This window comes from Eleutherodactylus coqui, chromosome 3 (assembly GCF_035609145.1).
Source record: "Eleutherodactylus coqui strain aEleCoq1 chromosome 3, aEleCoq1.hap1, whole genome shotgun sequence".
In the NCBI taxonomy this organism is placed as follows: Eukaryota; Metazoa; Chordata; class Amphibia; order Anura; family Eleutherodactylidae; genus Eleutherodactylus; species Eleutherodactylus coqui.
In genome coordinates, this window is record NC_089839.1 from 59,830,347 (window position 1) to 59,902,435 (window position 72,089).

General features: G+C 46.4%; 2 protein-coding genes across 3 annotated transcripts; one reads left to right on the plus strand and one right to left on the minus strand.

The window, feature by feature from the left end:
• Window positions 1-5,793: 5,793 nt before the first annotated feature.
• BTBD3 (BTB domain containing 3) lies at window positions 5,794-24,961 on the minus strand. Of its 2 annotated transcripts, XM_066595641.1 has the most exons (5): window positions 24,862-24,961; window positions 13,819-14,077; window positions 13,590-13,680; window positions 13,103-13,221; window positions 5,794-10,869 (listed from the first exon to the last, which is right to left on the minus strand). In XM_066595641.1, the coding sequence occupies exons 2-5, from the start codon at window positions 13,959-13,961 to the stop codon at window positions 9,837-9,839; spliced, it is 1,386 nt and encodes a 461-aa protein (XP_066451738.1). In that variant the 5' UTR covers window positions 13,962-14,077; window positions 24,862-24,961; the 3' UTR covers window positions 5,794-9,836. The 2 variants fall into 2 exon arrangements, with proteins under 2 accessions (XP_066451738.1, XP_066451737.1); XM_066595640.1 differs by lacking the exon at window positions 24,862-24,961 and having other exon boundaries at window positions 13,819-14,150.
• Window positions 24,962-25,126: 165 nt separating this feature from the next.
• Window positions 25,127-36,381, plus strand: LOC136620705 (uncharacterized). The gene is made up of 3 exons (XM_066595642.1): window positions 25,127-25,203; window positions 35,590-35,806; window positions 35,882-36,381. Exons 1-3 carry the CDS (start codon window positions 25,201-25,203, stop codon window positions 36,331-36,333), a joined length of 672 nt encoding a protein of 223 aa, XP_066451739.1. The 5' UTR covers window positions 25,127-25,200; the 3' UTR covers window positions 36,334-36,381.
• The last annotated feature ends 35,708 nt before the right edge of the window (window positions 36,382-72,089 follow it).

Consider the following 72,089-nt stretch of genomic DNA (forward strand, 5'->3'; position numbering starts at 1 on the left):
GTGCATAACGAGTATTGTAAGTGTGCAGAGTTGGGTTCTTTAGGCAGAGTCCTTTGGGAATTAGATGCTCCTTCTTGCATCTGGTTAGAAAGAAAATGTCGCTGTCCAGTTGTGCCAACTTCTTCAGAAGATGTTTCAGTTCCATTTTTTGTGGGTCTAAAATTCAATTTAATTGACTGCAGATGGTCAATGATATTCCAATAGACAAAATTTCACCAGCGTAATCTGCATGCGGAATCCGCAATTCCATTTTGCTAGTGGAAATGAGGCCTTACAGTTCTAAGCTACCAGAAGCTGAAGATTTTTTTTTTATAGCCAAAGGCTGTGGAGTTGGTGAGCCAAACCTCTGACCCCAACTCCCGACTATTTTGTCTATGACTCACGTTTTTAAGTAATGAATTTACTGCATTAAAATGGTAACATCCGTTTTTTCATCACTATTATGAGAAAAAAAAAATCAAGCCTTTTCCATATTTATTGCCCGAGCTTAAACATAGTTCATCACGTGAATCCTACCTCGTTCCTATGTTGATGCCATGAACTGTAGTGACATACACTACACTCCATTTCTTGGTCCTGGTTCACCCCATAGCTCTGTTATCTAGTGCAAATTTTCAACTGGTTAGGTTTCCTAGTTCATCCCTTGGCTCTGCCTTCAACTTTTCGCTAATAACAGAACTCTCATACCCAGGCTTCATTGGCTTGCTGATTCCAATTTGTTGCAAAAAATACAAGATTGCTGTTGGCTGAACAGGTTTTATCTGGGACAGGTTTCTCGGTTATGCGTTGATGGAATTTGCTCTGATTCTTGGCAGTGAATAAATGGCTCCTCTATCGAGACATATTTCAGCTTCCTGGGCGCAGCCTAAATCTGCTGTCAGCCAATCACAGGCAGCACTTCCAGGAGGTGGGGATTTTCAATCCTCGGCCAGAAGATGATGAAGGAGAATAGTGCCGGGACTAGGGGAGAAGATGCGTCTGGGCTGACAGCGCTGGAAAAATGATGTTTTTGTTTTTTTATTTTCCTGCAGTTAGGGCTTAGATTAGGGCTTTTACAGTAGGATTTCCAACTGTCAAAGTTGCATCGCACCACACGAAAATTGCATTTTCGGCTGATGCAACACAGAGGAAGCCTCCATAGGGAAACATGGGCTACAAAACCTTGTGTGTCACGGGCATATTGCCGGACCCGCAAGGGTTTTGTGTCAGGTTGCTGCATGCTACAAAACATCACGTGTGAAGGAACCCATAGAAAAACATGGGCTTCACATACATGCGATTTGTAGCATTGTAGCAGCGCGACTTGGTCGCCTGTGTGAAGGAGACCTAAAGTATTCCCATTACGGCTGAAATAACACTGAATGGTGTTTTATATAGAATTATCTGTCCAAGTTGACAGGATAGGGAATAAGTGATTGATTGCCTGCAGTACAACTGGTCCCACCCCAGTTTTAATGGCATTAAATCCATGGCATGGCAACCTAACAACACTCCCCAAACTCATTGTAGGGGGGAGGGGAAGAGCATGTTCAAGCCATTTAAATTACATGGTTAGCGGCATCTAGAGGGCTAATGGTCGAGATCAGCATTATCTTCTACCGCAGCAGGCGTCAGCTATATTTTACAGTCGGCACCCACATTTTTCTTTACATAATGTGGATGGACTACCCTGTATGCACACATCACTTACCTGGGGAAGAGATGGAACGAGTTCACACAAGGAGGGTGGCATACGCGCGCACAAAAACTCGCTTCTATTAGGACCAGTGCATTCCCGATAGTGTGTTCACATGTCCGTGCTTTACAGGTATGCGCCTGCAAAAATAGGACATGTGTGCACCATAGTGAATGCACGCATTGTCTTGAATGGAGCCGCAGCTGCTGCCGGCGGCTCCATTGAAGACAATGGTCTGCCAGCAGCCTGTAATTCTTTTTCAGGGAAGAGCTTTAAATATGAGAAATATACAAAAAATTTATACTTACCTTTCCGCCACTGCCGTGTCCCCTGCGGGGATAGAGAACACATCTGCCGCCAGCGGCAGATGTTTTCTTCATCCCCACAGGTAAAAAGAAATCCCTGCTGCACTTGCCACATCTGTGAGAGATGCAGCAACGGAATTCTAAATCCCCGCAGAGAATAAAGAATTCCCTACCACAGCTGTCACAGATGACAGCTGCGGTAGGGGATCCAGCTTCGGGCATCCTGTAATTGTTTTTCAGGGAAGGGCTTTAAATACAAGCCCTTCCCTGAAAAACAAAGCAAACAAGTGTTAAAAAAAAAAAAAAATTTAAATATTCACCTTCCTTTAGCTGCCAGGGCTCAGCCGCATCCTCTCTGCGCTGTCCCTCAGCCAATCACAGGCAGCTCTCGCTGAATGAATGACAGGCGAGAGCTGTCTGATTGGCTGAGCGCCTCAGCCAATCAGAAGCCGCTCTTTCAACAGGCGGGGATTTTTAATTCCCCCCTGCTCTAAGAACTGCATTGCCGAACTGTGGACAGCACAGAGAGGACACGGCTGAACCCCGGCAGCTGAAGGAAGGTGAATTTTTTTTTTTTTTTTTTTAACACTACTTCGCTTTGTTTTTCAGGGAAAGACATATTTAAAGCTCTTCCCTGAAAAACAATTACAGGATGTCGGCAGCTGGATCCCCTACCGCAGCTGTCAACTGTGAGAGCGGTGGTAGGGAATTCTTTATTCCCCGCAGGGATGAAGAATTCCTTTGCTGCATCTGTCACAGATTTGGCAGGTGCAGCAGGGAATTCTTTTTCCTCGCAGGGATGAGAAAGACATAATTCCCCAATGGCAGTGGCCTCTTTCAGTAGAATATTGTGTTTTGCCACAGTGCAAAATAATTCTTCTGGATTATTGTGAGGAGCAGGATAGAGTTCAAGACATTGACTTGGCCTCCAAGTCACCCAGATCTCAATTGTTAAGGCTGTGTGCCTCAGCCCTGTGGTTGTACTTGTTGCCCTGTACACACCTTCACATGCAGGGGTTAATTGAGCGGGCTGAGTGTGGTATTCTACACCAGCTAATCTCCCTCATCTGCAGCAGATACCAGCAAACTCTTGTAAGAGATTGCTAGTAATTTTAGTGTTTTCCTCTGTGTTGAGCACACTCAGAGCTGGGGTGTATATACTTGTCTGAAGCGTCTCTCTACTTCCTTGAAGATGATCTGGACACCTGCAGTTGCCATCTGCATCTTATGCAGACCCCCTCTTCTCTTCGACAGGTATGGCCTTCAGACGTCTTAAGTGCGTACTTGTCAGATGGGTGATGCCCGACACTGTTCCCTATGTCAGCACGGAGGCTGACTATTTCCCTAGTGTGAGAACATTTGGACGGGCTGTGGTTTACCATCTGTATGTATGGGAGCTCTGGGTGAGGCTCCTGTTGTATGCACAATCTGGGGGGTGGGGGGGGTGCGCAAGTGGCCAGATGTGGTGTATGCCTAGTCCCTATCTATTTGGTTTGCATAACATTGTGTGTTGGCGTGAACAGTGATGTGTTTTATGTGTCTGTGCAGGTAGCCAGACATGTGCTTTATGTGCAGTCCTGTTCAGTGTCCAGTGTATATGAACAGTGTTGTGTCCTGTCTTTAGTGCATCTCTCCAGGCTCCTAATCAGGGCTAGCTAGGTCCCAGATCAAGACAGTGGGACTGTCCTTATCAGGACAATCACCCCACTTCTAGGCAGGAGTTACCCACTTACCCTGATTAGTAAGGGACAGGGGTCCTTCCATCTCAGTCTGGGGAGGTGCAATTTGTCAGTACAAATGCTGTGTGTTTGCAGTTTAAAAAAAGGATACAATTGTGTGTCCGTACATAGACGTGGCGCTTTAGTGTGCTGTATGGAAGTAACATCAATCCAACTGAGCCTCTTGGAAATACCCTGAAAAAAAACAAGTCCAATCCATTGATGTGCAACCTTGCAATTTATGGGAGGGGGGGGGGGGGGGGGGGGGGGGGGGCTGCTACTAATGTTTTAGTGCCAAATACTACAGGACACCTTCAGAAGTCTTTGTATCGATGAGGTGGAGACATCAGGGTGGTCTGATGCAATCTACATAATATTAAGCAGGAGGTATTAAATGTTCTGGCTAATCGCTGTGTATGCAGGGAATAAGCGTTCCTTACAACCGCTATAAACTATATTAAGAAATTAATCACAGAATATTGAACCTATTTAGAATAGCATACAACAAAACAAACAGTCCTCAAGAGTCGACATTCACTTTAAGGTGCCTGACAGCTTTCCAATTTTTCACAGTAAATCAGATGTCAATAAACCTTTTGCAAGTTGGACAAAATCTCAGTATGCTTGAAAGAGGCTGATTGGTCATGCATTGAAAGTTGGACGGTCAATAAGTTCATAACAGCAGAAAATCAGGCAGCAAGGGAAATTAAAGATTACACAGCACACATTAAAATCATTTGACCTTCTATGCGATGCGTGAAAGTGCCAGGTCATGCATTATGAGTGCAGCTTTTTGTTGTGGACCTCCATGCTGGATAATAATCGGTGGCTCTAAAAAACAAAACCAGGATCCTCTTCTATTAATTCACTTTTAGTTGACTTAAGTTGATTGCATTTTAGCATCTGTTACAACTGAACTGGAAACGCAGGCTTCTACTGAACCAATATTAGATCACCATAGGGCTCCAAGATGATTACTGCTTGGATAAATTTTAACATACACACAAAACAAGGATTGAATCCAGTCCAGGTCCAGCAATGCAGGTCCGATTCTTACACCGAGTCATGTGACAGAGCCTACTGCTCCTGGAGTAGGTCTCATGCTTGTAGTGGACTGGCTCATCTCAATTACGGACAGCTGATGCAGTGCAAGAAGGGGCTTGGCTTAGTTACTGTAAATAAGCCAGCCAATGCCACGCAATAACGTCACTGCCAACAGGAGGCGGCTCTATATCACATGATCCAGTGTCAGAACCAGGCTGAAAGTGGAGTGCCAGTACTGCTGATGACTAGTTCCTTAGACGACCCCTTTAACTCTCAGTTAAAAAGGAAAAGGATTAGGATCACAAATTAACTTTACAAACTAATCCCAAGGCCGGTTTCCACCGAGCGCATTAGAGGCACATTAATGAGTCTGTAAAATAGACGCATTAATATATATAAGGGTCACGATCTTTTCATAGGTCAAGTGATTTGAACACATCATCACTGCAAGACACTCATGGGAAGTTGGCCTTTAACAAACTTTACAACTCAATCTATCTAAAAGTCTTCTGTAAGTTTTCAGTCTGCAGGTTTGATACCTGTTACCAGTCCAGGAATGAACGACTTGAGAAATAATAACGTTTTAAAAGTGGAGTCATCTGTCATGTAGTATAAGCACTATGAATTAAGTTATGGTGCTTATTAGTTTAAGTGGTGATGAGTCCTAGAAGCTTTGCTCCCCCATACTCACCAGGTCCCCCATTTCTATAGTGTCCCCAAGCATGTGCACACCAGCTTGACTTTTTTCAGAATGCTTTGTGTGCCTACTCCCATTCATCTCTATGGTAGGGGGGGGTGGGTCACACAGTCTTCTGAAAAGAGTCACAGTTTGCTGTGTGAGTACCGACTTAGTCAGGGGGGCACCGCAGGAAGAAGGGACTGGTTGACCATGAAAAGAGGCTCTCCGAACTCTACATCACCTAAAACTATAAGCACCATAGCTTATACGTGGGAGTTGTAGGGAAGAGGGCGGACAATAGCTTCCCTTTACAATGGATGATCCTGTGATTTTCAAAGGATACTTTATGAAAATGACAACATGCAAACAGTATAAGAACAAAAATGTCATTTTTTATTTTGGTGAAAAAACAAAAACAGAATACGTTAAAATAATTAGGGAAATAGACAATGCTGGAAATGGATAAACCAGAAACAAGCAGTGCCACCTTCTACTGTACGTACACTCAGCGTTAGCTGGATTACACTTCAAATACCAGATCACCAATACAGCAGTTACGGGCAACGCCAAGAGGATGGCATCAGTGCAAGTACGGCAATGGATAACATTACAGAACACCAAATGGTCTCTTTCAGACTGATCTACTGTACAAAGTAACAAAAGTATTAAATAGAAAGGAGAGCAGTGAAGATGGGACTTCCAAAGCAAAGAAGGCACAAAAATTAAAAATATAAAATACATAACGACTTTAATTAGGGATATGTCCCAAAACTGTATTTACATAAAGTGCTAAAGTCATATTGCATTCCCATAGAGCTTAAGAGTTGATAGGAGATGAGAAAAACATGGCTGCTTTCTTCCAGAACCTGTCACTATTGTACACATGTTGTATTCACCTTTATAGGGATAGGATGCAATACCACTACAGCCCACTGAGAAGAGTGGCACTGTTTTAGGAAGAAACTAGCCATGTCTTAATCTTATTCAACATCAGTAAGAGTTAAATCTATAATTGTAGTCTCTCTCAATCCGGACCTGGTCAATAAAGATAAGGCAGAATAAATAATGGGGTAGATTTATCAAACTTAGGATAAAATATGTCAAGGGGCCCATTGAATCATGCTTTCATTTACCTGAGGGTCTCTGGAAGTGGATTTTAATTGGTTGCTATAGACCACTCCTTAAGTGATCCTTTCACTAGTTTTAATAAATCTTCCTCAATATAGATCACGGGAAAATATTTAATTAGCGAGTTCTTCAGGTATTACTACAGAGACTACAACTGAGAAGGACCGCGGCCCGAATCAGTCCTCTAAAACATCAGTGAAACATCCAGTTGGAAAGTAAAGTAATTAGGATGCATACGGTGAGAAGAAAATAAAGTAGAATTTGATTGGAAATTGGCATATTTAGTACTATCCTGCTAAAAAGGCAGTAATCTAGTATCTATCCAAGCTGCAAGTTTGCATAACCACTTTACGAAAGGCAAGCCAATCTAGTCAAAGTGACCAAAAAAGTTTTAGTATACTAAACGAAGTTACACCTGGTAGTAAAAGGAGAATTAAAGGTATCTGAAGGCTCTGTTCACATCAGTGCTGGGAATTCATCATAGAGCAGAAAGACGGAATACAAGCTGTGGACAGATCCCTGATAGAACAGACACGAACAGCACCCAATTGGCCGTAATGCGGTCCCTCGTGTGTGACGTTTCATTTATTTATTTCTGCACATTTTGCTGGCTTTTATCACAGAACATCCAACACAGATTGATATATAACCTATAAAAAAAAGGGGGGGAGGGGGGTGTCACATTCACAAAAGATACGACTTGCCAAAATGTGCAAAGATGTAGCAGAGCTGAACGTATCATGTGGCATGACCATGGTACACAAGAGAAATAAAGTCACAAAATTAGACTCTCCCAGCTGAGAAAGCCAAACTTCATATATTGATTCCTGGACAAACAAAGATAGCGGCACTGAATCTCTGACTACCTGAAGAACACTGTGCATTAGTATAAGGCACTACACCTGCTTTGATTGGCCAGTGCTGCCCCCATGAGAACTGCATGTAGTGTTTGAGACTACCAATGGATACTAATGTGCATCGGGTAGTCAAAGATTCAGTGCGGTCATCTTTGTTTATCCAGGACCGGAGGATAGTTTTAAAGGAATCAGTTGCTATGTCAGTTTAGAGAAAAGAAAAACAACTTGGTGAAATACACCTACTGCAGAATGCTCATGTGACTAAGATGCACAATATATAAGAAGTGTTCGGCAAATACGTTGGAATGTCCATCTGTAAATAAGGTTCCAAGCCCGTGCCATATTTGTATTACTAACACCTGCTAAAAGCCTACTGCGGTCACATACCGATCCAGCAATAATGGCTCCACTGCATAGAACCAGAACGCAGTTCTTCTCATATGATGGGGTACATAGGGCCAGCATAGATCTCTAGATTACCTTATTTATACTTATCGTCAATCTGGCTCAGTCACCAATGACATAAAAAGTACTCTTGTAGTCAGCCTTATGATCTCCTTCAGCTGATCAATTGTGGTGCAGGGAGTAAGACCCCCCTAACCAACCTGATAGTGACCTATCCTTAGACGTCACAAGGAAGTCCAAGGTAATTCCACTAAACCGTACTCCCTAAAGCAGCGCCCCCCAATGTGCGACTGCTCAGCTGTTGCAAAACCACAACTTGCAGCATGCTGAGAGTTGTAGTTGTGTAACAGCTGGAGAGCCACGGCGAGGGCAACAGTGTTCTAGAGTACAAAGGGGAGAGTCCTGGACCTAACATTTATTAGCAGGTATATCCTAAGTCTATACAATCAACTCACAACATAAAATAGAAGATTTATTTTACCTCAGCCATGGAGCAATAAATAACGCTTTTGTAACATCTGATCATTTGTAGTGCAAAACAACAGTTACAGAAATTAGTGTCAGGTCACTGAAGGACTCTCATGGAAAATAAAGGCCATTAGCAAAAAGTCTTCAGAATTTGCACATCCCTTTGCCAGGTTCTGCGACAGAAAGCATAGCAGAATTCATAAGCCACTTAATGTAAAAACCAAGCCTAAAATCGTGTAAGGACTAATAATTGTGCTAATATAATAAAAATGCCTTACTTTATTTAAATTATTAAATGCTGGTTTTAGATTACAGCAATTTATTGCTGCTTCTAATGAAAGCCAAACTCGGCCTACTTAAAGGGCCACTCCAGTATAAAAAAAAAAAAATTCTGATTATGAAACTAGTCCACAAGTGTATAAAAGTCTCCTAGTATTAGGTTGTTTAGTTAATCCTTTCGTATCTGAATATTAACTTCAGGTGGGTCATGTTATCTCATTGTGACTGGCTGGGAATTACTTGTCTCTCTGTTCTCTCCAGGAGTCACTATTTCACTCATACGAATTCCTGTTCGATGAAACTGAATGGACTCTACTACACAGGCTCTTCACACAGGGGGTACAGAAACTCTTATCACAGTTACTGATGATGATTAGAAGCTCCTGTCGTACAATTATAATGGAGAGGATAGTTCAGGAATTTGGACTTACAGAATTTAGTGGTTAATGATAATTACACGTTCTCCCGGCAGGCAGAGATGGTGCTGACTCTAGCAGATTGTGTGATGCTGTGCTGATGCACAAGGCAAGGGCTAGTACAACAAAAGAAGAGAAAGCAGATAGACACGTAAATCATCAAGACGGTGTCTGATAAGTATCAAACAGGAGGTTGCACTGTATGGAAGTGAGTGGACTATACATGTCCAGAATGTGACAGCCAATCAGGAAATGAATGCAAATGTTTTTTGTTTTTTTTTGCTTGAGTGGCCCTTTAAAATGATGTATTCACTGTAAAATAAGGATTTGTTTTGCCAATATATAACGTATACACAATAGGATATATGAAACGTTAGGCTACACGAGCTTAAAGGAATTGTGCTGTCTAGTTCATTGCCAAGTAACAGACACTATGGGGGAGGAGTAAATATGAAAGCAATGGATCCTTTGTAAGGCGGAGCTCCGATAGCAATTTAGTATATTTTTCATACATTCCGTGAATTAGGTATTTTAGATATACTGGGCTTCAGGAAGAAAGAAAAAAAAATAAGTCACTTTAATATAAACTATAAGGAGTTAAAAATAAAAAACATAAAAGATAGGATGCATTTATCAAAATATCCTCTTTTCTGCAGGCTTCAGGTTAATGAAAGTTTAGAAACTATTTTAGAAAGTGCCTTTAATTTACAATATTTCTGTACAAGTGGAATCAATGCCAAACAGCTATGGTAAAGCAGTTACAGGAGGCATTCCCACTGGTAATTTAAATATAGATATATCACATTCTGTCTAGTCTCATACTCGGCATTGCATGATGGGTCCATTCGCCAATGTATTTGTGTTAAGCGTAGAAAATAAGTTCAGGTATCTGTCCTCCTTGCACCCCAGTGCCATTCGTGCTGTCTGAGGAGCACTGAAATTGTACAGTTACTTTTCCGCATTGTACCTCAGTCATTCCTTCTTGTCCAAAGTAGCTCAGCTCGTTGCCATCCAGGACCACGCTGGCCGTGTAGAAAGTATCTGGTTCGATTTGCACAGGGTACTCGAACCAGACAGGAAACGTGTTGCTGGACCCATCTGAAAAGTATTTGCTTACATTCTGTCCTAATGTCACTCCTTGGCGCTTTAGTTCGATTTTTGCGCTATACTCAGCTGACCCACAGCTGGAGCCATAGAGGCCGAAACCTGCAATAAACACCCTTTTATCCACAGAGAACTGAATGCTGTCGCAACGTCCTCTGTAACGCCACTGGTTACTGCGGTAGGCACAGGACTGAAAGCGGTGACATCTCTGAGGAACTAGACCCTTTCGGGGTTTACTCACAAATTCTAACTCTGGTTTCTTAGCAGCTGTATACCAAAGAAATATATCATTTGTTTCATTAAGAGTTAACACTCCGGACTGTGCTGCGCCATTGGCAAAATCGTCAAGCGCCATAGTTGGGATGCGAATTAAGTAAAGAGCTTTGCCCAAAACTTTCCTCTTGTTCTCTATAGTGGGAGTTAACTCTTGACGTTGACATTCGACTTCGGCCCAACAGAGCGCCGCTTCAAAGACGACTATTTCTTTGGCATTTAAAGTCTCTCTTTTAAGGATACTTTCAAGTGTCTGAAAGTCAATGTCGCAAAAACCTTCGCTTTTCAAAGCAAGTTCTGCTTGTGCATCAATCACTTCCCAACACCTCTGGGTCAGATCAGGTTCTTCAAACAGGCAGCTTTGAGAGAGGAGAACACAGGCATTCTTTGCGCTTAAGCTAGTCTCTAGGAAGTTGACACAAGCTCTGGCAAGATGGGGAACGATATATTTTTTAGCAGCATACAGAGTTGCCAGAACAGTATCAGCAGCCAAGTCGATTTCATCACAGTACAAATACCTACATGAAAGAAGACAACACGTTACAAAAAGTGGTTCCGATCCGATTGATTTTAGTCACTGAATCTAAGGCTGGACAAATCCTCAGAGACAAGAATGACACTTCAATAGTACTACTTACTGCTAGAGCAGTGCAATCTCTTCTCTATGTTCTCAAGTACCAACAACACAAACAAATTACATGTAAGTGCACTCAATATTATCATCATACACTGTGCTGCCTATTATCTACAAATCACAAATATAATTGTCCTTTCCAAGCTGGACCCACATCTTTTTTTTTTTTTTAAAGGGATTCGGTCACCGGGTTCATGACATTTGACTCAGAGCTGAACTCGAAGTGCTGGCTTCTCTCCAGCCTCAGCGGGTAGAGTGACAGCTCTCTCCCTATACAGAGGGAAGAGAGCTGTCAGTCTGCATGATGCGGGCAGGGAGAAGCCTCTGTGGGTTGGAGCTCAGCTCCGAGTTAATCTTCATTAACCTGGCTTCACAATCCTTTAAAACCTGACTTGAGCAATCTTGACACATTCTTGAACAATAAATTAAAAATAAAGATAATCTCTGAGAAGAAAAATCAGGTTTAGTGGGACAGTAAAAAAATATTAGGCACATATAATATTGTAAAATAAAGAAATTAAGCATATACCCCTCCTTCAGTGCCCTGTCCCCAACCAGCACAGGCGTCCTGACTCCACCCCCCGCCCCCTCCACCACTTTGATCCCAGAAGAACCTCCAGCAGTAACATACCATTCATTGTGCATGTGACTACTCAGCCAATCACAGGCTTCAGCAGTCATGAGCCATTTATGGCAGAATCACCGCTGGAGCCTGCGATTATCTGAGTGGTTATGTGCACAATGAACAACTTGTGACTACTGCAGTTTCTTCCAGGAAGAGAGCAGCGGGATCCTTTGAAGGAAGACAGTATGGTTTATTTCTTTTAGACCATTCCCTGCCACAAATGTTTTTTTTTGTATCAGAAAACCCTAAAAACATTGTAATTACCAAATATGACTTTTTAAATTATGAATGTGGTAATATATGAAAGATTGTACAATTCACGGTCAGAAGTGTCAACTTTTCACTTGTCTTGTATTCATTCAAGCCTAGTGGTATGAATACGGTGGGTTGGAGGTTAGCACAATTGCCTTGCAGCCCTTGGATTCCAATCAGACCACAAGATCTGCATGGAGTTTGTATGTTCTCCCCGTGTTTGTGCGAGTTTCCACAAGGTTCTCTGCTTCTTCTCACACTCCAAAAGCAGACCGATTGTTTAATAGTCTTCTGATGAAATTAAATCTTGGGAGTAGGTGTCCGAGTTAGGAAAATTATATAGTGACAGGGACTGATGTGAATGATAAAGATTTCTGTATAGCACTATGGAATATGCTGGTGCTAGATCAGCAAAAGAAAAAAAAAAACAAACTAATGCTCATAAACAAGTAATAGTAGTAACTTTATGCAAGAATAGATGGGGGTACGCAACTAATTATGCATGCCAGCACCCAATTAGTGCAGAGAAGTATGGCGCTTTAATAGACTGCAGCAATACCCTAGCGAGTCGGGTGCAGAGAGGTCAATGTCGTATGCTATAACCCTGCAGATCAGGCTACATTCACTGCAGATTCCATCCTCACGCAGACAGGAAAATTTCCGACATGCCCTGTTTTCAGCTACTTTCACACTTGAAGTGAGAACTGATTTGTATTGCAGAAGTCTCACACTTTGAATTACATCACGTCTCTGGCTTTTTTTGCATGCTCTGTGCTCTTGGATCTAGTTTCATGCACCATTTCCCTGTACTTGCATGTATAAAGCTGCCCTCTGAATCGATATATTGGTGCAAAGGAAAGAAATGACTAGTTTACTGCCCTGAAACCCAACCTATATGTATATCCCCAGCTCAGTATAGTCACATCACTTCTCACAGGTATTTTGCACTTAATTTACCACTATACTTCTGTATTGACAACTTCTATATTCATAATCAACCAACTGATGTGTTGTATGTCGTACAAGTTCAGTTGAGAAAAATTCAGACAAAGAAACCTCAAAACAGTTTCCTGTAAAGTTAAAATGATGACTTTAATAAGCACTGGAGTCGAAGGACACAGTGATTTGCTAAAAGCTGCAGCGCGGCTATGGAAGCATGCCGGCTACATTCTGCTAATTGAAGCTGCAGCGAGTATTGATGAAAACAGTCAAATTATTATAATGTAGGGATAAAGCTTACTTCAGCATTGCGAGGAAAGCAGCCGGTTCAACATCTGGTATACGGATTTCCTCTTTGTCCTCTGCAAGCTCTCCGTAAAACATTGCATGGAACACCGAGCTCCCGACAGCCAGAACATACTGGTAATGAGGAGCATAAGAAGCTAAGGTGAGCATTTATGGACAGCGCTATATTGCTGATGGTCACAAAAATAAAAAATACATACAAATAAAAAAATATATATATCAGATATACACAGATGTAAGTTTGACCACATGGTGTTGTGTGTTATCTAGCTTTGCATGGGACAGCAGATAACAGATCTCGAGTTGAATGAAAAGCGTTAAGTGCTGAGAGGTAATATGGAAAACAGAATAATTGATAGGTGTGCATATGTAATATACACACACCTGTCAATTATTCTATGAGTCTTCTATGTCACATTTGGGAAGAAAAAAAGACTTGAGCAAAGCTTAACTTTCTTAACATGAAGAGCAGCAGTGCTTACCTTATGCCCCGGCAAGCGTTGAGTCCCACTCGGAGGTCCCACCACAAAATGCACATCTGCCATTAATTCGTTATTGAACATCACAGCATTCCTAAAGAGTTAAAAAAAATAGCTTAAATTAGCATTTCTACTAATTAAACAATCCCCGCTGCTTCCCAATTTCTAGGCAGAGCAAACAGCTTCACTATATAGCATCTTCACGTACAAGCCGTGATGAGGAATGCCTCACCTCTCTCGGATGGTGCTGTAAAGCCCCTGCCAGTTCGGGGATGGGATAGTATTATTGTTATTAAGATTTTGCTGGTGATATTGCTGCACGGAGTTGGAGTTGCTGTTAGCTGGCTTCTTGCTCGGAAAGATCTCAGCAGCCATCTTCTTCTTCTTTCGGTTTTTTAGTGTAATTATTTCATAGCAGACTGGGGGTAACTTGCTGCCGCTGCTGGAACTTGGCTTTTTGGGACCTTTTTTAGAGCGATTCTTGACAGTTTCTGGAAGCATCAAGAAAAAAGTGAGACATTTCATGTTCTTTCCTTTGGCATCTACCATCAGTATCTTAGTTCATGCAGCTATGAAAAAAAAAAAAAGTAGAATATCCCCCGAAATCCAAAAAGGTATATTACACACACAAAAAAACAAAAACTAAGAAGTAGCAGAGACTTTGTTTGCAGAAACGTGACTTCAAGTTTGATCCAGCACTTGATGCGATAAATATATTCTGAGCATGTCTCCTGTTTTATTTCCTTCAGACACGGCACAGCTGGGCCACCTATTGTGCGGCAGCGGCAGCAGGGAGGGCGCGCAGAGCTGTCTGCATTTCTTATAGTAAATTAGGTTAACAAGATCGGATTCTGCTTAAAGCAGAGATAGTCCGTGCGCCGACTCAAGTCGTGTGCTGAATGGATCTGAAGAGAGTCGAGATTGCAGCTTTGCAGATGGTGTCAGACAGTCAATAGCTTTAAGCCAATAGCTGAAGCCACAGATAATGATTGGACCAAGCGTCGCAGCAAGAGTGTTTGTAATATACATCGTCTCTTGGTTAAAGGGGACACACGCTATACTGTGGGGGCTTATTGAAAATATCGGCATCAACTCCACTGCATAGGGAAGTGAGCTCAACCTCACAACGTACAAGGGAAAAGTTAATACTCAATATAATAAAAAAGTTTAAAAAAAAAGAAAAAAAAAAAAAGTACTAATATATGGATAGATGCAAGAAAAACAGATTATCCTGGGTCTTCCTGTTTTTACTAGTGACATTCTGGGCTTCGGAAATGAAGTCACTGCGTTTGATTTAATCCATTCCGTTCCTAACTAACATAATGGGCTCTGACAGGACTTCCAAATTACTAAGCTGTGCTAATTAGGCCAATGGCTACGGCAGACATACAAGAGGGGGGAGAAAAAAAAAAAAAGTGTGAATCTCTCCAAACAAGATGCACAGAAAATAGAACCTGTCACTTCTCCTCACTTTCCTCCCTCCAACCCTTTTTTCTTGTTGCAGATTTGACTTCTAAAGGGATTTTAGGGGAAGACGGGGCACGCAGTTAAATTGCCACGACCAACCTTATTTCACGGATCAGAGTTGAATTGATTTTAAAGGCTGATGTAACAGCTCTCCTCTACAATCAGTCTCAGCAGGGTACTGGCACTTCAAATGAATCATGTGCCGTCGCGTGAGCGCTTTTATTCATGTATTATGCACCGATGTTTCCTGTGGTGCCGCACCATTTCAAATAATGTTATATAAAAGTAGCCGGGATCGTCTTATTAGAAAGGAGAACGCTGTTGCGTTTCGGGTTCTGGCGGTATATACTGCGCATCCAGTAACATCCATACGTACTGCTATTTATAGGGAGGCGAGCGCTTGTTACCGCACAGTGACTGATCTCTGTCCTGGGAGTTCCCCCGCTTTATGGCTTGCTCCAGGAAGGCATTGTGTTTGCTTGTTAACCCCTAAAGCCCACGTACAGGAAAATCCTTTATTCTGGCATTTGATAATCTGGAAAACCTAATTAATCAGCGTATAACTGCAACGTGTGCAGCTTTTTACAAGACGAAAGCCAAAGAGACTGAGATGAGATAATCAATAAGGAAATTTCTCAGCTAAAAGCATAAGTATTTTCAGTCCGTGTTGTCCGAGTCTACAACGGACCACGCTGGAGACACACAGACCCATAGTAGTCATTGTGACAATTTGCATAAAAAACAAACAAAAAAAAAAAACAACACGAAAAGATGATATATAGATGATAGTTGATCAGCCGGGGTCCACCGTTACAGATCCCAGCCAATCATTTGATGAGGCATCCGCTGTCAGCACCACTATACACAGGGGTCAAAGAGGACGCTGCGGCTCCGTTTCGTGCAGTGGTAGGCGCAGCTGTCACCGACATTAATAAGAGCTGTGCCTGCAGTTACTAACGTCAGCCACTACACAGGAGCTGGAGCAGTAGCTTCTGCTCCAACCTTGTGTGTAGCGCTGCTGACCAGTGGGTGCCTGATAAGCCTGGATCATGAGCAACAGATCCCAACCGATTAACTATTGATGACCTATCTAAAGCATAGTATGTCATCAATAGTATTTCCCTGGAACAGTTCCATACAATGCTGTGTTGGGACTCATGTCCACGGGCGGATCGGATTCTGCATGTGGGAGATCTGTGTAAACCATTTGCGGGAGATCGCGGATGTAATGGTTTGTCCACATAACCGCCCACGTAACCTGAACCGCCCGTAGACATGAGGCCTTAGGGTACTGCGCACTTCTGGCTGAATGGTTCCAGTATGCCGATTTGGAAAGGACTCAAGTGGCCATAGATGATTAGAAATGTGAGTGCATGACATATCTTCTACGTGAGGAGCACATTATGTAATCTATTCCTCATGAAGAGGGATTTGTACCAAACAACCAAAACGCCTTGATTGTATGCTGCTAGTCTACAGAAAGTTTTCTCCACCCAAGGCTGGATTACAGGGGTGACCGGTACACTGTCACCCCACAGAAGTAACTAACGGCGTTGGATTTTAATGTCCCCAATCCTTCTTTCCCGTGTCATCTGTCGGAAGAAGGTTGAGCCACCCCATACACGTTCGAAAGTCATCTGGCTCTGCCGTTATCAGCAGGTTTTGACAACTAAACTCTAATGTGTATGGGGGTCTAATGTCAGAAGGAAGCCTTATGGCTCAAGGACATGGAGCTTGTATCGCTCCTCAGTAGAGCTGCACAGCCATACGGATGCCTTATGTCTGTAGAGTAGATATTCTTCCTAAGACAATCTTTCACAGGCAAGATACCTCCGGTTGCGGAGTCTGATGGAACATGTCATAACCAAGTACAGAATCCAGCAGAAAGAAAACCCCACTAGGGGCCCTATGTACTTCTATGGCCACCCTGTAATGGCTAAAAACTAGAGTCATCATATGGCCACATGCACGACTGCTGAGGATTTTAGTATTTTTTCCCTGAAGGCTTTCTACTCAGGAAGCTTTACATATCTCACTGTGACATTCTGACAAGCTGGTACCCATCAGGTCTTCCTGATGATGGGCTGAAGGGATTTTGACTACCTACAAGATGCCCATATCATTGTAAAAGGTAACAGATGCAAGGCGAGGCCCCGTGAGATAATGGGGAGGATGAGGGAGCTCCTCAGTGATGCACTGGACACTGATGAACAGGCCCTGTATGAAAGCACACATTGGACCTGTATGTACTCCCTGTGCCTTCTTAAGCCATTGTATTCTCACGTAGAAACATGGCCCCATAACACAACACATGTTAAAGCCACATTTTCTTAGGCCCCCTGTCCACGGGCGTTACAAAGTCCCACAGCAGATCTCCGCCACGGGAGGCGCCGCCCGGGAGCAGGAGCTACACACGAATCTCCGCCGGCCAGGCTAATCTGATAGATAAGCTGACCGCGGAGAATCGGGGCAATTTGCAGCATGATGCGAATTGCCCGCCGCTCGTGGACACGGGGCCGGTACTTTCCATAGCAATGGAATGGCCGGCGAAATCACGCCCGTGAACAGGTACCCTTTTTCATTAATTTATAAGGATTTTTAAAGAAAAATTTAAAAAAGAAAACCTTCTGTGCATGCGCCTCCTGTGTGTATGCACCGCTATACAGATGGCATGTTGTGGGGACTACAGAGTCTGACGTTTGTGGTTTTGGAGGTGGCATCTGGCTACCACTCATGGCACCTGGTACTGCAGGCATATTTGCACTTTCTGCTTAGGTTAAGCAGCGCTGCTGATTAGAGCCACCTGATTGGCTCTTCGGCACCACGTGACTACACAGCGTGCACGCGCATTGCCTTCAGCAGCCGTGCACTACACACTACAGTTAAGCAGACGTGCACTACACACTACACTTCAGCAGCATGGGGTTAGGTTTAGGGTTAGGTTTAGGGTTACCTTAACCCTAACCCCTAACCCCGTGCTGCTTAAGTGTAGTGTGTAGTGCACGTCTGTTTAACTGTAGTGTGTAGTGCCCGGCTGCTGAAGGCAATGCGCGTGCACGCTGTGTAGTCACGTGGTGCCGAAGAGCCAATCAGGTGGCTCTAATCAGCAGTGCTGCTTAACCTAAGCAGAAAGTGCTAATATGCGTACTGCAGACCTCTTCAGAGACATTTGTACATCTACTACAAAAACAAATCTTTAGTTTTTAAAGGGGCACCCTTGAAGTTATTATTTATTTTTTATGGGTTGTGGCAGCTCTTGTGGTTCTTGGTCTTTTTCCTATGTGTACAATTAAAGTTCCAGATAGGCAGTTAATAGTCATAGAGACAGTTGACTACGACAGCCACACTGCAGTGAGCACCTCCCTCTCCATGGCCTTCCCTGTCATGCAGGTGGCACGATTATTGCCGTGTCATTGCGCTATCTTGCATGATCCTGGATGGAGAGTTTATTTCATTGCCGTGGCACAGTAATGATTCCGGAGGCACAGTGAGATCTGTAAATGAGTAAAGGGGCCCGCTGTGACCATCATCAAAGGGTTTATCTAAACCTAGAGGTGGCCCAGGCTAAAAGGACTCTAAATTGATGGTCACTGACTAACGGAGAGGGCTTCCTTAGGCCTTGTTTACACAGGCGACATTGCATCGCTGCGAGAAACATCACAGCAATATCGCATCGCTGGTCTATGCGATATCACTGCGACTTATTGCGGTGATACTGCGACTTTGTAGCGCTACAAAGTTGCATGTGGTGCTACAAAGTCGTGCAACTTTGTAGTACCACATGCACGGATTTTCGGGGGAGGTTTGAAATATAAGCCCTTCCCCAAAAATAAGCCATGGCTGAAGAAAAGACAAAAAAAAAAAAAGAACACATCTACATTCACCTCTCCTGTGCAGTCAGCCCGGCCGCATCTTCTCCCCGGGTCCACGGCAGTGATCATCTTCTCTTCTGGCCGGGGATTCAAAAATTCCTGCCTTCTGGAAGAGCTGGCTGTGATTGGCCGACGCTTAGCCAATCACAGCCAGCACTTGATGAATGGCTATGATTGGTTCACTGCCAGGGACCCTGAGAGAAGATGCGGCCGGGCTGACACCGTGGAAGAGGTGATGTACGTGTGTGGTTTTTTTTTTCTGCAGCCAGGGCTTAAATTTTAGCTTTGACAGTAGGATTTCCTACTGTCAAAGTTACATCGCACCGCACGAAAATCGCATTTTCGTGGGATGCAACAGAGAAGAAGGCTCCATAGGGAAACAAGGACTACAAAACCAAAAACAAGTCGCGTGCATACAACGGGACCCGCAAGGTTTTTGTGTCCGATTGTCGCATTGCTACACAATATCGCATGTGTGAAGTAACCCTCAGGAAAGCATGGGCTTCTCATATGTGCGCAACTCCGCTGGCAAATACGGTAGCAATTACAGAGTCCGCAGTTAGGAAGCCCAACAGCCACCCAGAGAAATAGGTTATGAATGACTAACAAAACATAGGGGCAGGGTGTCTATTGAAGAGAAGACCGTTTTCTGGTGCAAATTATGCCAGAAAAAGTGTCCCCCAAGCATGATGCATTTAAGATAATTTTAGACACTTTTTGCCACATCCTTAAAAAGGAAAGTGGCTTCATGGACAATAAGGCATGGCCTATATGTGACACTGTACACCAAAAATGTGCCAAGATCATGGCCCACTAGCTGGCATAAAACAAAACCAACTAATTGGTGGTGTAATCTTACAGTAGACAATCTACAAACGAGCCAAATTTATCACCCAGCATGAGTCACAATAAGCCGCGTCCAAACCCACCGTGTGCGACCTACGGCGTACAATTACATCGCAGGTCATCAGGGGGATAATAATCTATCGGAAATCTGGTTCTTGATTGCATACGGCATTGCTCCATCTGTTCTTACCCTACAGGTACGTTCACACATTATGGACTTTCCTCAGTGGAGAATCAACAACAAATAGTGTGCATTTGACCCCTTCAAGGAGTGAAAGCCAAAGCATAACTTAAGATCTATGGTGCAAGTCAATTAAAGGCTCACGTTAAATCTGCATAGTGTAATACGCGCCAAAAAAGGACAAATTATACACATGTGAAAAAGCACGTGTGTAAGTGGCCCAATAGACGTCAATGGACTTTTTAGCACTGCGTATCACATGTATGTAATACGCAGGGGACATATGCCTGTATGCGCGAGGACATTTCTAAACCCATCCACAGAGCTCGTACTGTAAATGCTGCAGATACTCAGCAGCCAATTCCACAGCATTTTCGATGCTAAAAGTCATACATGAGCCTCAGGAAGATCACGGTGAGGGTCAGCGAACAGATAGATATATATATATATATATACATATATATATATACACACATACACATTTTTTTCCCCCACAACGCTGTACAAAGTGTATTAGAAAGCAGCAGGACCTTCCGTTATATTCATATCATCTGATCAGTCATGGAGGAACCTTGTGGGAACTTCAGAATACTAATACATTCAATTTACATTGAGCCTATTTGGTAAGCCTTGAACCCCTTCTCAGCCTAAATGTAGGGCGGTGGAGGCTGAGCCCAAGTGATCTGCGCTGCACATTTAAAGGGGTTTTCCAGGACTTAGGCACTGATGACATATCCTAGGTTATTAATACCAGATCAGTGGGGGCCACCAACCACCACCCCAGCCAATCACACTGCTTGGCTGAGTGCGGTGGATCCTTTAGGCAGGGTTCACGCACAGCGGTTTCCCGTCGGAAATCTCGCGGTTTGGCCACAGCAAAAACCGCGAGATTTCCGCCGGGAGAACCGCCGTGGCTAACCGCCGTGGCTTTGAAGCAGTCCGGCCGCATGCTTTTCCGTTGCGGCCGGCTCTCCCATAGAGGAGAACGCGTACGTAACATAAATAAACAAAAAACCGACTGTAAACAGACCTGCTCAATCTTTTGAAACCGCGGCTGCGGCGGCCGCAGCTTCAACCGGATTTACCGCAGCGGATTAGCCGTCCAGTGTGGACGAGGTTTCTGAGAAACCTCGTCCACATGGCTGGCTAATCCCGAGATTAGCGGCCGCGGGCGGATCTGCTGCGGCAGAACCGCGGCAAATCCGCCCTGTGTGAATGCAGCCTTACTATGTAGCACCTTCTTTACTATATAGCAGGCTCGTGGCATACTTGTAGCAGTAGTGCCTGGTATTGTGGCTTAATATCATTCACTTGAATGGGACTGAGCTGCAGAACGGCCATGCGACTGATCGACATGATGTTACAGACAAGGTTAAAGGCCAAAGCACTAGCCTGAGCGCTCCAGCCCGTTAATCGGCGGGGGTGCTGGGAGTCGGACCCCCACGAATCGGATATTAATAAAGCATCTTTGTGATAAGTCTTCAATATCAAAGTCCCAGAAAAACCCTTTGGGGTGCGTTCACAAGTAGTGAGATTGGTGAGGATTTTCTGCCATGGAACAAAAACCGCAGCCGACGTCACCCCTTGAATTGGAAGGGTGAAATCTGCTGTGAATGTGTGCTTTAAAAAAAAAGAAAAAGAAAACAAAAAAACAGAACTGTCAACAGGAGCACCAAATAAAGCGGATTTTGATGCAGGTCAGCACATGAATCCACAGCGCAAAATCCACACCAAAATACTCAATGTATGAACATGCCCATGGGCCACTCTCAAACAGCAGTGCTGCAAAGCGCCACGATTTTAATCGCAGCGCTTTACCACGATTCCTACTTTCATTTTTGGCCGCAGGGAGTTCAGCATACCTCATCATTAATAAAGTGGGCTAAACGCAAAAAAAAAAAAAAAAAAAATAGAACAGACTCCGCTCAAAAACCGCGGCGCTGGAAAGCACGGTGATCGAGTACGTCTGCTAGGCTCGATTGAAAATAATGCAAGCGTTATACCGCAAGTAAACTGCGTTCAAAACGTCACGGTAATCGTGGTAAAAAGCGCCTGTGACAGAGGCCTCAAGGTATTGTAGTCTCACGGGCAGAATATGGTGCAAGTGACCGACGGCCACAACTGCTGATGGGAAAAAAAAATAAGGTGATCCCAGCAGCCCAACATTTGGGAGGACCTGGTAAATTGCAAATGATGCTATAACATGGGCTTGTTTTGACCCCCAATTATCACCCCTTTCATAGCAAGAAGTCCTCAGTGAGGTCCGAAGCCAATGCCCTGCTACACCATACCCGACATACGTCCTAAAAGCTACTTAAGGCCGGGGTCATACCGGCGGAACATAGGCATTGAAAAGCATGTACTTACACTTGTGGATACGAGCTGCGTATTCCACACGTGAAGGGAAAAAAAAAAACCCTGCAGCATGCTCTATTTTTCACCTTGTATTGCGAGTGCATTGCACGGCCGCGTGATACACAGCGAACGGAGTCAATGAAAATCACTGGACTTGATTTTCTACCGGTGTGTAGCCACTGCATATCGATATACGCTAGAAATAGATCACAGCATGCTCTATTTCTCTGCATGCAACGCTGTCCATATGTAATACGCTACGTATGGGCAGTGTTTTCATACACAGAGAGAGGGATTAAAAAAAAAAGTCACACTGCACATGCGATACGTGGATATGCGCGGTAAACTTGCAGTCATACGCGCTCTCTGCCAGCAGAGACGTTGTTTACAAAGGCAGTCGACACCCACCGTATAGGGAGGGGTATTGGATCCCTACCCTGTGCACCCAGGATGTATATCTATGCCCTGGGGCATGAAGGGGTTAAGGCCCATTTAGACAACGATTATCGCTCAAAACCGTCTTTTGAGCGATAATCGTAAGTAAACACGGGCCCATCGTGCATTTTTCGTTGCCTATTCGTTCATCGTTGTCTTTCAGTCTGTTTAAATCCATCATTCGGCAGTCCGCTTCTCGTTTGGTTTAAATGACATTCGTTCAGCGATTTGAGGGGAGTGCTTAATCGTTTGGTATTCAGCCGGCTAAAGGCAGAGCGATTGGCTGTCAGGAGGACAAAGCTTTGATTTTCACATGTCCACCTATTGTGGGGCGGGGCTAAGGTGCGTTAGCTCCGCCCCCGTCTCGACTCCCCTCACTGCAAATCGTGCAGAGGGGCGGAGTGCACTGCTCCCGGCTCTTCCAGCATCCTCCCCCTGCAGAGAGGGACACCGTATATCAGTCGGCGTGTATACGTGGCCGATATACGGTCGTCTGAATAAGCCCTGAGATACACGGAGTGCCAAATTAACGCGGGTAAAGCCGGGTACATCAGCTAGTTACACATAAGTCTGAGGGCCCGGGTCAGCCACACCCACTCCCAAATACCCCAACCTACTTTTTGGGAAAGCGGCGTGGCAAGTGCAAAAAGTCGCAAATATTTATGCAAATAACCTTTTGCACAAGCGATTGTGACTTATTTTTAACTCCATTATCTAGTGCGATCCTATGCAGACAGCCATGATTTGACCGTGTGAAAACTACGCGGTAAACTAATCGCGGCATGCCCTACTTCTGTGCGAGCGCAGAGATATCACAGGTGACGCGCCGACCCTGGTCTACGCATGCGCGGCTGTGCGATAGCCTGGACAGAGCGAGACGGTGGGAGCGCCAGATCACGGCTCGCATCCCGCTGCGTTCGTTTGAACGCATTTTGAGCGATTATCCTGTGTAGCCCTAAAAATCGCCGCTTATCCTATTTTTTGGGCGTATTTAATAATTATTTCCCACTGAGGCGTGAAAAATAAATTGCATTGCACTTACATTCCATGCGACTCCAATGCGGTTTTTAAACACAGATTACTATGGCGACCGCATTAACCCTTTCCAATCCAATTTGTCTTCTGGTTTTCCTAGGGGGCTTCCTCTTTTTCTGCTGTTATACAACGGCGCTATATGCTGGCTAAAGCCAGTACTGCATGAGGTGACACGTTGGAGAGGCTCCAACAGCAGAGAGGCTGGCTATATACAGTAAGAGTACCCCGATGGACATCACCCAACATCAGAGCTGTACAGCCTTAAATCATAATGTCTTCAGGCGTCAGACAGTGGATTGGAAAGGGTTAAAAAAAAAAAAAAAAAAAACGTGAAGTGCAGAGCAAATGAAAACGCAAGTGACTAGCACAGGATAAAGAAGGAAAAAAATAAAATCGCCTGAAAAACAGTTTTTCACTGACCAAAATTGCGCATGCCAGTGTGAGTATAGCCCGAGGCTGGTTTGACACGGTCAAGAATACTTCACGAGATTTCAGCGTTCCAAGACGCACGACTATGAACTTCATTCTTTTTAATGGCGTCACACGCACATTATCTCCGGCCGTGCCCTCACATCGTATCGCCTGTTGTTTCCAATGGGGCTGGCAAAGCGCGGCGGCGTGAGGATTCCCGAAAACAATAGGAAACACTCTGCGACCCCCCGCTGCAGCCGCGCTGGAGGATCACTACTCCATTGCGCCATTTCCATCCGTGCTTACACGCTGCACTCATCAGGCCGCACCACCTGCCTGTGAACAGACTTGCAGACTCTCGCGTACAACATACCTCAAAGTCTCTTATAAGACAGATGGGTGGAAAAAAAAAAATAACTTAAAAAAAAAACCTAAGATTTCACAATATTCACACAAGTTTTGATACTATACAATTATAAGTTATTTTACGCAGTTGAGTAGAACTACAAGTACCAGCAGCCAGTCACGTGACTTCCCCCAGGCGGATGTAAACAGCACGAAACAACCGCCTGCAGCTCCCAAGCCCTCCAGTCACCCGGCCATGTTATACTACAGCCTCAACTACGACAGTACATGACCTCCAGCCCGGAGTGCGGACCACACAGTCTCCTACCTCGCCGTGCCCGGCCCGGACGGTGCCGCCGCTCGGTTACTGACGGAGCAGGAATACCGGAAGCGGGGACTCGGTAACCAGCAAAACAATTCTCCGCCGTAATCCCCGCCCACAGTAGAGACTCGGCTCCCATAGGTGAATGACGAGCGCGCGGTGGCCAATCAGAGCGCAGCTAATAGTCGCGGCTTGTGAGGAGACGGGTGAAAGGAGAATCGTGATTGGTTAGCTGGGAGCCGTACGGAACAGATTGCGGTGAGGGGAGAAAAGGCGGGAAGAGGAATCAGAGGGCCGTGTGGGAAGGTTGTGGCGTCTGAGAGGGCAGACGGCGAGGGGGTATCCATGGTAACTGCCTATATTACACGCCGTATCGCTGTCCCTTAACCCCTTAGTGACCAGCCTGTTTTCTAGTTTAAGGACCAAGTGATTGTTATCATTGCAATAGCCATGACTGGTCGGCAGCCGTAGGAGGGTTTGGGTGTTTATGGGTCAAGTTGTACTTTTTAATAGCAGCACCGTGGGGTACATGTACTGCGCTGTGTAAGGGGGGGATGGAAACCCCTCAGAAGGTCCGCCATTGTTTTTGGCTTTCGGTTTTACAAAGTTTACCAGTAAAAATAAGCGGACAGGTTTCTTATCTGATTCACACCATTACTGCGATACCGCGTATATAAATATATATATTTTTAACTACTTTTGTACAATAAAAACACATTTTTAAAGAAAAATAATTGAAATTTTAAAGAAAAATAATTGAATCTGCATGGCGGCATTTCAAGATCTATAATATTGTTATTTTCCCCCCAGAGCGGATATGTGAGGTCTGGTTTTATGTGGGCAGAGTTGTACTTTTTATTGGTACCATTTTGAGGGAAAGTTTGACTTTTGGATTGTTTTTTTATTGCATTTTTTTGGGAGAAGAATAAAAGAGAAATGGCAATCGGTTTAAACATTAAAGCGTTCGCCCTGCGCGATAAATCACAAAATATTTCCATAGTCCAGGGCAGTGATGGGCAACCTTTTGAGCTCGGTGTGTCAAAATTCGCCAAAAAACGGAGCATGACTTGGATGGTGTGTCACTTCGAGAAAAAAGCATAAATTCGCGATATTTATAGTTTAAATAACAAAAATGTATAATTGTAATGTCTAATTGTATTTAATAAACCCAAAACCCCCATAGCACAGGCCCTCGCCTCTCCCAGCCTCCCTCTCACATATCTCAGTAATGATGAGCCCCCAGCGGCGACAGCGCCCCCCACAGCGGCCCCCAGCAGCGACAGCACACCCCGCCGCGGCCCCCCAGCAGTATCTGCCCCCCCCAGCGCCCCCCCCAGCAGTATCTGCCCCCCGCAGCGCCCCCCCCCCAGCAGTATCTGCCCCCCGCAGTGGCCCCCAGCGGTGACTGCTCCCTTACATCGGGCCCCCCCAGCGGTAACAGCCCCCCACGAGACCCACGTACTTATCTTGTGGATGCTTCGCTTCTCCTGTGCCCGGTGCGCCGCCAACAGCGATGATCTCCGGCGCACACTGTGACGTCAGTGTGTTGCAGGACGCCTCCTCCCCCGGACGTGGAACCAACAGGTGGGGGACGAGGATCCCGGCGCACACTGACATCACAGTGTGCGCCGGGATCAGCGCTGCTAGTAGTGCTGGTTAGTGAATACCAGCAGGGGAGTCACGGCCCCTGCCGGTATTCATTAACTGGGTGAGTGGCCGCGTGTCAGCGACTATGGCGTGAATACGCGGCTGATAAACGGTCATCTGAATAAGCCCTGAGGCCTCATGTCCACGGGCAAATTAACAATTTAAATCAGCAGCGTGCAGGAAAAAATCCGGACATGCTCCATTTAGGTGCGGGTCTCCCGTGGGGACGGCTCCCGCAGGCTTCTATTGAAGCCTATGGAAGCCGTCTGGATCCGCAGGAGACCCGCGCCTGAATTAAACTCACTTGCTCCGGGCGATGCAGGTCTTCCTTCCTTCGCGGCCGGAAACTTCTTTCTTCGGCCCGGAGGATGTGCCCGGCGTGCCCGCAGCAGGTGAGTTTATTCTTATTTTCAGCCCTCATGTCTGCGGGGCAGGAGGGACCCGCTACGGATTCTCCATGGAGAATTTGTAGCGAGCCTGATTTTCCCTGTGGACATGAGGCCTGAAAAGGGTTTTTATCGGGAAAAAGGAATTTTTTTGGAAACTGGACTTTTTTTTTTACTTTACCTGTGTAATGTACAGAAAGGCGTAAAAAAACCTAAGTGAAGTAGCAATGCTTTGATCGCTCCTGTAGTATGATGTAATGTCATAGCATTACATCGCACTGCGATCAGGCAGGCGGTCTATCAAGCCGCCCCACAGGCATGGCTTGATAAACATTCTGCCATGACAGACCTGGGGCCTTTCAGAATCCCCCCGGCTGCCATGACACCCACACGGCTTCCTGCGATCTTTTCGGGGAGGGGGGGGAGTACGAGACCCACGAAAATCAGCCGGGGTATTTAAATACTGCTGTCAGAATTGACTGTGGCATTTAAAGGGCTAACAGCTCCGATGAGCTGCACAGCTTATCGGAGCTGTTGCCGGCGGTTGTTGGCTGCACGATCTCCATTTATACATACTCCGATGCAGCAAGACGTGATTGTACGTCCTATAGCCTTAAGGGGTTAAAGGGGTTGTCTCGTGAAATCAAGTGGGGTTATACACTTCTGTATGGCCATATTAATGCACTTTGTAATATACATCGTGCATTAAATATGAGCCATACAGAAGTTATTCACTTACCTGCTCCGTTGCTAGCGTCCCCGTCACCATGGCTCCGTCTAATTCTGATGTCTTCTTGCTTTTTTAGACACGCTTGCGCTGTGCGGTCTTCTGCCTGGTGAATGGGGCCGCTCGTGCCGGAGAGCTGGTCTCCGCGTCGTCATCGTAGCTCCGCCCCGTCACGTGTGCCGATTCCAGCCAATCAGGAGGCTGGAATCGGCAATGGAACGCACAGAGCCCATGGTGCACCATGGGAGAAGGCCCGCGGTGCACCATGGGAGAAAACCGCAGTGCATCCCTGGGAAAGGACCGGCGGCCATCTTTGGGAGAAGATTTTTTAAAGTCCTTATTTCGTCGGATCGGTGAGTAGCAAGCGGTTTAAAAACCGATTTAATTTGCTATTTTATGCCAGGGGGGTGACAGGGGGAATGGGGTAAGGTAAAATTTTAAGGTTTGCCGCGAGACAACCCCTTTAAACTGCCAGAATCTGAAGTTTATTTGCATCTAGCGGTTAGAGCAGGAGCCTGGCTATCAGTAATCAGCCAAGCCACCATCTTGAAAAGAGGTATATGCAAATTAAAAGCCCGTTAGGCTGTCACTAAGGGGTTAAAGTGTACCTGAATTTAACAAGTTTAAAAAAAAAAAAAAAACTAGTTTACCTCATTCGCTTATTTGCACCTTTTTTCATTTATGTCAGGGCTCATTCACACGGATGAAAAACTCACGCCATGCGCACAAAACTCGCTCAAATGTGAAATCCACTCTGTGATTTTGATGTGGATCTGCCCATATTTCACCCTTTCGCTTGAAAGAGTGAAATCTGTGGGTCTGTATCAAATGCAGCACCAATGGCGCAGATTCTGTGTGCTTTTGATGTGGAATTTGGTGTGAATTGTCCACTGCGGACAACCTGCCACATTTCCTAGTATGTGTGAATTTACCCTTAGGCCTCATGTCTACGGGCAAGAGAAGAATTAAAATCCGCAGCGGATTTTAACTCTTCTCCTGCCCGCGGATCCGCATGCCATAGGGATGCATTGGCCACCCGCAGGTAGATAAATACCCGCGGATGGTCAATAAAAGTGATTTTTAAAAAATGGAGCATAAAAAAATCTGGACCATGCTCCATTTTCGTGTGGGTCTCCCGCGGGCTTCTATTGAAGCCTATGGAAGCCGTCCGGATCCGCGGGAGACAAAAATCGGAATTTACTCACCGCTCTGGTTCTTCCCTTCGCCGCGGCGCCATCTTCTCTTCGTCGCGGCCGGATCTTTTTTCTTCAGGCCGGCGCATGCGCAGGGCACGTCACCGACGTCATCCTGCGCATCCGCCGAGCCGAAGAAAGAAGATGACGCCGCGGCGAAAAGGAGATCCGGAGCGGGCGAGAGGTGAGTTTATTCTTATTTATTCTCATTTTCAGCGCTCATGTCCGCGGGGCAGGAGGGACCTGCTCTGGATTCTCCATGGAGAATCCGTAGCGGGCCTGATTTTCCCCGTGGACATGAGGCCTTAGGCTACCAAAGCCTACTGCTACACAGTGTGGTTCTGGGAATACCCCTGACCTTTCTTTCCCACGAGCGCAATTTCACCGCGTATTATGTGGTGAATAGACTCAAGTACATTGATTTTCATTCATCCATTCACATTAGCACATATACATTGTGTATAATACGCACGTAAAAAAGAACGCAGCATACACTATTTCACCACGTATTATGCGCGTACAACGCTATTGTTCTCTATGGGTTGCATATTAAACACTGTTCATACACAATACATTGCGTATGTGCGGTGTTTAATACACAAAAAAAAGAAAATACGTCAGCACTACCCAATGGAAATATATCTCAATAGAAATACATAGGTGCACGTTAAAGCATGGCTGCAATATACAGTAGAAGCAGAAACCAAAAGTGGCAACAGCACGCAAAATAAATCTACTATCAGAGCTATACATACCTATAATCAATACTCTAACCACATTAAATAGTGCAAGGTTCTTGGTATATAATTTGATCAAATTACATTGGCCCATCTACCAACGTCCAGGTGACCAAGCTCAAATGGGTCCTAACGCTAAAACCAGGTGGTATAATCTCAACCTAGAAAGGTTGGGTTCCTACCTATAAGAATGCTTCTCTCTTGGGACTAAGCCTACAAATAAAACCAGGGAATGTAGGATACCCTTCATATGCTCCAGTGGGAGGGACAGAAGGTAAATGGGCGGCAGGCGTGCACAACCAAGTGAAGGCAGCTAAAACTTCACAATATTTGTACAAAAAAAAGATAAAATAGGTCAGCACTACCCAATGGAGATATATCCCAATAGAAATGTTTAATACGCAACGCGGCTATGAGATAGAGCAGGGACTTAAAAAAAACAACTAGTCACACTGCATGACAGTACGCCTGAGATACACGGTCATGTGCAGTGCACGATTGCTGCCATACGCAGCCATAGACGGCTCACACGAAAGTAAAATGCTTCGTAATACACACAGTGTTTTATACATACGGCCGTGGGAATGAGCCCTAAACTGAAGGTGTGTACTTTAGAAATAACGCTGTTTCTGGCCATTATATGACTTGTATCCAGCGTTTCCCCCCTCTGCACTGTGTACATATGCTAGTCCATCCTCTCAGGACTGATGAGGAGAGCTGCTGATGTGCTGTGTTCTATAGACTGTGCACAGAGTATTAGGCCTCATGTCCACGTCGGCTCGGATTCCGCATGTGGGAAGCTGCAACGGAATCCCACCCTCCCAAAATCTACTTTCCCGTGGAATACGCGGCCTGTCCGCAGTTTCAGTACTTGTGATATTTGGACTTTTTAGATTTAAAATAAATCTGAAAAACTGTTCCCGAACTGTTCTTGCAAATGTTGTAATTCACTGTTCAAAATGTCAGGATTACCTCAGAATGGTCACAATGAATATAACTCATCACACAAAAACTTAAAAAGCTCTCAAATAGCTCAGTTAACTATATTTTGAAACTCATAGTTCTTTTAGGCTGCATTCCCACAAACGTATATCGGCTCGTTTTTCTGCCTCCTCTCCGCCCCTCTGCACTATTTGCAATGGGGAGAGGCGGAATGGGGGGCAAAGCTAATTCTCGGCACTTAGCCCCACCCCCGTCCCACCTCCTTTCATTGCAAATAGTGCAGAGGGGCGGAGAGGAGGCAGAAAGGGGGCGGGAGCTCAGTTCCTGCTCCTGGCTCTTCCATCCTCCCCCCCCCCCACCCTGCACATGAGGACGACGTATATCGGCTCAGCGTGAAAACCGAGCCCATATACGTTCGTGGGAATGCAGCCATAATGTGTTGACACAAAAAAAAAATCCTGTAGGCCTTTACAACAAAATAGGCAAGTACTTAATGGCGACGCCTACGAAAACACTTTTTTTGCATCACTGCCCGTCTCTCTTGATCGCTTGTTGCACCTTGGAGTTCTCCATATACTGCAATCACTACCATGCAGTACAGCCTCCAGAATGATACTTAGCAGGCAGCATCTTGGTGGTGAGATTTTTGCTTTCACATCATTCCCTTGATCCAGCTGCACAGCATTAGAGGCCATACCATTTTTGCCTGATGGTGGGACAGTTTAATTATTTTTACCTTTCTATATTTTTCGAAATAAGCCACAGACCACAAGTATACAGTCAGGAGGATGAGATGTGATCTCCTCTATTATGACTGTGTAACAGAAGTGTCTTGGAAAGTCGTTTGTATTTTATTACTGTATATCCATCTGAATTCTAGCATTTACTACTTTTATCTAATCTATCTATACAATCCCCATTTAGAATCTGTTCCATGATTGACAATGCCGTCCAGTGTACATCTGTTCAATATATTTATCAACGACCTGATAGAGGGGCTGCACAGTAAAATATCAATATTTGCAGATGACACAAAATTATACAATATAATCAATGCAATGGAGGACAATGTGCGGCTACAAACGGACCTGGATAAGCTGGGGGCTTGGGCAGAAAAATGGCAAATAAAGTTCAATGTTGATAAATTTAAGGCTATGCACATGGGCAGGAGAAACGCATGTTACCAATATACACTAAATAGGGTACCGCTAGGGAAAAGTGATATGGAAAAATACCTGGGGGTACTAGTGGATTGTAGATTAAACTGGAGTAACCAATGCCAGTCAGCTGCTGCAAAAGCTAATAAAGGCTCGGGGTGCATTAAAAGAGGTATAGGGGCGAAGGACGAGAACATTATTATTCTTCCACTATATAAGGCACTTGTCAGGCCTCACATGGAATACTGCGCACAGTTCTGGTCACCGGAGCTCAGGAAAGATGTTACAGCACTTGAGGGGATTCAAAGAAGGGCAACTAAACTAATACATGGAATGAAGGGACTGGAATACCCAGAGAGGGTATCAAAATTGGGATTATTTATCCTGGAAAAAAGACGGCTAAGAGGCGATCAAATAACTATGTATAAATACATTAGGGGACAATACAAGGATCTCTCCCATGATCTGTTTATACCCAGGACTGCGACTGTAACAAGAGGGCATCCGTTGCGTCTAGAGGAAAGCAGGTTTCATCACCAACATAGAAAGGGGTTCTTTACTGTAAGAGCAGTGAGACTGTGGAACTCTCTGCCTGAGGATGTGGTGATGGCAAAATCCATAGAGGAGTTTAAAATGGGGCCTTGATGTCTTTCTAGAGCAGAAGGATATTACAGGATATAAATCTTAGGTTAATTGTTAATCCGGGTATACAGGAAGGTAGGAACTATTAGAGGTTGATCCAGGGATTATTTTGATTGCCATTAAGTCTGGAGTCGGGAAGGAATTTTCCCCCAAAATGGGCTAATTGGCTCCTGCCTCTTGGGGTTTTTTGCCTTCCTCTGGATCAACAACATAGGAAGATAAACAGGCTAAACTAGATGGACATTGTCTTCATTCGGCCTTAGGTATTATGTTGTACCATGTATGCGGTTCTTCAACAGCCGTTTGAGGGTGCATACTGTTGTATGAGATGTGAGCATGTTGTGCATTTGGAAGCCCAGATCCTGGATCTAAATGAACAGTTTGCAGCACTAAGATCCATTAACAAAATGGAGAGGAGTTTGCAGCTAACTGAGCAGGCACTCGCTGGGGTGGATGGTAGTTGGGGAGAGCAGAATGAGCAGACAGCTAGCTGGGTGACAGAAGGAGGGGTAGAGGAAAGAGATCCAGGGAGGCTAGTTCTGAATTGGCACACCCCAACAAGTTTGCACAGTTGGCAGATGAAGGGGATGCCATAACAGGATTAGCACTGCTGCAGCACGAAACGGCCTCTGACCACAAGGGGAATGTCTGCTCCAGTAAGAAGGGGAATAGGAGCGCAGGGCAGGCTCGACAAGTACTGGTAGTGGGAAATTCAATTATTAGGGGGACAGAGAGGGCAATCTGCCACAAAGAATGGGATCGTCGTGTTTTGTGTTCCTGGCGCTCCAATTCCACATATCATGGATCGAATTAACAGATTCCTGGGAAGTGCTGATAATCATGCAGCGGTCATGGTACATTTTGGCACCAGTGAGAGAACTGGGCTGACTTTGCTGTTGGCTACAGGCTCTACCGTAGGGATGGGCGGTATTATTGCACCTTGTCACCACCAGAATAATGGGTGGAGACTTAAAGTGACAGCTTAGGGCTAGGGTATGCCCCCAAAGGTCCTGATTGGCTGCCTGCAGGAAGGTCCTTGCAGCGTCGAGAGTGAGTTTTGCCTTGGATTGAGGGTTAGGGTGAGGGTCTGTTTAAGTGTTAGGCTTATGTTAGCTCTAAATGGTCCAAAATGGAAGCATTTACAGCTAATAATTTAACCTTAACACTTAAACAAACCCTCACCCTAACCCTCCATCCAAGCCAAAGTTCAGTCCCCACGCTGCTAGGACTTGCAATGTGTCGGCTACCCGCTTTCCGTCTCCGGCACGGAGTGTCCCCGCTGTTGGCCTCCCAGCAGCGCAGCAGGAAAAAATCATCTGTCAGTGCTGATGTGAGGTCGGTGCTGGGGAACTGCACAGCAGCGGAGCAGAGGGGAGAAGGCAGACCGCCCGACAAGGGAAAGCAGCAGACATGGAGACAAAGAGCAGAAGAGCAGGCAGCAAGCGAAGCAGCCGGGAAGGTGAGCTAATGGTTAGGAAAAGGGATACGGACAGCGGGGAGTAAGGGACAGTGACAGCAGCAGCAGGGAGGTTACATCATGACTAAGGAACACACGTATAGCGGGGAGGCAGGGAGAGTGACACCAGCAGCGAGTAGGTGAAATCAGGGTCGGGAGCCAAGAACCAGCGCAGTGCCAAGTGACAGAGAAGGGAGACTGGGGGAAGGATAGTGGGCTGCCAGGACCTGCACGGGAGCCAGCTCTGCAACCAATCAGGAACAGGGGGCGTCACTGGACTGTCAATCTTGTCTCCACCACTATTTCTGGTGATGACAAGTGCAATAGTACCGGGATGGGCTGCATCTCAATAGGGAAGGTGCAGATGTTCTGGCGGAGAAGATGGCTAGAAGGTTGGTGGAGTGTTTAAACTAGGGACTAGGGGGGAGGACAGCAGGAGAGATAAAGAGGAAAATAGTGTAGATAGTGACCTGGGACTAAGTAATGGAAATGGGGAAGGAGCGATGAGGGGGGTTAGTAAAGTTAGAACTGGCAAAACAGTTAGAAGGGATACACATAATCTAAAAAATAACCCTTTAAACTATATGGTGACTAATGCTAGAAGTCTGACCAATAAAGTAGACGAACTAGATGTAATAATGTCTGAGAAAAAAAAAATATCATGAAGACCTGGTTAAATGACTGGGTAGGGAACTTACAGTGTTTACAGTCTATTCAGAAGGGATCTTAAAAACCAAAAAAAGGGGGAGGAGATTGTCTCTATGTAAAATCCTGTTTAAAAGCACTTACGGGAAAAAATATGAGAGGTAAATGAAAATGTGGAGTCTCTATGGGTAGAAATAGATGCGGGGAAAAACAACAATTAAACCCTCATAGGGCTTTCTTACTGTGTTTCCCTGTAAATAAGACCCTGTCTTATAATACTTTTTGCCCCAAAAGAGGTCTTATTTTCCGGGGATGTATTATAATACCTAGCAGGTGCCATCCAGGTCCCTCCCACTGGTCCCCGGAGTTCTGGCACCCTTGCTTGCAGTCCTTAGTCGCCGACAGAAGATCGCTTCTTGGTAACAAGGTTCGTAAAGCCTGGTCGAGAACCGATCAATGCAGCATTTGAAAAAACAAACACAGCCATCGCTTTAGTTCTTTGAGTGCTGCATTGATTGGCTTACCCGCGGTGCTCAAGGACCAATTAGAGCCATCGCTTACTGGAGGCGGGGTTTACAAACCCTGTTACCAGGAAGCGATCTTCTGTCGGCAGCTGAGGACCGCAAGCAAATGTGCTGGAACTCTAGCGACCAGCGCTAGGGACCCGGATGGCGCCTTCTAGGTAATGTGTTTCTTTTTTTTGTGTGTTGTGTATCTAGTGATCATTTTTGGGGTAGGGCTTATATTTCAACCCACCTCCACACACACACCTCCCAAAAAATATCAGCGAGGTGTTTATTTTAGGGGTAGGTCCTACTTTTTGGGAAATACGGTACAGACCACCAAATATAACAGAAACTACTGAATATCTGTTATTGAAACAAATAGATGAAGCAGCAAAACACAATGAGGTAAGTTTTATAGGGGATTTTAACTATCCGGATATAAACTGGGAAGCCGAAACCTACAGATCTCGTAAAGGTAACAGCTTCTTGTCAAATACTAAAGATAACACTGTAACAAATTTTAACTTTTTTTCTGTCCTTCGGCATTGGTTGTGTTTTCCTGTTTCCTCATGTCTAAAAAGTACAGAAAATGGCAATTATGCTCTAAAATGTTTGTGGAATTTGCACATTTTCACATTACATGTGTGTGATTATATTATACATTTGCATGCTGTGATACATATATACTTTACCTAGGTAAATAGAATGGCGTCAAGAAGCTGCAAACATCCAGCAGACTCATTTTGCTATGTCTGTGGTGAATTTCTCAAGACAAGAGCGAAAAAGTCCTCTGTACAAGCATCCCAGAGAATGTGTGAGGCCTACAAGGCATATTTTGGAATGCCAGTTGGCGATCAGGATAAAACATGGGCACCTCATTTCATCTGCGAGAACTGCAAAAGAACTCTAGAAGGTAAAGTAAAATTAAGGTAGTTGTTGCTCACTAGTTGTCTTAGTTTTACATTCATTTCATTTTGTTCTTCTGCAGGATGGTACAGAGGAGAAAAAAGGGCTATGAGGTTTGCAATTCCACGAATTTGGAGGGAACCTACTGACCACACAAGCAACTGTTATTTCTGCATGGTGGACCCTTCAAAACGCCGATCTGGTAAAAATGCACAACCAGTGGTGTATCCAGACATTCCTTCATCAATCGCCCAAGTGCCACACAGCTCAGAGTTCCCAGTGCCAACTCCACCAGCAGCAAAAAAACAATTAAGATCCTATGAAAGTAGCCAATCAGACAGCGAAGAAAATGAAGCTGCTGATTTAACCGACACTGCTGCAGACAGAGTGCCGTATTTCCCAAATCAGCATGACCTGAATGATTTGATTAGAGACCTTGGACTCACAAAATCTAATGCTGAGCTGTTGACCTCCAGGCTCAAGCAGTGGAACCTTTTAGACAATTGTAAATCTAGAAAAAAGACATATTTCTAGATAATGTCCTTGTTTTGAAGTATAAAAGAACATTACTTTTGATCTAGATGTCTGTTTATAAAAATTTGTTACTCATTTACATATATGGGTATATGCAAAATATAAGGCCTCATGCCCATGGTCGTGATGGTCCCCGACAGCGGAATATCGCAGCGAAGTGCATCACGGCGTCCCCCAAAACCCCCATACTCGCCACTCTGGATCCGCTGTACGCGTCCCGCCTGCCGGGCCAGTGCGCAGTACAGCACGTGACGCGTTGGCAGTGCCAGACAACGCAGTGGGCAGGGTTGCGTATTCACGGGAAACTTCTGCTGTTCTACAGCAGAAGTATTGCGTGACTGCTGGCTTCCATTGACTGCAATAGAAGTCGGCCGCGTGTATTCCCACGGCAAATAGAGCATGCCGCGTTTTCTTTCATGCTGCGGAATTCTGCTGCGTAATCCGTTGCAGATTTTCACTGCGTGAAACGCGGCAGAAATCCGGCCGTGGGCATTGACCCTAAAACCAATTCTCCTGAGCTTAAAGACAAACTTTGGAAGGTATAATGGCAATTTTCTAAACTTTTTAGACATGAAGCAGGAAGTAACACTCATTTGCCAAGGACAAAAAGTGTGTTACATAGTGATAATTACCTTATCCAACTTGTACAGGACCCGACTAGGGGGACGGCCATGTTGGACATCATATTAACCAATAGACATGACAGAATATTGGGTGCAGATTGGGGGAACCTGGGAAATGCTGACCATAATATAATCAACTTCAACTTGTCCTTCAAGAGAGGGTTTTATAGGGGAGCCATGAAAATACTATACGTTAGGAAGGCAAAGTTTGATCAGCTTAGTGATGCCCTTAACCTTATTGACTGGGACAATGTCCTCAAAAATAAGAGTATAAACAATAAATGGGAAACGTTTAACCCATTAGTGACTGAGCTTTTTTTTCATTTTTTTCTCCCCATTCCCCTTTAACCCTTTCCAATCCATTTATTTTTGCTCATCCATTCTCCCCAGCTCCAAATAAATTGGAGTTGGGGAGAATGGATGAGAAAAAATAAATTTTCCCTTCACCCTCCTGAACTGACAGAGTTCAGGAGGGTGCAGGTGTTCACTGCACCATGGGGCGAATGCAGAAGTAATACTTCCGCATTCTCCCTTCTGCCTCCCGGCTCGGCGATCATGTGACCGCTGGGGTCAGGTGGCACCCAGCGGTCACACAACCGCCCGGTCGGGAGGCAGAAGGGAGAATGCGGAAGTATTCCTTCCGCATTCCCCTCACGGTGCAGGCTCCTGGCTTGGCGTTCATGTGACTGCTGGGGGTCAGGTAACATCGGTGGTCACATGATTGCCGGCCGGAATCTCTGCATTACATAGAGCTAATTAAGCGCTATGTAATGTGTAAAGGAGAAGGGTAATGTGTAATGTGTAAAGGGTTAAAAACCCTTTCTGCCTTCTTCTCGGGGGTCCTTGATGAGGATCAGTGCAGGAGTGCATCTGCACCCAATGTGTTTGATGATCGGGTGCAGATGCACTCCTGCACTGCAGTGTCGGGCCTGTCCTGACATCGGAGCTGTGGAGGGAAATGATGATGTCGGGGCAGGCCCGACATTGGATTGGAAAGGGTTAAAAAATCTTAAGTCCTTTTATCTATTTACATAGCTGTATGAGGGCTTGTTTTTTTTTTGCGAGACAAGTTGTATTTTTAATGGTGCTATTTAATGTACTATATAATGTACTGAAAAACTTTTTAAAAAATTCTAAGGGGAGAGAAATGGAAAAAAAAATGAAATTCCGCCAACTTTCTTTGCGTCTTGTTTCTACAGCGCACAAACCGCAACAAAAACGACAAGATAACTTTATTCTATGGGTCAGTACCATTACTACAATACCAAACTAAGGGCTCAGTCAGACGAGTGTTTTTTCCAACATCTATAGATGCGAAAGAAAAAACGCAGAACGCATGTATAAAAAAAGCGTGACTTAAGCGTCAGACGTGTTTTTATTTGCACTTGTGCAGTCACACAATGGGAAAATTCAAACATATAAGTGCGGTCCTATAGTTGTACGAGGGCTCATTTTTTGTGGGACGTCCTGTACCTTGCGTTGGTACCATTTTGGAATACATATAACTTTTTAATTGCTTTTCCTTGGATTTTTCCTGAAGACAATGTGACCAAAAAAGCGCATTTCTGGTGGGTTTTTTTTTCTGAAGACGTTCATTGTGCGAGGTAAATAATGCGTTACTTTGATAGATCAGACTTTTACGGATGCAGCGATACCAAATATGTATTTTTGTTCTATGATTTAGATTCTTTTATTATAAATATAGCAAAAGGGGGTTGTTTTAAACATTTCTTTCTCTTTTTTTCAATAATTAGTAAAACTTTATTGTTCTTATTTTTTATTTTTTTTTTAGCTCCCAGAGGGAACAACAACTTGCGATGCTTTAATCGCTTCTGTGGTACATACAGAGACCACCGATACAGGCCGTCAAAAGGCGTATCGGCAGTTGTTAAGGGGTTAAAAACATCCTAATTACTTAAGGCCCTTTTACACGTAACGATTATCATTCAGAGTTGCTTAAATACCCCCACCAGAACAAAGATTTAAAAGAAACCTGTAGTGCTGCCCAAACCACGATGATATGCATTTACAATTTTGGTTATTGTTTTTTGGAGTTTTTGGAATTCTGTTTAAATGGGTTTTCCAGGACTTAAAAAGGAAGAACAAAAAAAATCTAGTGACCCCATAACCCCTCCCCGACGGAGAATACGAAGAACAATCCAGATTATAGACAGACAACAGAATGCGGAGAGTGAGCTTCTGGTAATGATTCGGAGGGTTGACAACTTGGACCACATTGGTACCACTATAGCAGTTTGCCTTGGTGAGCTGCCGCCTGGTAGACAATAGCCCTGTATCTTGGAGCTTTTTGCGTCATCCAATCCATTACCGGAGACAAACGACCTTATAAGTGCCATTTGGAACATGTCCGCTGCTCAGGCTGGTCATTGTTTGCGTTCTGTTGTACCATCAGCCAGAACTGATGGCTAGTCATTCAACGCATTTTCTTTTTCCCCTCACCATTTGGCATCTTCTTTATCTTAGGTTGATTTTTTTTTTACTCTTTACCTTCATCAGCAAATTCCTATTTTTCCTCTTCCTTCTATCTTTCCCACCTTTAAACCTCTTCACTTCTTACCCTCTCTCTTTTCCTGCTCCTTATCACCATCTTTTCTTCACATCAACTGCCACCTCTTCAACAACATCCTGATTTTTCTTCATGTTGGTAGCGCACATTTTATTGTTGTTTTCCCCTAAAAAGTAAAAAAAAATAAAGTTGTTCAAGAGCAGAGTGTGAGAGCATGGGCGGGATTTTATTGGAGCATATTGGTTTTGGGGTTAGACTTTATGCAGGGGTGAGAGCTGAGTGGTTGTTGGCGGGGGAAGTTACTTCACTAGGTCATTGCTGTACTAAGACCTAACTTGGACCTAGAAAGCTTTTCTTCAATATAACAATAGAGAGGCTTTCAAATGCATGTGACGTGCAGACTTGCTTGCATAATTACTTTCCTAACTAGGGCTAAATAGCTGAAGGGCGATTTATTCTTGCTCCCATATATTCCAAGTCTGAGCATTGAAGGCTGGCAAAAGGCATTAGAACCCTATGTGGTAAAGGACAATTAAAAAATGTGATGCCTATAAAATATTTTAAAAATATTTTATTTTTATAAAACATTTAAAGAATGCATATGGTGTAGCAAAAAACACACAAACATACTATAGAAAATAAATTATTTTTTATGGTAGTCCTGGCATTTTCAATTGATGACCTATCCTCTGAATAGGTCATCAGTAGTTGATCGATGGGGACTCGTCGCTCAGGATCCCCATCCATCAGCTGATCGTCCAGCCTGCTGTCAGTGTAGTGGGGCTGGATGTTGTCATCTGTGGTCAAGGTAGGAAAATAGAGCGTTGGCTTTACTTCTATTGAAATCAGTGGGAGCGCCGCGCTTCTGTTGCACTTCTTGTTCTTTTTTATGGTCAGAACAGGACGTGCAGTCTTAACCCTTAAAGGGGTTGTCCTGCGAAACAAAGTTGGGGTATACACTTCTGTATGGCCATATTAATGCACTTTGTAATGTACATTGTGCATTAATTATGAGCCATACAGAAGTTATTCACTTACCTGTTCCGTTGCTGGCGTCCTCATCTCCATGGTGCCGTCTAATTTTCAGCGTCTAATCGCCGGATTAGACGCGCTTGCGCAGTCTGGTCTTCTTCTTTTCTGAATGGGGCCGCTCGTGCCGGAGAGCGGCTCCTCGTAGCTCCGCCCCGTCACGTGCCGATTCATGCCAATCAGGAGGCTGGAATCCAGTCCACCGAGGGTGAAGATCCCAGCTATCCCAGCGGCGCTATCTCCCTCCATACAGCGCGCGCATCAGCTGTTTATTACAGCTGACACCCGCGGGAAATAGCTGCGTTCGGCCGATCGCGGCTATTAACCCTTTAAATGCCGCTGTCAATTCTGACAGCGGCATTTAAATCCCCCGAACGCTGTTTAAATCTCCCGCACGCCCCCCCCCCCCCCCCCCCCGCGGTGAGATCGGGGGAGCCGTGCAAGTGTCATGGCAGCCGGGGGCCTAATGAATGGCCCCAGGGCTGCCTTAGCAGACTGCCTATCAAGCCATCCACACAGGGTGGCTTGAAAGACTGCCTGTAAAAAAGCAGTGTGACGTAATGCTATAGCATTACGTCATACTGCAGGAGCGATCAAAGCATTGCATGTTAAAGTCCCCCAGGGGGACTTCAAAGTAATGTAAAAAAAAAAAGATCAAAAAAGTTTTTTTAATTGTTAAAAAAAAAGTTATAAAAGTTTAAATCACCCCCCTTTTGCCATATCCATTATTAAAAAATCAAAATCATAAAATAAAAATATATTTGATATCGCCGCGTCTGTAATAGTCAGATCTATCAAAGTAGTGCATTATTTTTCCCGCACGGTGAACGTCGTCTGAAAAAAAAAATAAAGAACGGCAGAAATACACTTTTTTAGTTACCCTGTCTCCCAGACAAAACGCAATAAAAAGCGATCAAAAAGTCGTATGTATTCCAAATTGATACTATCGGAAACTTCAGGACATCCCGCAAAAAATGAGCCCTTGCTCAACTACGTCGACGGAAAAATAAAAAAGGTATTGCGCGCACAAAATGATCGCAGAAAATAATTGAAAAAAATTAAATATCTTTAAAAAAAAAATACTATACAAGTTTGGTATCGTAGCAATCGTATTGACCCATAGAATAAAAATATCAGGTCGTTTTTGTTGCAATTTGTGTGCTGTAGAAACAGTACGCACCAAAAGTTGGTGGAATGTCGTTTTTTTTCCATTTCTCTCCGCTAAGAATTTTTTAAAAGTTTTTCAGTAAATTATATGGTACAATAAATAGTGCCATTGAAAAATACAACTCATCCCGCAAAAAACAATCCATCATACAGCGACGTCGATGGATAAATTAAAGGAGATGTCTCGAGGCAGGAGTGGATTTTTTTTTTTGCCCAGTCCCCCTAATTAAGCATACATTACTAAGCCCCCCTGTAAATGACGTTTCTAGCTGGTCTGTACTTACCGTTCCAGCGTTTCAGCAACTTATAAAAAGTTTCCCCAAGATGGCCGCCGGCTCTTTTCCCTTCGCTTGCTGCAGCCCGACGTGCGCGCTCCCGAGACGCTACCAGCTGTGTCTCCATGACAACCAGACGCCCTGCAGTTGCCGACCGGACCCCTGGAGTGAACACGGCCGACCACGGCACACAGTCACCCACCGCCAGGCAGCAGGTAAGCGGCGCAGCCCCCCCCCCCCGGCACAGCGGCAGCCCCCCCATCGCAGCGACAGCCCCCCCATCGCAGCGACAGCCCCCCCATCGCAGCGACAGTCCCCCCCCATTGCAGCGACAGTCCCCCCGGCACAGCGGCAGCCCCCCCATCGCAGCGACAGTCCCCCCCGGCACAGCGTCAGCCCCCTCATCGCAGCGACAGTCCCCCCCGGCACAGCGACAGTCCCCCCGGCACAGCGGCAGCCCCCCCATCGCAGCGGCAGCCCCCCCATCGCAGCGACAGTCCCCCCCGGCACAGCGACAGCCCCCCCGGCACAGCGACAGCCCCCCCATCGCAGCGACAGTCCCCCCCGGCACAGCGACAGTCCCCCCGGCACAGCGGCAGCCCCCCCATCGCAGCGGCAGCCCCCCCATTGCAGCGACAGTCCCCCCCCGGCACAGCGACAGTCCCCCCCGGCACAGCGACAGCCCCCCCATCGCAGCGACAGTCCCCCCCCCGGCACAGCGACAGTCCCCCCGGCACAGCGGCAGCCCCCCCATCGCAGCGGCAGCCCCCCCATCGCAGCGACAGTCCCCCCCGGCACAGCGACAGCCCCCCCGGCACAGCGACAGCCCCCCCATCGCAGCGACAGTCCCCCCCGGCACAGCGACAGTCCCCCCCGGCACAGCGACAGTCCCCCCGGCACAGCGACAGTCCCCCCGGCACAGCGGCAGCCCCCCCATCGCAGCGGCAGCCCCCCCATCGCAGCGACAGTCCCCCCCCGGCACAGCGACAGTCCCCCCCGGCACAGCGACAGCCCCCCCCATCGCAGCGACAGTCCCCCCCCCGGCACAGCGACAGTCCCCCCGGCACAGCGGCAGCCCCCCCATCGCAGCGACAGCCCCCCCCCCGCGCAGCGGCAGCCCCCCCGGCCCATCACTTACCAGGACAGCGGGACAGCTGGACGGCGGGACAGCAGGGCGGCTTCTCCGGACAGCTCGGCAGCTCTGCACCTTCCTCTAACAGAGGATGGTACAGAATGGCCGCTCCAGCTCGCTCCCGAGCAGTGACAGCTCGTCTGCGCATGCGCAGAAGAGCTGTAGCGGGGAGCACACTGAAGCGGCTCGTGCTGAAAGGAGAAGACCGGACTGCGCAAGCGCGTCTAAAAAAGCAAGCTGCCAGCGAATTTAGACGGAACCATGGAGACGAGGACGCTAGCAACGGAGCAGGTAAGTGAATAACTTCTGTATGGCTCATATTTAATGCACGATGTATATTACAAAGTGCATTAATATGGCCATACAGAAGTGTATACCCCCACTTGATTTCGCGAGACAACCCCTTTAAGGAGCTACGATTTTTTAAAAGGGAGTAGGAAAAAACAAAAATGGAAAAAAGCAAAAAAGCTCCGTCACTAAGGGGTTAAACCATGTATGTTATGGCTATACATAAAGCCACTGTGACTTCTAAAGTATTGCAGAAATACAGTGTCTGTGGATCAAAAGTAGGTTGCTAGAATAAAATAAAAAATGTCAAGGAAAAATGTAAAATGTTTTTTTTTTCTTTTTTCAAATAAAAGTTTTTATTTGCCAAAAAAGAGAGATTTATGAAGTGGTTCTTTAGCATCTAGTATCAATCTTTCTATATTTCTCCTATGGAGATATATTTACAAAAATCATTTTTGCGAAGATCACTCTCAAAGCAAACTTAAAGGGGTTGTCTCACGGCAGCAAGTGTGGTTATACACTTCTGTATGGCCATATTAATGCACTTTGTAATGTACATCGTGCATTAAATATGAGCCATACAGAAGTTATTCACTTACCTGCTCCGTTGCTAGCATCCCCGTCGCCATGGATCAGTCTAATTCTGATGTCTTCTTGCTTTTTTAGATGCGCTTGCGCTGTGCGGTCTTCTCTTCTGCTCGGTCCAGGCACGAGCGGCGTTCTGGCTCCGCCCCCTTCTACGCATCATCGCGTAGCTCCGCCCGTCATGTGTGCCAATTCCAGACAATCAGGAGGCTGGAATCAGCAATGGAACGCACAGAGCCCATGGTGCACCATGGGAGAAGACCCGCGGTGCACCATGGGAGAAAACCGCAGTGCATCACTGGGAAAGGACCGGCGGCCATCTTGGGAGAAGATTTTTTAAAGTCCTTATTTCGTCGGATCGGTAAGTAGCAAGCGGCTTAAAAACCGCTTTACTTTGCTATTTTATGCCAGGGGGGGTGACAGGGGGAATGGGGTAAGGTAAAATTTTGAGGTTTGTCGCGAGACAACCCCTTTAAGATGGATGTAGATGACAATATTTTTGGTGTAAAATATTTTGTCTGACATGGGTGAATTACATAGTAACATAGTATTTTAGACCGAAAAAAGACATATGTCCATTTAGTTCAGCCTATTTTCCTGAATGTTGATCCAGAGGAAGGCAAAATAAAAAAAAAACCTAATGAGGTAGAAGCCAATTTTCCTCATTTAAGGGGAAAAAAAGTCTCTTTTGACTCGGTCTGGCAATCGGAATAATCTTTGTATCACCAACACTAATGAATTAATCAGCTACTATAACATGTAACACTCAAGAAAGGCATCTAGGCCCCTCTTAAACTCTTTCATCAAATTAACCATCACCATGTCCTTGGGCAGAGCGTTCCATAGTCTCAATGCTCTTACAGTAAAGAACCCCCTTGTATGTTCGCATAGAAACTGTCGCAGCTTGTCGGTCGCGACAACATCGTGGCATCGTGGCTTCAAAACAGGCATAGACCTGTTGCCTTGTTGCAAGTCAAGGGTTAATGCATCATGTGCAGAGTCTGCTGGTGCTGTCTGCCTTTGCTACATGGATGCATGCTGGATTAGCCATGCCTGGGAGTTGGGTGGAGGTGTGGTTTTCTTTTCACTCTGCCAGTTTTCAGGTGCAGAGTGCTTATATATTCTCACCCCTCCTGGTGAGCAGTGCTGCTTATTCCATTTCATAGTGGAGAAGTTGGAGTTTTGGGCTCAGCTGTGCTGGGTGTTTTTCTACTTGCAAATTGGTAGCTGTGGGTTCCTTTCCAGTTTCTTTTGTTGCTTTTCTTTTCTGTTTTTGCTTTGCATGTCGGTTCATCTGTCCAGAGGTTCCTATAGGGACAATCAGGCCCCAGAAAGGAGACCGTGGGGCCGCCTTTTATCTGGGCGATGTCCCTGCTTTAGGCAGAGACCCGTCACCTCCCTGCTAGGTTAGGGCCAGGCTTCCTTCCCTCTCCCTGGAGTAGTGCTACCGTTCTACACAGCGTGGTGTGCGGTTTTTTTTACAGCTGTGTGTACGTTCCCTGTTGCCATGCTGAGTGTAGTACTATTGTGTCGCACGAGCTTTACATATGGGTTATGTATTTCATTTGTGGTGCGCACTGCTCTTCGATGCATTGTCTATCTACTAAAGTAGTCGTGAACATCACCCTGCGTCTGTGCTGTGGGTGGTGCTTGTGAGCCACACGGACGTGACAGAAACCTTTCCGCTACACGTACAGAATGCCTTTTATAACAGTCACAGTCCTAGATATAAATAGATAGTGGGAGAGATCTCTTATTGACCCCTTGTATATTTCTACAAAGGTATTCGGTCGCCCTTCAGTAAACTTTTTTTCTAACGTGAATAGCCCTAATTTTGATATCATCTCTGGGTATTGTTATCTGCCCATTCCATTTATTAATGAAGTTGCCTATCTTTGCACTCACTTGAGCTCTGATATGTCCTTCTTGAGTACCTGTGCCCAAAACTATCCTCAATATTCCATGTGTGGCCTGACCAGTTATTTATAAAGAGGAAGAACAATGTTCTTGTCACATGCTGCATCCTATTTGCCTTGGCAGCAGCTGCCTGACACTGATTGCTCCAGCTAAGTTTACAGTTAACTAGAATCTCCAAGTCCTTTTCCATGTCATTTTCTTCCCATTTAGTGTGTAATGGTGACATGTATCTCCTCTGCCCATGTGCATAACCTTACATTTATCAGTGTTAAACCTCATTTGCCACTTTTCTATCCAAGCCCACAACTTATCCATACCCATTTGTACCTGTATACTGTCTTCTCTTGTGTTACTTCGCATAATTTTGTATTATTTGCAAATATTTATATTTTACTGTGCAATCCTTCTACCAGGTCATTAATAGATATTTTAAAAAGAGGAAGGCCTTATACTGATCCTTGTAGTACCTCACTAGTAACAGTGATCCAATCCGAGTATTTACTATAAATAATCACCCACTGTTTTCTTTCATTGAGCCAATTACTTACCCACTTATACTCATTCTCACCAAGACTAAGCGTTATCATTTTAGATACCTTTTGTAACATAGTGTCAAACACTTTGGAAAAGTCAAGAAAAGGAATAGCGATGTCAGCAGCACAACAATGCCCGCTGTACCTGAGGATATGGACCTCTTAATCCAACACCAACCGAGGAATCATCAATGGAAGAGCAGCATATGGGGTGCAAAAAAAATAGTCCTCACATCTAGAAAGATGTGTTCTTTATTGCATCCACGCAAAGCAACAATTCAACTGCACATTGTGGTCTTTGTCTTTAGTTTGATTAGTTTGACAGGAGCGACCCATAGTAAACCCTAAAATGGAGTTATACAGCTAGCATCTCTTAGAAACTCTTCAAATGCTTTACTTAAAATAGAAGTTAAACTTACCGGCCTGTAGTTTCCAGGCTTACTTTTCAACCCATTTTTGAATATTGGCACCACACTGATGAAGCACCAATCCATTGCTATAGAGTCCTTAAATATAAGAAACAATGGTCTGTCTATCACATTACTTAATACCCTTAGAACTCAGGGGTGTATACCATCAGTACTAGGTAATTTGTCTATTTTTATCTTTTTTATGGCAGCTCTGCACTTCTTCCTGGGTTAAACTGGTGACATTTAGTGGAGAGTTTATCTCTCTGCATCTCATCTGAGATTTCTTTTGCCTCTGAACACACTGAAGAGTAACTATTTAATAGACTTGCTTTATCCCCATTGCTCTCTACTATTTTTTCACCCTTATTTATTAAAGGGCCAACACTTCTAGTATTAAAGGGGTTGTCCCGCGATAGCAAGTGGGGTTATACACTTCTGTATGGCCATATTAATGCACTTTGTAATATACATCGTGCATTAATTATGAGCCATACAGAGGTTATTCACTTACCTGCTCCGTTGCTAGCGTCCCCGTCGCCATGGTGCCGTCTAATTTCAGCGTCTAATCGCCCAATTAGACGCGCTTGCGCAGTCCGGTCTTCTCCCTGGTGAATGGGGCCGCTCGTGCCAGAGAGCTGGTCCTCGTAGCTCCGCCCCGTCACGTGTGCCGATTCCATCCAATCAGGAGGCTGGAATCGGCAATGGACCGCACAGACCCCACGGTGCACCATGGGAGAAGACCCGCAGTGCATCGTGGGTGAAGATCCCGGCGGCCATCTTGGTAAGGTAAGTAAGAAGTCGCCGCAGCGCGGGGATTCGGGTAAGTACTAAACCTTTTTTTTTTTTAACCCATCCCTTGGGTTTGTCTCGCACCGAACGGGGGGCCTATTGAATAAAAAAAAAAAACATTTCGGCGTGGGACAACCCCTTTAATTATTTTACTGTTCATATAATTGCAGAACAGTCACGGTTAGCTTTTGCTGTCTTTGGCAATGTCTCTCCTCCACCTTTGCTGCTTTTTGGATCACTTAATTTTTTTACTTTATAGGTTTTTAATGCTTCTTCACTGCCTTCTTGTTTTAGTAGTTTAAAAGCTTTCCTTTTGCCGTTTATTGACCCATTTACATCTTTATTGAGGTTTTCTGTACTGCTAACCCTTTTATTCCTGAAAAGTATGAACCTCTCACAATTAGTAGTTAAGATTTTTTAAAACATTTCCAATTTATTGTCTATACTCCTTTTTGAGGACATTATCGCGGCCAATAAGGTTTAGGGCTTCACTGAGCCGATCGAACTTTGACTTCCTAAAGTTTAGTGTTTTTGTAGCTCTCTGATAAAACTCCCTATTGAAAGACAAGTGGGAATGTATTATACTATGGTCACTATTCACCAGGTGCCCCCCAACCCGTACCCCTGATATTCTGTCAAGTCTGTTTATTAATATCAAAAAATTTTGTAGTCAAACTTCTGCAAATAAGTATGAGATATTAGTTGCTATTTTGGCCAAAATATGCAAGCTTGCAACCTGCATCAAAGGTCCTTGTGCCCTGTGAGTCCATGCACTAATATTATAAAAAATTCACTGAAAAGGTTATCAACCCATACAGACTTCTGCCCTTCAGCATTTTGAGAATTGGTGTTTTGTATCGTCCCACGTATCGGTAAGGGCTGGTTCATATTAGTGTTAGGAGATTCTGTTTTTCTGCTCTGTTTGGGGAGCAGGAAAATGACACCCTATGGCCGAATGGTTCAATTTTTTCTAGCATAAAGCAGCGACCAGAACCTTTAATGCTGATGTGAACGAACCCTTGGTAGGGCTATTCTAAGTGATTTTGTATGATTTGATCCCTTGTTCAATGGATTTTTATTTTTAATCTGTTATGAAGAGGGTGCTGCCACCTTAAGATCACTGCCAGTTAGACAAAGTCATCGGTGTCCTGAAAGAATGAAACAACATGATCAAGAACAATCCTTGTCGGTGGAATCAGGACTAGAATCCAAAGGATTCAAATAAACTTCACTTTATTTAAAGAGTAACTTCACTTTTTTTAAATGTACAGAATTGGCTATTCTAAGCATTTTTTAAAGAGGTTTTATTATTGTATTTATTCTATACTTTTTTTTCATACAAACATCCTCTGCAGCTAAGTGAAGTCGGGCTGAGAAATCCATCTTCAGCTAGCTGTTGTAACTACGTAATTGAAGAGAACATTGTAGCTGTGCCTGCACTATTCTCTCTAGTGCAGACATAGCTATTTCTATAAAACAGTTAATTAATAAATATTTGCTTTATATTTTAGTAAGTTCTAACCTACTTGATCCTCCTGTGTTTACAGAATGTGTCCCCAGCGCTAGTGTTACTCCTCTCAGGTCTTGGCAACTCTGGTCCAGGTGCTGTGAAGGAGAAGCCATTCTGTGCTGCAAACAGCTTCTCCCTGTCATGTCTACATGAGACGAGCTGGCTGCATAACCTGAGATACTACACAAAGGCACACGCGAAACACCAAGGGATAGTGAACTGGACTGACGGGCAGACATAACATGAGGACTGAACTGACGACCAAAACATGAACCATACATACCAGCACACATAACCAGATGGAATAGCTATAAAAGTAGCCCATATTAAGGGTCCTCGTTGTCTCGTGGGTCCCTACTCTACCAAGACAACTTACACATTAATCCTGTCTGCACGTGGGGTGATCATCCCGATAGGGACGGCCCTGCGCTGGAACCAAAGGACCTCGCTCGCCCAAAGATGGTAAACGGTCCAGCTGCACAGGACACAGTTCACACCAACACATCCTGTAATGTGTCCAAAATGGAACAGCACAAATCACACCATATGTCCGGCACCCTGCGCAGACACACACCACCCATCACTGCTCACACCTATAGAACAACATGCATGATTGCAAACACCAGGGAGAATGTAGAAGCCAGCTCCTCTAACCAGAGGGATTGCTATTTATTTGCAACAGAAACTCCACACTCAGCCAGTTCAATTATACCACACCTGTGAAGGTGTTCTCCTGAAAACCTGTAGAACAACAGGTCCCAGCAGCACAACCTCACACTCCCCTTCATAGTGCTAATTCTCCTCTGGACGCGATGCACCAACATAGTCTCAGAGCATTTGGTATACAGTACAGTATGTCACAGTCTGATGCATTGAGACCCTGACAGTGCATTGGGTGCGGCATGGAACAGGTGCTGTGAAGGGTAGAAACCATTTGCGGTATAGAATGGCTTCTCCTTCACAACACCAGGGACAGAGCTGCCAAGACAGACCACAGTAATAACACCAATGCTGGGGACAGAAATTGTTGACACAGGAGGATCAAGTAGGGTTAAAATGAATAGAGTATAAAGCAAACATTTATTAATAGTAGGCATAATAAAACATAATGCAAAAATCCATAGAATCACCTTTTTTTGCACTTTAAAAAAAAAGAGCACCTACTCCTTAAATTCACCTCATAACATATTTAAAGATGGCAAGAGTTTCTTCAGATAACTGGGGTATGCACAGTGTTGTTGCATATGCAAATTGGTACATTTCTAGTGTTTGTACCAGCTACTAAAGAAGAGGTGTTTGCAGCCTCAAAATGTCTTATGGGCTGGATTTAAATAAAGTGAACTTTGTTCGAATCCCTTGGACTCCAGTCCTGATTCCACTGACAATGTTGGCATCTATCAGTGAAGTGAATGACTACTCATTTTGTATTAGGTATCCATCTTCTCTGTCATATCATTTTCCTTTTCCTTTAACCCCTTAAGGGCGCCCACCCACTGGCGATTTTTTTCCCTGCGAAATTCGCAGCATTTTTTTCTCTGCAGGGGTCTATGGGACTTGTAATGTTAAAATCGCGATCGCGCAAAATCGCAATTTCGCGGTAAATTGCGATTTTGCGCAATCGCGATTTTAACATTACAAGTCCCATAGACCCCTGCAGAGAAAAAAATGCTGCGAATTTCGCAGGGAAAAAAATCGCCAGTGGGTGGGCGCCCTAACACTGCAGGGCATACATTTGCGTCCTGCAGGTTCAGGGTATGAATGAAGGGAGATTGCAGGGCGATCTTCCTCCATACAATGTGGGAGCTAACTGTTTCTTACAGCCGACACTCGCTTGGCTTATGGGAGCTCTTAACCTCCGAGCTCTGGGGACTAAGAAAAAAAGTAAAAATAAGATTAATAACGTTTTACTAATTATAAAAAAAATAATAAAAGTGTAAAAAAAACACTCTGCCATATTTATAATAAAAGATTCTAAATAATGAAACAAAAGTACATATTTGGTATTGCTGTGTCCGTAAAAGTCCAATCTATAAAATAACGAATGCCAGAAATGCACACCCTGTCACCCTGTCTCCAAGAAAAAAATGCAACAATAAGTGATCAAAAGTCGTATTTATTCCAAAATGGTACCAAGGCAAACTACAGGATGTGCCACAAAAAATGAGCCCTCACACAACTACTGCGACGGAATAATAAAAAAGTTATTGTGCTCAGAAGATGGTGGCAGAAATTATTTTAAAAACTTAAATATCTTTGGAAAAAATAAAAGTAGTAGAACAAGAAAAAAAACTATATAATAGAGATGAGCAAGCACCAAAATGCTCGGGTGCTCGTTGCTCAAGTCGAACTTTTCGTAATGCTCGAGAGCTTGTTTCGAGTAACGAACCTCATTAAAGTCAATGGGCAACTCGAGCATTTTTGTATGGGACCGATGCTCTGCATAGGTGATGACTTATCAAACACCAGAAAACATCAGAAAGTCTTGGTATTTGTATATCGCCAACTTATTACGCAGCGCTTTCTGGTAATTATTACTTATTACCCCCCACCAAGCTGGGTTCTCATTTTACCGACCTCAGAAGGATGGAAGGCTGAGTCAACCTTGGGCCGGCTACCTGAATCATCCGGGGATCGAACTTGCAACCTTCAGGTCGTAGGCGAGAGCTTACACTCTGCACCACACGAGGCTCTGTCATGGAAACACCACAGAAACGGATAGGGAAGGGCAGGGGCAGCATGCATGGCTGCATCTGAGGCTCCCGTGTCCCACTATTAAGCCATGTCCCCCACCCTCATGTCTATTTATAGGTGCGTAATGGATGAGGAGGAACCGGAGGCACACACTGCAGAGGGTTGGCAGGGCTAGGCAGCGACCCTCTTTGAAAGTGCGGCCGATAGCCCACAATGCTGTTGAGAATTGATGATAAATTGACGTACTATCATCATTCCAATCCCGTGCCACCTCCGTCACAAAATTGTCAGGAGCCACAAACGTGGACATAAAGGGGACTCAGGTGCCAGCACTTCTACACATCTTCATAATGCAGCAATACTCTGTGTGGAAAGCACGTGAGCGGGCCCAGGGTCAGGCTCGGTCCCTGTGACCCAAGGTGCTGCGAGTTACATAGCAATGGGAAATCCATGTGTCCCCACACAATTCATTCTGTGTAGGTATCAGATAGCTCAACACCGCAATGGGAAGTCTTTCAGTTTCTTGGGCTTGCCTATGCTGTCGATGCACAAAGTGGTATTACACAGGAAGAAATCAGAGTGCCCAAAATTGGCAGAGTTTCACCCCGCCAAGGACCTCGGCCTCAGCCCACATTTCTGCCCTAGTCAGTCAGTGTATTTGTGCCAGAGAGGTAAAACACTGCGATGGGAAGTCTTTGTGCACCCACAGCATAGGCGAGCCCAAGGAACTCAAACATGGTATTACACATGAGGAAATCAGAGTGCCCAAACATGGCAGAGTTTCACCCTGCTAAGAGCCTCAGCCTCAGCCCACATTTCTGCCCTAGTCAGTCAGTGTATTTGTGCCAGACAGGTAAAACAACGCAATGGGAAGTCTTTGTGCACCCACAGCATAGGCGAGCCCCTGGAACGCAAGGAAACTATTACACATAAAGAAATCAGAGCGCCCAAACAAGGCAGTTTCACCATGACAAGGACCTCAACCTCGGCTCACACCCTCAGTAATCGTAGGCATAAAGCAGACTCAGATGCTAGTGCAGCAGTGAACGTCTCATTAATGCAGTAATGCTACTTTTGTTTAGCCCAAACCAGTTTCTCAGATAACTGTTGGAACACGAGAGAAAATATATGTTGCCCAGTGCTGATCCCCAGACCCCAAGCAGGAGGAGGAGGTGGCATAATAAGGCCGAGAAACCATGACTGAGGTAGGACCCGCAATACTCTGTGTGGGAAGTACGTGAGCAGGCCCTGGGTCAGGCTCGGTCGCAGCCTCCACCTAGTGTGACCCAAGGTGCCACGAGTTACATAGCAATGGGAAAGCCATATGTCCCCACACAATTCAAGTCCTCACTAGGAAGATGACCTTCAGGATCCTCCTCCTCTTCAGCCCATACACGCTGAACAGATGAGAGGCAAGCAGCATGGGTACCCTCTGCAGTGTGGCCAGCTGTCTCTTCCCCCTCCTCTTTCCCCTCCCCCTCCTCCTCCTCCAAAACGCGCTGAGATATAGACATGAGGTTGGTCTGGCTATCAAGCGACATACTGTCATCCCCCATCTCCTGTTCCAACCGCAAAGCATCGACCTTCATGCTTAGCAGCTAACTTCTCAGCAGGCAAAGCAGCGGGATGGTAACACTAATGATTGCCACATCGCCACTCACCATCTGGGTATACTCCTCAAAGTTTCCGAGGACCTGGCAGATATCTGCCATCCATGCCCATTCAGTAAAGAATTGCGAAGGCTGACTACCACTCCGCCGCCCATGTTGCAGCTGGTATTCCACTATTGCTCTACGCTGTTCGTACAGCCTGGCCAACATGTGCAGCATAGAATTCCAGCGTGTGGGCACGTCGCACAGCAGTCGGTGCTCTGGCAGCTGAAACCAACGTTGCAGGGTCCTCAGGATGGCAGCGTCCGTGGTGGACTTGCGGAAATGTGCGCAGGCGCGACGCACCTTGCCCAGCAAGTCAGACAAGTGGGAGTAGTTTTTCAGAAACCGCTGAACCACCAGATTGAAGACATGGGGCAGGCATGGCACGTGTGTGAGGCTGCTGAGCTGCAGAGCCACCACCAGGTTACGGCCGTTGTCACACACGACCATGCCCGGTTGGAGTCTTAGAGCAGACCAACCTCTGGCTTTCGCAGCTATCAGACCCTACAGCAGCTCGCGGGCCGTGTGCCTCTTGTCATCTAAGCTGATTAGTTTCAGCACGGCTTGCTGACGCTTGCCGGTCGCTGTGCTGCCACGCTGCGCGCTACCGACTGCTGGCGACGTGCTCACACTTCTTAATTGAGAGGTAGACATGGTGGAGGAGGAGGGGGAGGGTTTGGAGGAGGTGGCATAAAACGCCGCAGATACCAGCACTGAGATAGGACCCGCTATTCTGGGTGTGGGTAGGATGTGAACGGTCCCAGGCTCTGACTCGGTCCCAGCCTCCACCAAGTTCACCCAATGTGCCGTCAGGGAGATATAGCGGCCCTGCCCGTCAGTACTTGTCCATGTGTCCATGGTTAAGTGTTTTTCGAATATAAACTTGGTAAAAAAAGGAAAAGCCCGCGCTCTTGGGGACCTGAACACCGGGTGTTCAGGTCCCCAAGAGCGCGGGCTTTTCCTTTTTTTACCAAGTTTATATTCGAAAAACACTTCAAGTGGGTCCTGCCAGCTAGCAGGACACAGAAGCCCAGCAGCCGAACGGACACGCCAGGGGATTTTTAAAGCCGACGAGGATGTGGAGGTGCTGGTGAGACCCCTTTACAGGGGTACTCGCCAGACACCGGGTGAGTCTAATTGATTCATTTTTTATGCATTTTAATTCACTTTTAGTGATTACTCTAAAGACCTAATAATTGCAAGCCGACACAGGTAGCGCCTCCCTGACGTGTGTTTTTTTGTATTTTCCATGGTTAAGTGGACTTTCCCAGTAACCGCGTTGGTGAGGGCACGATTTATGTTGCGGGAGACGTGCTGGTGTAGGGCTGGGGACCGAGTAGCGTGGGACCGCCGCTGCCATCATGTTTTTGAAAGCCTCCGTTTCCAAAAGCCTGTGCCGCAGCATCTCCAGGCTGATTAATTTAGCAATGTGCACGTTTAAAGCTTGTGCATGCGAGTGGGTGGCAGCGTATTTGCGCTTTCGCTCCAACCCTTATGTTAGCGACAGCTGAACGCTGCACTGGGAGCCATTGCTGGATGGAGTGGAGGACAGTGGAGGTGAGGGTGTGGGTGCAGGCCGGGAGGCGGCGCTTGTGACTTTGTCCTGGGAGGGGGATTGGATCTGTGTGGCAGGTTGTAGCACAGGGGAAGAGGCAGTGGTGTGACCCGGAGGCGGTGAATGGCCTTTGTCCCACCTTGTGGGGTGCTTGGCTATCATATGCCTGCACATGCTGGTGGTGGTGAGGCTGGTAGTGGTGGCTCCCCGGCTGATCTTGATGCGACACAGGTTGCACACCACTGTTCGTCGGTCATCCATGCTCTCACTTCGCTCTGGCCCTGCCTCTACCCCTGGCCACTCCACTGCCTCTTCCAACCTGTCCTGCTGCACTTGCCCCTCCCTCTGAAGCCCTGTCCTTAGTAGGCTTAGCAAACCAGGTGGGGTCAGTCACCTCATAGTCCAGCTGCTCTTCCTCTCAATCCTCTGGGCGCTCCTCCCTCGGACTTACTGCCCTTACTACTACCGCCCTGACAGACAACTGTGTCTCATCATCCTTATCCACAAAAAGCTCTTGAGACAGTTCCCGGAAGCCCCCAGCTTCATCACCCGGACTCCGGGAACTTTCCAAAGGTTGGGTATCGGTCACGACAAACTCCTCAGGTGAGAGCGGAACCGTTTTTTTTCCACTCATGGCAGGGATCCGAGAACAGTTCCTCGGAGTCTGCCTGCTCAGAATATGTCATTTTCATGGAGTGAGGAGGCTGGGAGGAAGGAGGAGCAGCCAGAGGATTCAGAGTTGCAGTCCCTAGGCCGGGAGTAGTGGACTACGTAGAAGACTGGGTGGTCGATACATTGCTGGACGCGTTTTCTGCCATCCACGACAGGACCTGCTCCCACTGCTCTGTTTGTAATAAAGGTCTACCACGCGGACCCGTAAATTGTGATATGAAGCTGGGTAGCCCAGAAACTTGCCTCTCTCCTAATCCCGCAGCAGCCGGCTGTGATTCACCACGCACAGGAACTCGGCCTGTGCCCACACCCTCACTTGGATGCCTGCGTCCTTGACCTTTACCCCTACTCCTGATCATGGCGGATTAGGAATAGAGCAGGGCCCAAATAAATTCTTGATGACAGGATCCTACTCTGACAAAGGCTAACTTATAGCCGAAACGTTGCTGTCCGTGTTTTATCTGGGATATCTAATAAAGATACGCTTTTTTCTACCTCTCTACTATGCGGTGGATCTCCTCCTTACATCAAGCACCTTTTGTACGTGCTGCTGGCCCCTCTGTTGTTTGCATATTTGATATCTATTGGGCCCATTGAAAAGTCTGGGCTCAAACCCAGCATGCACGACATTATTATTGTTGCTGCTTTTTTTCTCTCTCCCACCCCGGACTACGGGCTTTTGAGGGGTGCTGCTGCATATTCTGTTTTTTCTGGCCTACTCTAACACTGTCCCTATATCAGCAGCAGCACCATCCCTTACCTCTGCCAGCTTGTGTCTAAGGTGAGCCGTGGGGGCGGAACCACTTTAATTACTCGGTGGTCACCTGATCGGCACAGCCACTCACTACTGTGGGGGGGGGGGGGGTTGGGAGAGGGCTGGCACGTCACAGCAGGAAGTGGTAATGCCTTCCCCGCATGTCTGTTGGCTGGAAAATGGTGCTAAACATGCAGGGAAGGAACTGCAATTGACTCGAGTACCGCGTGGTGTTCGTCTCGAGTAACGAGCATCTCGAGTACCCTAATACTCGAACGAGCATCAAGCTCGGATGAGTCTGCTCGCTCATCTCTACTATATAAGTTTGGTTTTGTAGTAAGCGTACTGACCCAAAAAAATAAAGGTATGTCCTTTTTGTCGCAGTTTGTGCGTCGTAGAAACAAGATGCATCAAAAGATGACGGAATTTCATTTTTTTTTCATTTTACTCCACTTAGATTTATTAAAAAGTTTTTCAGTCCATTATATGGTACATTAAATAATACTATTGAAAAATACAACTTGTCCGACAAAAAACAAGCCCTCCTACAGCTACGTCGATGGATAAATAAGGGAGTTATGATTTTTTTTAAAGGGGGGAGGAAAAAATGAAAATGGGAAAAAAGGGCCATGTCCTTAAGGGGTTCAACAAGAATTTCATAGATATGAAATTACTATTCAAGAGGCCTTGAGTAAACAACATGTCATAAGCTGAGGAGATTTTGTTGCTAAGAATCCAGACTGATGGTTGGTATAAGCATGACCTGTACTGTGTTCCTAAATATCTTATTGTTATACATTTCTGTATCCTTTGTTTTTAAAAACCTATTATTGTCGGTGCCACTGCGCTTGAGAGAAGTCTTCCTGGTGACTAGGATGTTGATTTTCTTGTTTAGTTTTTCGAACCAGTGATAATAAATGAATTATAACAAATTATAATTATTACAAGTGAGGCGTCTTCTAGCCTCACAGTAAATGTCTTTTGTGTATATATATGGCTGCTTGTTACTGGAATAAACAGATGACTTCCAATCACATCAGCTTGTGTGTGGTTTTGCAAGTTACTTTGAGCTCAAACATAAACTACTAATTTTTTGGAGAATTTCTTAATAAAATCAGAAAAGCTCATATTTTTTGCAGACAAATTAGAAAACCATTATAAATCATAGAGAATATAAGTGGTAGATGTCCTGAGATCAGATACTTATATGGGCACAGTGGTACTGTGAATAATGCAAATTGCAGTTGCACTAATCAGCACAAACTACTCCAGCTTAAATAAAATCACATGCATCCATTTTTTTCATGGACACTGGAAAAAAGTCTTATATTTTTAAAGACTACCCAACAATTTATGGATGGTTGACAATCCAGTGTTGGAGGAAGCAAGGATAACATGGTTTGTGTGTGTAGTCGGCAAGAAAAGAAGAATAGGTTGGCACTACTGCAATGATAATCATAGTCCAAAGATCACCATTACCATCTATCGCACTCTTTCTTGTTGTCCATTAGAAACACTACTAGTACTGTACACAAAGGACTACTGGACGGACACATATCTTGTCCTAATTTTGCAGTGGCTACGAAATTTTCTATAAGCTTTGCATTGCTTATGAGCATCTGCTATAAAGGAAACAGCAGCACAACACCATAATCAATTTTTTTTTTTTGCTTTAACAACACATTTAAAAGGAAAAACGCTTGTGTCTATTCAAGGATATAAACTTTTAGTCTTCCAGAATGAGCTCTCTGACCATACCACCTACTTGTTTAGTGGGTTTCATGCTCCTACGTAGTATAACACTATACAATATCTCCTGTGAATTCATTGTGTTGACAAAAAAATGTAGTAGATGATCTTGTGGTGCAGTAAACGCGGAGAACAGCTTGACAATCCAAAATAATATCAATAAAACTAAATCACACCATGTTTACAACCAGAAATAGTGTCTGAACTTGGCATTTTCCCAAGAAGACCTTCTGTTATTTTTATACAGTTGCTGCTTCCTTTTAACACCTTACAATTGTTTCAATTATTAAGAAAATGGGTGCCATTAAATACAGACTAAGGGTGTTACGGTATACTACCCTTGATACGCCAGCCCGGGTTGCCCTGGATCTCATCCACAACCCCTGTCTCTGCCTGCTTGCCTCCACTCCTGGCTAACCCCAGGCAGGCAACTGGGCGGCAGTCCCTACTCTCACTAGGGACCAAGAAGGGACACTGGCGTACCTGATGGAAGAGTAGAATACTGACAGAAAAGGCAGATGAGAAGCAACCAGCACGAACAAACTAATCAGAGCTGAGGCTGATGGAAAAACCAGGCAGATGGTAGCAAACAAGCTGATAGAGGCACGAGATCTACAGAGGCAGACTAGCTAGCACACTGAGGGAAACCAATAAGGGAGCGTCCTGCTGACAATTTTGTAGATGAGGAACGAGATCAGATTCTACAGCTGCTACCACCACCCCAGGTGTAAGATATTCTCGGGAGCGACTGTCTCACTTTCCGGCGAACCGAAAATCCGTGAGAGGGCATCCGCCTTCACGTTCTTCTCCCCTGGAATATATGTAATGACGAGGTTAAACCTGGTGAAGAAACAACGCCGACCTGGCTTGACGAGCTGTGAGTCTCTTAGCATTGGCGAGATATACCAAGTTTTTATGTATACACGGTAATGGGATGCCTAGCTCCCTCAAAATGGTGACGCCACTCTTCCAGAGACCACTTAATCGCCAATAACTCACGATTACCCATGTCGTAGTTACGCTCCGCCGAACTGAATTTCGGCGAGAAGAATGCACATGGGCTATACGCAGATCTCCCGCTGACTTCCTGAGACAATACAGCCCCTGCCCCCACCTCAGATGCATCGACCTCAATGAAGAATGGTCGCTGCACGTCAGCCTGTACTAGCACTGGGGAAGCAGTAAACGCCCTTTTGAGACAACTGAAAGCCTCTAGGGCCTCGACCATCTTACCAAGTCGGCCCCCTTTTTGGTAAGATCAGTCAGGGGTTGAGCAATAACAGAATAATTCTTAATGAACTGATGGTAAAAATTTGCGAAACCTAAAAACCGCTGGAGCGCTTTCAGGTTATCCGTTCTGACCCATTGGGAGATTGCTGCTACTTTATCAGACTCCATTTGAATCTCTGTGGGAGAAATCACATAACCAAAGAAACCCACAACCCCTGTCCCTGCCTGCTTGCCTCCACTCCTGGCTAACCCCAGGCAGGCAACTGGGTGGCGGTCCCTACTCTCACTAGGGACTGAGAAGGGACGCTGGCGTACCTGATGTAAGGGTAGAATACTGACAGAAAAGGCAGATGAAAAGCAACCAACACAAACAAACTAATCAGAACCGAGGCAGATGGAAAAACCTGGCAGAGAGTAGCAACTATAGCAGACAAGCTGATAGAGGCAGGAGACTTACAGAGGCAGACTAGCTAGCACACTTAGGAAAACCAATAACTGACAGTGACTGCAATTCCCTGCCAGACCTTTAAACAAAAGCTGCCGCCCAGGGGCGGCGAGAGGGAGACAGCCCACTCCCAACAGATCATAATGAAAGGGAGCTCGTGCACGGCAGCTGCACTCACAGGTGCGCGCTAGGCGCCGCGCACCACCAGCACCATGCTGGTCAGGCACCCATGCCCCCATCCGCCGGACAACAAGCCGGAGGGATGCGCCCCGTCCGTGGGACCCCGCACACCACTGCCCCGGGAGAACCAGCAATGGTAACAAAAGGCCCATTTAGACCCAACAATTCTCACTCAAAATTTGCTCAAAGTTATCTTTTCAGCAAGCTAGAAGACAACGATGAGTCTTATTAGGCCCGCGCTATGAGTTCTCAGTGGGATACCACTGATACTTTTGCTTCAGCTGGTATCCCGCTCGGAGAACACAGCAAAAGACAGCGCTCCAGCTGTGTTCTGCATACCCCGCTCGGAGCGCTCAGCTGTATACCAGCTGAGCGCTCCGTGAACACAGCAAGAGTATGCAGAAGACAGCTCTCCAGCTGTGTTCTGTATACCCAGCTCGAAACGCTCAGCTGTATGCTAGCTGAGCACTCTGAGAACACAGTAGGAGTATGCAGTAGACAGCGCTCCAGTTGTGTTCTGCAAATCCTGCTCGGAGCACTCAGCTGTATACCAGCTGAGCGCTTCTTGAACACAGCAGGAGTATGCTGAAGACAGCGCTTCAGCTGTCTATTGTATACACAACTCGGAGCGATCAGCTGTATACCAGCTAAACACTTCGTGAACACAGCAGGAGTATGCAGAAGACAGCTCTCTAGCTGTGTCCTGCATACCAGCTGTGAGCTTTGTGAACACAGCAGGCGTATGCAGAAGACAGTGCTTCAGCTGTCTTCTGTATGCACCGCTTGGAGCGCTCAGCTGTATACCAGCTGAGCACTTCGGGAACACAACAGGAGTATGCAGAAGACAGCGCTCCAGCTGTGTCCCGCATACCCCGCTTGGAGCGCTCAGCTGTATACCAGCTGAGAGCTTTGTGAACACAGCAGGTATATGCAGAAGACAGCGCTTTAGCTGTCTTCTGTATACCCCGCTCGGAGCGCTCAGCTGTATACCAGCTGAGCGCTCCTTGAACACAGCAGGAGTTTACAGAAGACAGCGCACTAGCTGTGTTCTGCATACCCCGCTGGGAGTGCTGGATACCAGCTGACTGCGACGGGAAGATAACAGCTGTATGCAGAAGATAGCAGCTCCGCTTGTCTTCTGCATACAGTGTTAGCCTTCATTTACATTAAGTGAACGCTCAAAACTGTCACTCAAACTGCCGTTCTAATGAATTTTGAACGATTTTCTTGTCATGTAAATGCACACAATGGTTATCGCTCAAAAGCGATTATTGTTTTTGAGTGAAAATTGAGCGATAATCGTTCTGTCTAAATGGGCCCTTACCGTACTGTTAAAAAATAATAGCACCCTTTAATTTCCAGTCAAGAGCATTACTATTCAGTATCCAGAAAAAACGGAGTCTATATCAGGAAATACCGGCACTAAGAATAATATCAACTCTAGTTACAGAAATGTATTAAACTTAAGTTCTAGATCAATCATAGATGTTAAACTCTACACATTACCAGAATTAATAAAAGTTAAGAACAAATGGCAATTGCACTCATGCACTTTTGAAAGATATTACTACGATAACATTATGTACCCCAGAGATGCACTTGTAATGCAGGAAGGATGGTGCAAGAACTAAAGCACAAGCACTATACAGTTTTTACAAGTCAATAGAGATGAGCGAACGTACTCGTCCGAGCTTGATACTCGTTCGAGTATTAGCGTGTTCGAGATGCTCGTTACTCGAGACGAGTACCACGCGGTGTTCGGGTTACTTTCACTTTCATCTCTGAGACGTTAGCGCGCTTTTCTGGCCAATAGAAAGACAGGGAAGGCATTACAACTTCCCCCTGCGACGTTCAAGCCCTATACCACCCCCCTGCAGTGAGTGGCTGGCGAGATCAGGTGTCACCCGAGTATATAAATCGGCCCCTCCCGCGGCTCGCCACAGATGCATTCTGACATAGTTCAGGGAAAGTGCTGTCTTGCTGGAGTTGCTATAGGGAGAGTGTTAGGAGTTATTTTAGGCTTCAAGAACCCCAACGGTCCTTCTTAGGGCCACATCTGACCGTGTGCAGTACTGTTGAGGCTGCTTTTTGCAGTGTTGCACTTTTTTTTTTTTTTTTTGTATATCGGCCGTGCAGAGCATTGCGTCCTCAGTCTGCAGTAATTTTACATAGTATAGGGCCAGTAGTGCTGAGGCAGGGACAGTGAAAAAGGTGAAAGACGTATACTGTCTATATAGGCAGTGGGCTTTTCCAAAAAAATTTGGGAAAAAACATTCTATTTGGGCTGCCTGTGACCGTCCTGACTGTACTGCGTCTCTGCTGGGGGTAGTAGTCCTAATTATTACGCAGCCAGCTAAGTGTTACAGTAGGCTTGCGCAAAATTATTTCCTGGCTCTGCGTTGGCCGTTACATCACCGATGTCATCCTGTCCAGAGGGAAGCAGTCTGCAGTAATTTTACATAGTATAGGGCCAGTAGTGCTGAGGCAGGGACAGTGAAAAAGGTGAAAGACGTATACTGTCTATACAGGCAGTGGGCTTTTCCCAAAAAATTTGGGACAAAAAAATATATTTGGGCTGCCTGTGACCGTCCTGACTGTACTGCGTCTCTGCTGGGGGTAGTTGTCCTAATTCAACGCAGCCAGCTAAGTGTTACAGCAGGCTTGCGCAAAATTCTTTCCTGGCTCTGCGTTGCCTCTTACATCACCGCTGTCATCCTGTCCAGAGTGAAACAGTCTGCAGTAATTTTACATAGTCCAGGGCCAGTAGTGGTGGTGAGGCAGGGACAGTGAAAGACATATACAGTCTATATAGGCAGTGGGCTTTTCCAAAAAAATTTGGGAAAAAAAATCTATTTGGGCTGCCTGTGACCGTCCTGACTGTACTGCGTCTCTGCTGGGGGTAGTAGTCCTAATTAATACGCAGCCAGCTAAGTGTTACAGCAGGCTTGCGCAAAATTCTTTCCTGGCTCTGCTGTGCGTTCCGTAAGCGAAGTCAGCCTCCAACCACAGGCCAATAAGCGGCACATTTAATTACAGCATTCTGTTTCTGCACTACTGGTAATACACCATGCTGAGGGGTAGGGGTAGGCCTAGAGGACGTGGACGCGGGCGAGGACGCGGAGGCCCAAGTCAGGGTGTGGGCACAGGCCGAGCTCCTGATCCAGGTGTATCGCAGCCGACTGCTGCGGGATTAGGAGAGAGGCACGTTTCTGGCGTCCCCAGATTAATCTCACAATTAATGGGTCCACGCGGTAGACCTTTATTAGAAAATGAGCAGTGTGAGCAGGTCCTGTCGTGGATGGCAGAAAGTGCATCCAGCAATCTATCGACCACCCAGAGTTCTGCGCCGTCCACTGCTGCAACTCTGAATCCTCTGGCTGCTGCTACTCCTTCCTCCCAGCCTCCTCACTCCATTACAATGACATTCTGAGGAGCAGGCAGACTCCCAGGAACTGTTCTCGGGCCCCTGCCCAGAATGGGCAGCAATGGTTCCGAATCCTCTCCCACTGGAGGAGTTTGTTGTGACCGATGCCCAACCTTTGGAAAGTTCCCGGGGGATGAGGCTGGGGACTTCCGGCAACTGTCTCAAGAGCTTTCAGTGGGTGAGGAGGACGATGACGATGAGACACAGTTGTCTATCACTCAGATAGTAGTAATTGGAGTATGTCCGAGGGAGAAGCGCACAGAGGATTCGGAGGAAGAGCAGCAGGACGATGAGGTGACTGACCCCACCTGGTTTGCTAAGCCTACTGAGGACAGGTCTTCAGAGGGGGAGGCAAGTGCAGCAGCAGGGCAGGTTGGAAGAGCCAGTGCGGTGGCCAGGGGTAGAGGCAGGGCCAGACCGAATAATCCACCAACTGTTTCCCAAAGCGCCCCCTCGCGCCATGCCACCCTGCAGAGGCCGAGGTGCTCAAAGGTCTGGCAGTTTTTCACTGAGAGTGCAGACGACCGACGAACAGTGGTGTGCAACCTTTGTCGCGCCAAGATCAGCCGGGGAGCCACCACCACCAGCATGCGCAGACATATGATGGCCAAGCACCCCACAAGGTGGGACAAAGGCCGTTCACCGCCTCCGGTTTGCACCACTGCCTCTCCCCCTGTGCCCCAACCTGCCACTGAGATCCAACCCCCCTCTCAGGACACAGGCACTACCGTCTCCTGGCCTGCACCCACACCCTCACCTCCGCTGTCCTCGGCCCCATCCACCAATGTCTCTCAGCGCAGCGTCCAGCCGTCGCTAGCGCAAGTTTTTGAGCGCAAGCGCAAGTACGCCGCCACGCACCCGCACGCTCAAGCGTTAAACGTGCACATAGCCAAATTGATGAGCCTGGAGATGCTGCCGTATAGGCTTGTGGAAACGGAGGCTTTCAAAAGCATGATGGCGGCGGCGGCCCCGCGCTACTCGGTTCCCAGTCGCCACTACTTTTCCCGATGTGCCGTCCCAGCCCTGCACGGCCACGTCTCCCGCAACATTGTACGCGCCCTCACCAACGCGGTTGCTGCCAAGGTCCACTTAACAACGGACACGTGGACAAGCACAGGTGGGCAGGGCCACTATATCTCCCTGACGGCACATTGGGTGAATTTAGTGGAGGCTGGGACAGAGTCAGAGCCTGGGACCGCTCACGTCCTACCCACCCCCAGAATTGCGGGCCCCAGCTCGGTGGTGGTATCTGCGGCGGTGTATGCTTCCTCCACTAAACCACCCTCCTCCTCCTCCTACGCAACCTCTGTCTCGCAATCAAGATGTGTCAGCAGCACGTCGCCAGCAGTCGGTGTCACGCGGCGTGGCAGCACAGCGGTGGGCAAGCGTCAGCAGGCCGTGCTGAAACTACTCAGCTTAGGAGAGAAGAGGCACACGTCCCATGAACTGCTGCAGGGTCTGTCAGAGCAGACCGACCGCTGGCTTGCGCCGCTGAGCCTCCAACCGGGCATGGTCGTGTGTGACAACGGCCGTAACCTGGTGGCGGCTCTGCAGCTCGGCAGCCTCACGCACGTGCCATGCCTGGCCCACGTCTGTAATTTGGTAGTTCAGCGCTTTCTGAAAAGCTACCCACGCTTGTCAGACCTGCTCGGAAAGGTGCGCCGGCTCTGCGCACATTTCCGCAAGTCCCACACGGATGCTGCCACCCTGCGCACCCTGCAACATCGGTTTCATCTGCCAGTGCACCGACTGCTGTGCGACGTGCCCACACGGTGGAACTCTACGCTCCACATGTTGGCCAGGCTCTATGAGCAGCGTAGAGCTATAGTGGAATACCAACTCCAACATGGACGGCGCAGTGGGAGTCAGCCTCCCTTAATTCTTTACAGAAGAGTGGGCCTGGTTGGCAGACATCTGCCAGGTCCTTGGAAACTTTGAGGAGTCTACCCAGATGGTGGGCGGGGATGCTGCAATCATTAGCGTCACCATTCCTCTGCTATGCCTCTTGAGAAGTTCCCTGCAAAGCATAAAGGCAGACGCTTTGCGCCCGGAAACGGAGGCGGGGGAAGACAGTATGTCGCTGGATAGTCAGAGCACCCTCCTGTCTATATCTCAGCGCGTTGAAGAGGAGGAGGAGGAGGAGGAGGAGGTGGAGGAGCATGAGGAGGAGGGGGAAGAGACAGCTTGGCCCACTGCTGAGGGTACCCATGCTGCTTGCCTGTCATCCTTTCAGCGTGTATGGCCTGAGGAGGAGGAGAAGTAGGATCCTGAAACTGATCTTCCTAGTGAGGACAGCCATGTGTTGCGTACAGGTACCCTGGCACACATGGCTGACTTCATGTTAGGATGCCTTTCTCGTGACCCTCGCGTTACACGCATTCTGGCCACTACGGATTACTGGGTGTACACACTGCTCGACCCACGGTATAAGGAGAACCTTTTCACTCTCATACCCGAAGAGGAAAGGGGTTCGAGAGTGATGCTATACCACAGGACCCTGGTGGACAAACTGATGGTAAAATTCCCATCTGACAGCGCTAGTGGCAGAAGGCGCAGTTCCGAGGGCCAGGTAGCAGGGGAGGCGCGGAGATCAGGCAGCATGTACAGCACAGGGAGGGGAACACTCTCTAAGGCCTTTGACAGCTTTCTGGCTCCCCAGCAAGACTGTGTCATCGCTCCCCAGTCAAGGCTGAGTCGGCGGGAGCACTGTAAAAGGATGGTGAGGGAGTACGTAGCCGATCGCACGACCGTCCTCCGTGACGCCTCTGCCCCCTACAACTACTGGGTGTCGAAGCTGGACACGTGGCCTGAACTTGCGCTCTATGCCCTGGAGGTGCTTGCTTGTCCTGCGGCTAGCGTCTTGTCAGAGAGGGTGTTTAGTGCGGCTGGGGGAATCATCACGGATAAGCGTACCCGCCTGTCAACCGACAGTGCCGACAAGCTTACACTCATAAAGATGAACAAAGCCTGCATTTCCCCAGACTTTTCTTCTCCACCAGCGGACAGCAGCGATACCTAAACAATACGTAGGCTACCTCCAGGCCTAGTTACAAATTAAGGCACTTTAACCAAAGCGATTAATGGGTTTCACCTGCCCTCTTGGTTGGGCATGGGCAATTTTTCTGAGGTACATTAGTACTGTTGGTACACCAATTTTTTGGGGCCCTCGCCTACAGTGTAATCCAATTAATTTTTTGCCCACCTGCATTAAAGCTGACGTTACATCAGCTGTGCTGGGCACTGCAATGGGATATATTTATGTACCGCCAGTGGGTTCCAGGGAGCCACCCATGCTGTCAGTCCACAGGGAGTTGTAACTGCATGTGTCCACTTCTAAAGAACCCCAGTCTGACTGGGGCATGCAGTGTGGGCCGAAGCCCACCTGCATTAAACATGACATTACCTCAGCTGTGCTGGGCACTGCAGTGGGATATATTTATGTACCGCCGGTGGCTTCCTGGCACCCACCCATGCTGTTGGTCCACACGGAGTTGTAACTGCATGTGTCCACTTCTAAAGAACCCCAGTCTGACTGGGGCATGCAGTGTGGGCCGAAGCCCACCTGCATTAAACATGACATTACCTCAGCTGTGATGGGCAATGCAATGGGACATATTTATGTACCGCCGGTGGGTTCCAGGGAGCCACCCATGCTGTCGGTCCACACGGAGTTGTAACTGCATGTGTCCACTTCTAAAGAACCCCAGTCTGACAGGAGCATGCAGTGTAGGCCGAAGCCCACCTGCATTAAACATGACATTACCTCAGCTGTGCTGGGCACTGCAATGGGATATATTTATGCACCGCCGGTGGCTTCCTGGCACCCACCCATGCTGTCAGTCCACACGGAGTTGTAACTTCATGTGTCCACTTCTAAAGAACCCCAGTCTGACTGGGGCATGCAGTGTGGGCCGAAGCCCACCTGCATTTAATCTGACGTTAGCTCTGCTGTCCAGGGCACTGCAATGGGATACATTTATGTACAACCGGTGGGTTCCAGGGAGCCACCCACGCTGTTGGTGCACACGGAATTCCCATTGCGGAGTTGTACCTGCCTGTGACTATTTATAAAAAAACGCGGTCTGACTGGGGCATGCAGACACCTTGACAGAATGAATAGTGTGTGGCACATAGGTTCCCCATTGCTATGCCCACGTGTGCAGCTCCAGATGGAGGTGGCACAGGATTGGATTTCTCATTGCTTCTGTACAGCATTGTGGGCTATTGCCCCGCCCCTTTTAAAGAGGGTCGCTGCCTAGCCATGCCAACCCTCTGCAGTGTGTGCCTGCGGTTCCTCCTCATGGCAGACGCACTTATAAATAGACATGAGGGTGGTGTGGCATGAGGGCAGCTGAAGGCTGCGCAGGGACACTTTGGTGTGTGCTGTGGACACTGGGTCGTGCGGGGGGGGGGGGGGTTGGGCAGCATGTAACCCAGGAGAAGTGGCAGCGGAGGGTCATGCAGGCAGTGATTGTGCTTTGTTGGAGGTAGTGTGGTGCTTAGCTAAGGTATGCATTGCTAATGAGGGCTTTTCAGAAGTAAAAATTGTTGGGAGGGGGGCCTACTCTTGCCGCTATTGTGGCTTAATAGTGGGACCTGGGAACTTGAGATGCAGCCCAACATGTAGCCCCTCGCCTGCCCTATCCGTTGCTGTGTCGTTCCCATCACTTTCTTGAATTGCCCAGATTTTCACAAATGGAAACCTTAGCGAGCATCGGCGATATACAAAAGTGCTCGGGTCGCCCATTGACTTCAATAGGGTTCGTTACTTGAAATGAACCCTCGAGCATCGCGAAAATTTCGTCCCGAGTAACGAGCACCCGAGCATTTTGGTGCTCGCTCATCTCTACAAGTCAACTTTTACTCCAAAGAGGCACATGAAGCAAGGTGATCATTCACAAAGGCACAATACACTTGCTGGTTCCATCATAAGCATAATTCTTAGCTACAATCTCTTGCAAACAACTATTTACAATGGTTGACTGTGAGGGCTTACCCTTTAAAAGATCTTCAACAGTCTCTGGACATCACTCCTTAGTGCAATGAACAAAGATGGCTCCACGGGGTATGGTGACTCTTACACTCTGCATGGTATCTCGTCACTCACTGATGGTCTCAGCCTACAACCTTCATCATTCTAAGGCCGCCTGCACACGGGCGGAAATCCCGCGGCGGGATTTCCCGCGGGATTTCCGCCACTGAAAGTTTGCATAGGAGTGCATTACAATACGCACTCCTATGCAGACGGCCGCGGTTTGGCCGCGTGAAATCTCGCGCAGCAAACAAACCGCGGCATGTCCTATTTTTGTGCGGGGCACGCACTCACCCGGCCGCCGGCTCTGGTCTGCGCATGCGCCGGCTGCGCCGCAGCCGGCACATGAAAGAGCCGGGGACGCCAGGCGCGGGTGAGTACGCGCTCGTCTCTGCAGGCGCTCGGGTCGGGTCCCACGGCAAGAATTCTCGCTGCCGGATCCGACCCGCTCGTCTGCAGGCGGCCTAACAGGTAATGCAGCACTCCTTACTTTACCATGACCTCAGATGCTTGGACCCTGTTTTCATCACAACATCTGGTCTGATCTGCTTTGCTGTGATGTGCATAGTGCGCTTCCACAAGCAGCACAACAGTTGTGTCACAGCTTCTCTCTGACCTGACTGCTACAGAGGCTCCACTCTACACCCAAGGTACTTTGTTTTATTAGCTTTGCAATGTCCTCCCCCTCATGTGTGAGAGCGACTTCCTTATGCCTCAGAGCTCTGTATTCGGGGAATTGCCACCATCAACCTGTATCTAAAAAGAACATGCAGTATGTACACTTACTGGTGTGAGTATCTGCGCACAATCATCATGTGACCACAATAGCTGTACCTTACAATGCAATAACATCACAAAACACAAACAAATGGCCCAAATGAAGCTCCTTCCTGCAATAAATAAAAGGATATCAAGAGACAAACATAACACTCCCAACCATAAAGCTACAGTCTAAATGATAGTTCACACTTCAGAGGGGCCACAGCAACTAGTAGTAAATGCTGAACTGAAAAAACAGAATGAAAGTAATGAAATTCAACATGATTTTCGCAGTCGTTGAGTTCATTGAAAAAAATTATACAACCATAATGTCTGATTTTTCTACTTACAATTTCTACCAAATTAATCACTACAGTTCATTCCACATACGTCTTAATCAAAGAAAGAAGTGTCTAATACCGCAGCTAAATTCATCACTGTATTAGATGTTCATTCCAGTATTGGATATAGGTGACTCCTTTCAATGAACAGAGATGAAGCATCTTGATTACAGTTGAGCGAACATACTCTGCCGAGCTTGATGCTCGTTCGAGTATTAGCGTACTCGATGGTGCTCGTTACTCGAACGAGCATCAAGCCATGTTCGACCCCGCCCCAGTTTTTGGCTCCTCCCTCCTGTGACGTGCCTGTTTTGGCCCCTTCCCGCCGCGACACAGCGCGCGTCATTGGCAAATTTTTTGTATGGCAGGCAGGAGAGAGAGAGAGAGAGAGAGAGAGAGAGAGAGGGAGGAACGAACCTAGAAAAAAAAAAAGCTCAGCACCCGGCGTCCCACATACAAAAATGCTCGAGTCTCCCATTGTAGTCAATGGGGTTCGTTACTCGAGTAGAGCTCTCGAATTTTACGAAAAGCTCGACTCGAATAACGCGAACTCGAGCATTTGGGTACTCGCTCATCACTAATCTTGATCTATGTTCATAATGGCCAACATAAATCTTGTGTGTGTGAATTACATAGAAAACCCCCCACAGATACTAGAAACTCCACAACAGTCAAAAGCCTAATGGATAAAACTGGCCATAGAAAAGGAAAAACCTGTGTAGTTTGTAAGCGCGGCAGAATAAGTTGGCGCTATACAAATAAAGATTATTATTATTGTTATTCCCTATCTTACTAAGTATAATGTAATACAAAAAAAGCAACAAACATTAAGAATTCTCAGCAGTATTAAATTAGTGGCATCTTTTCTAGAGGCGATAATTGCTGAATTTTAATTGAAGAATAACTTCAGAGACCAAAGGCAACAGGGTGTAAAAAGAGGTCAAATCCAACAAATCTCATTTATTTATTTGACTATGTCATTATAATCTTTTAGCCACAGGGGAGCTGTCAGCAGAGTTAATCTAAATTTTAATAAAGCATATACTCCAGTGTTTATTTCACTTTATTCTGGTGCTGGCGGGGGAGAGCGGGGTGGAACGGGAGGGAGATATCTCTCTCTCTCCTGCCCCCGCTCCTTCCTGCTCACTCCCGCAACACAGCACTCACCCCCGCCGACACCCGAATCTTTGTGGGCGAGCAGGCAGGTACTCGGTAAGGACAATACTCGCTCGAGTATCTGTCCTTACCGTGTACGCTCGCTCATCTCTAGTTACTAGTGTCAGGGCTATCCTGTGAAAAGGTCTGTACATTTTTAAATAAGTAGCAATTATGCATTGGAATGCACAGGTATTTCAGGCCTCCTTCACACAGTCGCGCGATTTTGTCGCGTTGCTACAATGCTGCAAATCGCGTGTATGTGAAGCCCATGTTTCCTGTAGGTTCCTTCACACATTGGATGCTTGGTAGAATGCAACAACCTGGCACAAAAACCTTGTGGGTCTGGCTATGCCCACGACTTGTGAGGTTTTGTAGCCCATGTTTCTCCTATGAAGCCTTCCTCTCTGTTGCATCGCATCACATGGAAGTAAGATTTTAGGCCGCCTGCAGACGAGCGGGTCGGATCCGGCGGCGAGAATTCTCGCCGCGGGACCCGACCCGAGCGCCTGCAGAGACGAGCGCGTACTCACCCGTGCCCGGCGGCCCCGGCTCTTTCATGTGCCGACTGACAGGCAGCCGGCGGATGCGCAGACCGGAGCCGGCGGCCGGGTGAGTGACGTTTCTGTGCAAGGCTCTGCGAGCCCCGCACAAAAATAGGACATGCCACGGTTTGTTTGCCGCGTGAGATTTCGCGCGGCCAAACCGCGGCCGTCTGCATAGGAGTGCGTATTGTAATGCACTCCTGTGCAGGCTTTCAGTGGCGGAAATCCCGCGGGAAATCCCGCCGTGGGATTTCCGCCCGTGTGCAGGTGGCCTTAGAGCGGTGCGATGTAACTTTGACAGTAGGAAATCCTACTGTCATAGCCATAATCTAAGCCCTGGCTGCAGAAAATTAAAAAAAAAAAACGCATACATCACCTTAGAAGTGATGTTCGGCTCCGATGCAGCTTTCTCTCGGTCCCCGGCACTGTTTCTTTTAATGACTTCTGGCCAGGGATTGAAGAATCCCTGCCTCCTGGAAGCGGTGGCTGTGATTGGCTGACACTTAGCCAATCATAGCCATCGCTTGATGAACCAATCACAGCCATTCATCAAGCAAATCACAGTCAGCGCTCGATGAACCAATCACAGCCATTCATCGAGCGCTGGCTGTAATTGGCTAAGTGTCAGCCAATCACAGCCTCTGCTTCCAGCAGGCGGGGATTTTTCAATCCCTGGCCAGAGCAGATGAAGAAAAAGACTGCTGGGGAGCGAGAAGTAGCTGCAGCGGACAGTACTTCTAGGTGATGTATACTTTTTTTTTCTGCAGCTACGGCATATTTTTTCGGG

Coding starts and splice junctions, on each gene's coding strand:
- BTBD3 (XM_066595640.1), bottom strand. CDS start 14,135: ATGGTAGATGCCAAAGGAAAGAACATGAAATGTCTCACTTTTTTCTTG. Junction 13,222..13,589: donor AACGCTTGCCGGGGCATAAG/GTAAGCACTGCT, acceptor CCTCATTACCAG/TATGTTCTGGCTGTCGGGAG. Junction 10,870..13,102: donor GCTTTCCTCGCAATGCTGAA/GTAAGCTTTATC, acceptor TCTTTCATGTAG/GTATTTGTACTGTGATGAAA.
- LOC136620705 (XM_066595642.1), top strand. Junction 35,807..35,881: donor CTGCAAAAGAACTCTAGAAG/GTAAAGTAAAAT, acceptor GTTCTTCTGCAG/GATGGTACAGAGGAGAAAAA.